Source organism: Abrus precatorius, unplaced genomic scaffold (genome assembly GCF_003935025.1).
Source record: "Abrus precatorius isolate BTA unplaced genomic scaffold, Abrus_2018 Scaffold10, whole genome shotgun sequence".
NCBI lineage: Eukaryota > Viridiplantae > Streptophyta > Magnoliopsida > Fabales > Fabaceae > Abrus > Abrus precatorius.
Window position 1 is genome coordinate 14788603 of NW_020874292.1, and position 72089 is coordinate 14860691.

A 72089-nucleotide genomic window follows, 5' to 3' on the forward strand; every position below is an offset into this window, starting at 1 on the left:
TCTTTAAGATTAGCATCTTAGTTTTTAACACATACCTTTTGCTGAATACAACTAAATCTCAATTTTAATATATGCTGTTGTGACATTAATTTTTTATATGGTCTATTTAAAGGATAACAAATTATATAATTCATTTTTCTAACTATTAAGGACAATTCTTATGAAGCCTGTTGCATCAATACTTGGGATTCCACAAGAGAACATTTTTGCCAATCAACTACTTTTTGGAAGCTCTGGAGAGTTTCTGGGGTTCGATAAAAATGAGCCAACTTCAAGAAGTGGAGGAAAAGCTGTTGCTGTCCAACAAATCAAGAAGGTGAAGCTTGTATTGCTTGTCAACATTTTTCCATTAATTGCATTGCTTGTATAGCTGATACAACAGATTTTCAGGCTCATGGATACAAAACGTTAACTATGGTGGGGGATGGTGCAACTGATTTTGAGGTAAGAAAAAACCTCTGCATATTTCCCCGTAATTTTGTTAAATATCTCATTTCTAAGCGCGGTTTTATGAGTAGACTTAGGGGTTTGTTGAAGCACCCTCTAATAATAATGTTATGATAACCTCTAATCTGAATCATAATATTTTACCCACATCTAGGCGCGTGGAGCAGGTGGTGCCGACTTGTTCATTTGCTATGCGGGTGTTCAACTACGAGAATCTGTTGCTGCAAAAGCTGATTGGCTAGTTTTCAATTTTAAAGACCTCATAAATTCGTTGGGGTAATTTTGTTTCTTCTGCATTTGTTTCCATTTGAGCCCGCTTGAGCGTGCCCTATTTTTTATGTTACTATACATATTATTAAGAGGATTAAAACACGATCCCCTGTAGTTGAAATTAAACTACAGGGTCCAATTCACCGTTTAATTTCTTTATACTATGTTTCATTTAATTATTTAATGTATAAAAATAATAGCGCTGGAAATTCTCAGCAGTTGTTTTCAACTGCGGGATCGGATTATAACATACAAGTGTGATAAAACGAGCAGGGTACAACATTTTCTGTCTTCTCTTCCTAATTGTCATTTTATTTTCTTCTTGATAAATTAAAATTTAGGGTGCATTTATATAAATAATTTAATTTGGTGGATATTCAATTAGATTTTTATCATATTAAAACATATGTTATAAATTAAATTTTAAATTTAATTAGAATAAATTGAAAATAATTTATTTAATAAGTTTTATCATAAAACTAACAAAAGTAAGTTGAACAATACTTATGGGAGTTATTGACTATTTTTATAAGAACCCATCAAATGTTATGATAAGGGAGTCATGTTCAAAACAAAATCTTAAAGAAAAGTTTATAAAAAATAAGAATAAAGAACAAAATCTAAGTGAGATAACTCAAGTAGTTTTATTATTATTTTTAATTTAGCTATAATTTTATCTCACTATTCAAATATTTCAATTTTAAATATTAATTTATATTGTATGAAATATTAAAACTGATAAAAACACACCAAAAAAAAAAACTTAAAGTATATATAGCAGCTTAAGAATTGTCCATCTCAGAATCCATCCGTGTCACCCAACAGATACCCGTAACGTACAAGTATTTATTGAAGTAGTACTTAAATATCCATTTTGGTAGTTAATGATTTTCTCGACCAGGTAATCAAAATCCTTAGTTGTCAACGTTAACAAAATGTTCTAGTCGCCATTAATGTTTGAAACTAATTTCATTATTTGTGGGCCTTCCTCGATTCAATCTTTTATCGTATGTGGTTTGATTCTCTTGTCATAAATAAAGGTTTTGGCATCCAATAATAATAAAATAAAAAAATAGGTTCAGGACTTCAGGTCTCTATCTTCTCACAGCTGATTTCATGTTGTATAATTTCCTACACTTATCTCGTGCTTATTGCAACAATATCTAAGACATTCAGAGGCCTAAACCAAGCTAAATGAATAGGGTTCTTAGCTTCTCATATTATATAAATTATAAATATATTTTCCCGAGTCTGTACATTTTGATCGATTATTTCAGTCATATATCTATCCATTTCTCAAAGGAAATTTTCTTTTGCATATACTAATTATCAAGGATACCTCTCCATCAATAATAAAATACTATCTTTCTGAAAAATATAAAGATCACTAAAGTAGATTTTGTTTCATTTAATGAAACTCTATTATACATGCAGCCAATATCAAATCTTTAAAAGTATAGTCTATAAAGTAGTTTTTTTTTTTTTTTTTACAAATTTAGTTTTAAATTTAATTTATAATGTTTTGGGTCAAGAAAGACCCTCTAAAAGTTTCTACATTATTATTTAAATATACACTGACCTCAAATACATTCAATTTTAGTTGAATAATAATCACTTTGAAAAGCGTAAGATTTGTCTGAAACTATTGAGTAATTGTGTGCTAATGTGTGAACAATAGGTTAGACATAAATCCGTGGGACAGAAAAATAATATCATCAAATGCATACTTATTGAGAGAGAGTCAGAATCCAATAATACAAGGAGAAACTTTTTCACTTCCTTCACGCGACAAAGGTTAAAGTCCAAATGAAATGAAATTACTGTTTACGTATCCATTATTATCATAATTATCTTTAATATTTTTTTTATTTCACCAAAGGGTTTAATTTTGATGCAAATCAGTTTAAAATCGTCTATATTTTATCCCACAATATATTATTATGAAAACTATTAAATAATATATGATAATTTATCTAAAGTAAAATTTCTAATAACACCAAATTTACAAATTTTAATTCTTTCAAAAAGACAAATAGTAACTAATGAAAAATCTGGTCAACTAGTGTCTTATTGAAAGCATTAAAATTTAGAATGGAGAATGCTAATTATTTAAAATATTGATTAAATAATTAAAAACAGAAAGATTTTATAGAAACGTGTCACCTGCACATTTTACTATAATATTCAATGCAATCTAACCTCAATATTTAATTAAAATTTATTATTTTTTATTTTTTAATAATAACTTAAAGATACCGATTAATGAAATATATAACTAATTTCTAAAAGAAAAGTAAAAATATGTTTATTATATTAAAAACATAAAAATTAAATTTTTACTTTTGTAAATACTGCATAATAACATTTCATAATATATATTACATGTTCTTTTAATGCACTTATTAAAAAAATATGAAGTTTAATAAAAATGGAGATGTTTTCTTTAAAAGGCTAAAACATATATATCATAGACTTCAATAGACGGCTACTAAAGATATTTATGTATAGAAATTGAGAACAGCAAAAAGTAAATCCATTCTTTCAAGCCAAGTTTTTGACCGTTAAACCTAAGGACAAATTTTAGGTCGATAATTTAGTAACATTTTTTTAATTAGAATTAGATTTAGTGCTAATATATGAACTTTTACTATACAAATTATTAAAAAAAAATAAACTCTAACTAATAAAAAAAAAAATAGTAACAGTACATATAATATTATAGTTAAGTTTTGTCATAAACTTTTAATCTTGGTATAATAATTTTGATTTTTCTACACCTTATTTTTATATCCATTCTTTATTTATTTATTTTTATCAAGTCACACAATATATTTAATACTTTTTCTTTACTTTTTTCTATTTTTTTCTAAACCAACTGTTGTTATTACACCCCATTAGGTGTCAAAACATAATTTTGTAATATATATATATATATATATATATATATATATATATATATATATATATAATATTTTAGAGACATGACTAGTGGTATGTCCTTATCTATCTTACTCAGGTTGGGGCATTCAGTACTGAATAATCAATAATCTAACCTTTTCGTAAAGTTTGTAAAGAAACAAACTAATAATAACAGAACTCTTAGGAAATAGATATACAGTCAAATCCAAAATAATAATAAAAAATATTTTATGCAAGCCTTTGATATATACTTTCATCACCTGAAACAAAGCATCTTTTCAATAACATTATTGATTTAAAAGTTTCTCATTTTTTATATCATTTCTAAAAAATAATTGATAAAAAATTGAATTAAAAAAAATTGACAAATTAAGGTTAATGGAACCAACAAAATGTGACATTTCCGAATACTTGGGCACCTTCGATATTATATCAATTTAACTAATATATGTATATATAATAAACAATAAATTTTATTTTAATAAATTTTCTACTTGAAAAAAAATTGAATTGTCAATTCAAAATATTCATTAGGTATGCAAATAAAAGGTTGAAAAAAAATGAGCAACGAAATTGAAAAGGGCAAAAGCTGGGTAGAAGAAAATATAGGAAGATGAACGTTGTCTTTACTTTAATTACTAGCAAGTATTTTACGCAAAAAAAGAATGATTCGAGTTATTATGAAATAAGTTTAATTATGTTTTTTATTTTTTTCATGAATAAGTGTATCTGTTGAAAAATAATAAATGATTATAAAATAAGTTTTTAAAGTATTGCTTCATATAAAAATTATTTTTAATTATAAAAAAAATTAATTTATTTTTTTAAATTTAAAAAAATATGAAATTAAAGTGAGCTTTCCTTCTTGAACATTTATGATGGTTTTGCAGTAGCTAATAAAAGTCCGTCTAAGATAATGGGATTCTCATCATCCTCTTCCATGTCAAGCACCATAAAATCAACAAGAAATATGAAATATCCAACCTTCACAAGCACATTTTCACTATACCTTTAAGGTATATGATCGACTTATCTATCAACTGAGTAACACGGAGGTTAGTTTAAGTTTATCCATTCCAAGTTTCTTGGAAACAAAATATGGCATAAGGTTAATGTTGCATCAATATAAGTTTTTCCAATGGTATAAGGGATAGTAAAACTTCATGGGTCCTTAAACTTAGCAAAAGTTTTCTAAGGACTATAGCTAAATATTCTTCATTTAAGTTTACAAGCTTGCGCTTGTTTAGCCTTGTTTTGTTACTTAAGATTTCTTTTAAGAATTTGGCATACTTTGACATTTTAGATATCGCATCAATAATGCTAATAACATTTTTCCTAAGTTATTACCCCAATGGTCATGCAAGTAAATGGAAGAGAAAGCATAAAGAGCCTATGAAATATTAATTTAATAACAATTGAAGGAGAAGAACTAAGTTTGATTCACTTAATCATTTGTTTAATTTTACCCAATAGATCTATTAACTATCTGTAATATGGTTGCCTACAATATAATTAATTAATGTTTGAAAATTGTCACTTTCGAACATACAAATATAATGCAAGGGATTCACCGTGATAGAAAAGCCCAATAATAATAAACTGATCCATAGTTATTTCAAAGGTAAATGCAAACTAAAGGATTCTCCAATGGAGAAGAGATAGAGAGAGCTCTTACTTCTAAGACGTGCTCCCAAAGCTCCAATAACCGTCAGCAACTGGATAATACCAAGATTAAAGATGTCAAAAAGCCATGTTAGAAAGGTGAAAAAAGATGCTTAAGTGACTGCTCTTTGAATTCCTTTAATAGAGTTTCAAAATTTTAATATTTCTTCGAAATTTGACTTTTTGCACATGAGCACGACTATGCAAAGCAATATGCACGACAAAGCACTCTTGTGTTGGTTGTTAGGGTATGAGCCTACTGGATGCGACGAAGCCCTATTTTCCATCCAATTTTGTCTCAAAATATACCAAAAACTCAATTGTGATTTTTTATACTAAATTACACAATTAATACAATAATTAATGTAAAATACTAATAAAATAATAATCACACATAAATATATGTTTTAAGAGCATGTCAAAATCTAGATTTATTAGTCTTTATAAAAGTAGTACTTATTGTTATAAGTTTTTAAAAAGTTTTTGTTAAGATTTAACCCTTGATTTTTATTAAATGCTAAAATTTAGTTTTTTTTGTTAAATCTTTTTCATTAAATGATGAATTAGTTCACAAAGGTTCAATTTATTATTACCATGTCACTGCCATGTTATTTATTATTTTAATATTTTATTATTTAAATTTAATATTTATAAATAAGTCCTTAAACGCGTTTTAAATATTTTAAAAAAAAGTTTCCTAGAACCTTAATCCCCTTTCTTTAGGGATATGCCTTCTTCTCATTTCTTGTCTCCCTTGCTCAACCCTTCTCCATCTTTCTTTATTCCCACATTGGCTTTCTCATCCTCTTTAACATCATCGTCATTGGCTGCATTCTCTTTGTGTTCACCATTAGAATCCTTATTTACTTTGTTATGTGTAACGCCCCAAATTTTGTAATGATATTTTATATATTAATATAAATTGTGGAGTTCTATTTGAATGTGTATTTGATGTATGTGATGATATGAATATATGATATGAATAAAAGTACTACTTTTATTGAGCCTCTCGCTGTAGTGAGAATAGTGTAGTCTCACTGTAGCGAGAGGGTCTCGCTGTAGCGAAATTTTGCAAAAATTAGAGTATAATTTTTCTAATATTTTCACTATAGCAAGAGGGGATATCGCTGCAGCGAGATGAGATATCTCGCTATAGCGAGAATATCACGACCAAAAGGGTATTTGAGGGTTTTAAGGTTTGAAAAATTCATTTTTCATTCCTCTCTTTGAAATCTCTTTAATTCTCTCAACTCCTGACTCGTTTTCACCGATTAAACTGCCTTCAAAGCCATTAGTAAGCAAGATTGAAAGCTGAAATCACGTTTGGAGATAAGTTTTGATGGCTAGGATTTTGGTTTTCGTCTCTATTCTTTATTTTCTCGGCTCTTTTTGGTTTCTCATGGAATTCTTTCATGTACCTAGGATGAAATCTGTGTGGGGAGCATTTCCATTGTTGAGTTTTGTGTTGGGTCTTCATTCTAAGGTAAGAGGGGACTCTACCCTATCTCTTTATGCTTAGAATTCGTTTGTATGATTATGTTTGTGAATAGGAATGATTGGAATATTAGAAGATGAGTGCTTTAACGAAAATGACTTGATTGTATTGAGATTTGCGGTGAAAGAATTGCGTAGGTTATAGTGTGATGGATATTGAGCATAATGTGTGTGATGTAGCAATTTGATTGTAATGGAGTTTTGATGAGATTTGATGTTTAAGTATAATGTGATTGAATGTGGGCAGACGTGTCATGGGTGAAATTGAATGTCATAATGTAATTGATAATGTGGGTGAAATGCTTAGACATGTTGTTGATTGATATTAGATATTATGAAATGGGGAGAGAATATGTGTGATGGCATTCTGAGTATGATTGTGTTTGAATTGGTTGGACAACTATAAATGGTTCAGCGATACACTCGAGATGTGGAAGATGGGGGCGGTAGAAATACCTTAGGAAAGAGAGGGTGGTGATGATACCAACAGTGAGTATGGGTGTATCACAGACTACACGCTCTCCTCCTGACTCGACCTCTAACAACACCTTTGCTCAAAGGCTCAGTACGACACACGTTGTATCTGTGGAGTGGGAGCTATCCGGCGACCATCCATGGTGTGAACTGAGTAAGTCCTTAAAGTTGAGGGCATTAGAAATCTGTTATCACATTGCGACAGTGAGCATAGCCAACGTGTAGTGAGCGCACATGCGTGTATGGATTGTTTGATGGTGCAGTGAGCGCACTTGTATATAAACAAGAATGAAATATTTAAATTATTACTTTGTATTTGTTGATGAATGATTTAAATTATGTTGGAAATGTATGGAAGTATACGAGGTGAATCTTTATGCTTATGCGTATTTGATAGTGTAGAGTACTCACCCTTACGTTTATTTTTTAGGTGACCAATACGATTAGCACCGGGTTCAGTGAAAGGATAGATGAAACTGCTATAGGACTTAGAAATTTATTTTAAAAATTCTAATATCTTTAAATTAGTCCTGTAGTATTGATTTGATTCAAACTTATAATCTATCCTTATTTTAAGAGACTTTATTGAAACAATGTATTATGAACTAATTGAATGAAAATTTTTATTTATTCCTACTTATTGAAAAATTTATTTATTTATTTTAAAAATTAAATTTAAGGTGTTACAATTTAGATATTGATATTTCTAAAGACTTTTTTACAAATATTAATTTTTATCTAATTTATCAAGTTTTTTCACTTCAACAAATCTTTTTTCTGGTTAAGTAGTGCCATGAGTTTAAGATTGTCACATGAAAGTAATATGCTGAATCTTTGTAAGCCATCTTATCATTTAACTTGATGGCAAAGATTAAATCTTACAACTAAATCTTAAAAAAAAACTTTAAAAAATTATTATAAATAATGTTACTTTTATAAAATTAAAAATTATAATTAAGCCTTATGAAATATTATAAATAATCAAGATGATTTTAGTAATATACTTTTTATATTATAAATAAGATTGTGTTGGATTTTGGGTAGAAAAATATTAATAATAATTTTAATGATTTTTAAATACTTGTCTTGTAAATTAATAATTATTTTAAAACTTTAAAATATTGATCAATAAAAAATAATATTTTTACTAATATTCTTTATCAAATGAAATGATAAATAATGACATAAATTATATCTCATTTCGTGTATTTTTTAAGAATATAGATTATTTGATAAGAGGTTTGAATATATTTTTCATTTTTATATTTTAGTAAAAAATTTATTTAGTATTTATAAATATTTTTTAATTATTTATCTTTTTAGAAAATTTTATTTTTAGTCTTACATAACTAATGTGATTTAATTAAAAATTGATATGTGCAGTTTTTTTTTATCAACTACATCAATAATAAAAATTTATAAAAACATAACAATCAAAAGTATAAAAAATCCTTTAAGAGAAAATAAAGTTAAATAATTTATAAAATCTAAAATTAAAAAATTTATTTAGGCATTTTATGAATATCCAAATAATGGAGTAGTATTTTAAATTCATTCAATTCTATTTTATTTTATTATACTCAATTATGCTCTATCCATAACTAAATATCAAACAAAACTCAATAATAATAATAATAATAATAATAATAATAATAATAATGTCAATAATATTGAATTATTGTTTTAAAATTTTGAAACTTAAATAATTATTAAGAGATATATAAAGAAATTATTAATCATATATTACTTTCTTAATCTCAAACAAAACACTTTTGTTTGTAATATTATTTAAAATAAAGGTTTTTTTTATATCATTTTAAAAATATAAAAAATTATATTTATAAAAATTTGACAAAGACAATAAAACTAACAAATAGAAATAAAAATAGGTTAAATTGTACACAGAGGATTGCCTAACCTTTTTAAAGTCTAGTCCACTCTAATCTATTTAATTAATAGGCTTAATTTAGGCTTTTTAAAAAGTTTAATTAATTAAATAGGACAGACTTGAACTTAGAAAAAAATTTATTAGGTTTGTTAGAATAACCTATTTAAAATTTATAAAATTTATAATAATATATTAAATAATTTTATATAAAAATTATAATATAATAATATATTAAATTAATTAAATTTTAAAATAATAAAATTTTAAATTAAAAATCTTAATGCTTTTCGTTAAAGTTAAAGAATATTGTTATTTGTGCATGTTAGATTTTTGTTTGTTGCATTTGCTAATTTTAGGTCTAAAACTTATTTAGGTATATTGTATTTATTGATTTAATGTGTAAAATTTTATGCTACTAGATTTGTTTAATAATTTATAAATTGATATTTATATTACTGTATTTTTTGTATGTGTAGTAATTTATTTATTTAAATTAAATATGTGATTTTAAAATAATAAATAATAATATGTAATTTTATTATACATATTCAAGGTGTTGAATTATTTTTTTCATAATTTATTTAGATATAAATTTTATAACTTTTAAAAGAAATACCTATTTAGATTATTTAATAATCTATTTATAAGAAAATTTAATGACCTATTAAATGTTTCGATATGAAATAAGCTATTAAAAAAGTTAATAGACTACATCAGACTTTTTTAAAAGTAAAGTTGAACTTAATAAAAAGCTTATAACAAATAATAGGTCATGTTTAAGTTTTAAAATTATTAGATAGGTAAGACTTGTTTATACAAAATCAAGTTTATTTTCATCCCTACTAATAAAATGTGACATATTAATAAATAATTAAATGTGTTAAATATGTTAGTTTAATTCTTACTCATGTATACAAAATCTTTATAATATGTTTTAAAAAGATTTAATTTTTAGTTAAAAATATTATTTGTGAGGCAAATAAAAAGTTGACTAAAAAATGAAAAATGAAAGCCGGGATAGAGAAAACATAGTGAGACACTTTCCTTCTTTATTACGGTTATTATTCCTTCTCTTAATTTTTCTTAGACAAGTGGCAATGGCAATGGCAATGGCAATGTGGAATTGTGGATGAGACTCCAGTGAACCCTATAAAATCTGGAGAGAGAAAGAGACAGAGATAATAATAATAATAATAATAATAACAATATATATATTAAAAAAAAACAGCGTCCAAATTTCTCTGCGGATAAATAAATGTTTATTTATTATGTTGCGAAATGTTATTAGGCATAAGCGACCAGTGCTTTCCTTTCGTGAGAACATGTTGTGTTTGTTCCGTAGAGATAACGGTGTAGCGTGTCTCGTTCTTTATGTTTCGACGTTTCCAACCTGCGAGATTCGACAATATTTCATGTCTTAGATTTCATTTCACGAGCTAGGAATTTAAAAGAAAGAAAGAAAGAAAGAAAATTCTTCTCTCTTTTATCCAATGCCAGAAAACTAGCAGCAACAAAGGCCGTGTTCATTTGTTATTGTTATAAATTGTGGGGCATTTGCTTCGATTGTATTTTTTGGCCAAAACGGATTTTGAAGTGAAGAGGCTACTTTTAAGGGGATATAGCTTCTGGTTTCTGTTGCTCAAATGTTTTGTTTTGTTTTTCGTTTTTTGAATTGCGTGTTTCTCTCTGGAAAATTTTCATTGGGTGGTGGTTGTCTCTGGCATTTGAAAGTTGGTAGAAAGTTATGAATTTTCCCTTTTGATTATTTCTTCTTGTTCCCTTTCTTTGGGCATTTTTATTTGTTTATTTGCCTAGTTTTGTGTTTTCAAGTATTGTTGGTTAATGGTTCACATTGCTTGAACTTGGAGAGTGGTTTCTTATGGTTAGAGTAGTGAATGGTGGGGGCTTGGTTTGATTAAGGAGGAGAATATGAGTTTTGTCAATCAGGGATTGTGGTATTGTTGTTTAGTATGAAGTGATTTTGAGCTGTTGATTATTTAGTTTGTTATTACAAGAACAGTCGAAGGGGATTTCTCTAATTCATGGAAAGTTCTTCCCTTGGCTGTTTGGTGCTAATTATTGAAAGAAAGATAGTGAATTGTACTGTGGAGTTGGGGTAGTGGCTGTGGCAGGGAGGGTGAAATGGATTTGTGGGTTGTTGCAGCAGCCGCTGGAGCTGGGTGTTTAGCTAAATATTGGAACAGGAACTCAAAAAGTGGCAACAGCACTTGCCTTTCCGCTTTAGAGAATTCATGTTTTGAGAATCCTGAGTCCCCGAGCAGCCCCTTTCCCTTCTCCAAACAAGCACGAAGAGATGTTTATTCAGATGTGAAGTCCTCAGATCTGAACACACCTGGTACTCTTTTGACAGGAGAAGTAGCTTCTAACAAAGGGCTTAATAGTGAACAAATAAGACACTTCCGTAATTATAACAAGCTTGATGTCCTATCTATATTGAACTTAGCAGTGTCTTTAGCACCGTATGATGATAAGTTTAAGGATGTTAAAGATGGACATATGCCAGGCTCTTCTGATATTGTTGGCAATTGTGGTTTCTTTCTTCCCGATTCTTCTGTTGAAGTGGTTCCTATTCGTAACTCTTCTGGTCATAAAACCTTTCTCAAGACGAAGCGTTTGTCTGGGCGTGTTAGTAGACGTTTAAGTTCCTTAGAAAGTTGCTGCATGGCTCAGCTATACAAGGAGCATGCTGAAACAGAATACGTCTTTAGTTCTTTTTCGTCCCCATCCACAACTACAAGATCATTTCTTGTAAGCAATGGAAGCCAAATAATCAACAGACCAAATAATAATTTGTTCAGTGCATCATTTGGAAGCAAGGAACATAAGTTGCATAAAGAAGCTAGTCAAGTAAAGGACGAAAATGTATTTGGCGTTCCTTCCTTACAGATGAAATTTAATGCAGTCATCGGAGGACGTCGAAGATTGAGCTCTTCTGATGATGCGTTGAGTGAAAAACTCTTCCATACTCAATGTGGTATATTTCTTGATTTAAACAACTTCTCTTTAGCTTGTGCTCTGTAGCAAATGTTTGTTTTATGTATTAGTTGCTCATGCTTATGTTTATAACTTTTTCTTTTGTGGTAGGAATAGCACAATTGTTACTCTTCAGGAAATTTTATGTCTTCCAATATGATATTATACAGTTTTGTATACTTCTCTCAGCCTTCTATTTTTAATTACAGTCTCCTCCTGTATTGTGAGAAGAAAAATTGTAAAGGAATTTTGAGATATTTGATATTTCTATGCAATTCACTAGTCTCGGAGATAGAAACATACAGATTACAAGTTAATTGAAAATCGGATGGCTTTTTGAACTAGTTTAAAGTTCTTACATATTGGAGGGATATTTTAGCTCTTAGTTTCTCTATTCATGATGATATTGAAGCACACTGTAGAGAATCTGATCTTTTAATGTGTTGATCAAGCCTAGCTTACTAACCCAAAAATATCAACTGCATCCGCAACTGCAAATATTGATTTTTGAAATGAATTAAGTTGCTATTTATTTTATTTTTGGACATCATGTCTCAGGAACTTGATTTGTGTCTTGTTTTACATCAATTCCTACATTTTTTAACACGTCCATATTCATCAGATACAACATTTCTCTTCATTCTTGGGATTTCTTTTGGGATGATAACTTCCATCATGGCAAATGAAAGAGAAATAGACAAGTTAAGAGAGTTGTTGAAGCAGACAGAAAACTTGGTTCAAGATTTACAAGAGGAACTTGAAATGAAAGATTCACTGACTGTGAAGGAGATACATAATGAAAATTATGGTTCACAGGATGCATGTGATCATTTCTCTTATGAGAAGGAGCTGAATGAATTTTCCCCTGAAAAACATATGGATAACTCACCAAGAATTGACTCCCAAGAATCATATGATCAGAAGGTAGAACAGAGTTCAGAATCCATGAGCAAAATTGAAGCTGAGCTTGAAGCTGAACTTGAGAGATTGGGGTTGGACATGAATGCATCAAGCCTAGAAAAAAAATTATCCGAGCTTGTTGAGGTAAGAATAAATGTTTTTCTTCACTTTTTCTAGCAATTGAATGTTCCTCTTTGGGACAAATCATTGTCTTGAAATTCATCAGTTTGGTGTATTTTATTGTTAGTTTTTCCATGTGTGCACCTCCTAGTTGAGTTTTTCTCATCCTCGACGGTAGTGGAAATAACAAAAAATAGAATGGAGATGGCCCCTCCTGATTTATGTGCCTTAAAGACATATTATATTGCTGAACTCCTTCCTGTTTTCAGCTTTATGGAGTATAACCTTGATCTGTAACATGAATGACAAATGCAAGGAGCTTCCACTTTTCTGATTTAAGCTGCAGCAGAGGTTTCTAATTCATATGACTAATTTATTCTACTAGAAATCAGCATTGTATCAGTAACTGAAAATTCCTAGCTACTGATTTGCATTGGTGTGTTGAGTAACAAAACAAGAAATCCTTGCATGGTGTAGACATTGGTTTTAGCTTCCTTTGCCCAAATTTATATGCCTTGTTTCTCTTGAAAGTTCCAATGCATTTTATTTTGCAAGTATTAAATCCTATATTTTGCTCCATTGCTTTTCTGGTTGAAGTTAAGGGTTCTTAAATGGGTTCATGGTTGTTAATGGTGCACAAATTCTTGCAGCTTGACCCAGAGTTTGTAGCAGATTTTGCTCAAGGTGATTTAAGAGCTGACAGGATCGGTGGCAATGATTTTGTCCCTCTAAAATCAAATGATGATGCCAGTGACCCAACACCTCTACCTGGTAACTATGCAGTTTTGCCTCATGAGCTGAGTTTGCGTTTGCATGAAGTTAAACAATCCCAACTTGAGCAACGCGTGAAGGAACTTGAGATTGCACTTGAAAGCAGCCAAAGGAAAGTACGACTTTTGGAATTGGATCAGGAGGGTCATTTCGAAAAGGTATCTTCCTTTACCAAAGGAAATGAAGACTGGGATCCTATGTCCCAGCCCTTAGTTCTCAATTTATCAGGTGAAGCTCTCGATGCATACAATGAGGCCTATGAAGAATTAATAAAGATAAATGACTCTGAAGAAAATTCACCCTCAGAGATCTATGATAGTGGTGACCACAAAGAAGGTTCACATTCACAAGATTGGCATGCATTTGAGGTTCAACACGGAGGAGCAAATGGTGCCGCAACTTATCCTGCAAGTGAGCTCTCTTTTAGCAAGGTGACCATGTTGGAAGGGAATTCTAGCATTTGTGAATTAGATGGTACTGAAGTTGAAAGTTGTGGTTTTGATGGTGAGGTAGAACAGCAATTGATAAGGCAAATCGTTGAAATGACCAAGAAAGGTTCTCCAGTTTTTAAATATGCAGAGAGGATATTGTATTCTATGGATGAAGACCAACATTGATATCAAATAGTTTAATTCATGTAGGAATAGAATAGAGTAATATTTGTTAGTATTGTAAACCTTCCTTTGTTTTGACCTTATTTTTAGACCGTATTCCTACATGGCCCTTCTTCCCCTGAATTCCTTGCCTCTAAGTGAAAAATCAAGTCTACTAGCTAATTTCTGTGACTCAAGTTTCAGTGGCCTATAATGAGACTAGAGCATGTGTTCAATATCACAGACATCAAAAAATAAAAATAAAAATAAAAATCACGGATTTACTAACCTAGTAACTTAACAAGGTTTTAGTTTTTAATAAATTTAGTGTTTTTTATTTGATTTTTTCTTTTTAATATTTTTCAATCTAATCATTCAAATTATTATTATTTTGATTTGTTTGTCATTAATTGCATAATATATTTTAGATTTTTAAATAAAATTTAAATTATAAGATTAGAGATTTTGAAATTGGGATTTAAGAGTACAAAGATACGTACTTCATTATCCTTATCAACTTAAAAAAATTATTTGGAAAACAATTAAAACAGGAGATTAAATGAGAAAGCTATAAACATTACTTAAGCTTAACTTTATTTTTTTTGTGACGATAAAAAATTAATATATTTTAATTTGCACTCCTTATCATATAATTTGAAATGAATTTATATTGAAGTTAGATTTAGTATATTTTTAAATAATATACATTTTTTTATTTATCTTTAACTTAATCTATATGTTCCGTTAAATCTAATATTTTAAATTTATTTATTTATATCTATTAATAAAATAATTAAAAAATAAGCATATGTATTTTATTATTATAAATTTATATGAATGATAATTTTATAAACTAATTTATTTTTCAATAAATATTTATAATTTTTTTAATTATTTTTAAATAAAATTATTTTATAAAAAATATAAACTATCTCGTGCAATGCACGTGCAGATTTAATAAATTATTTATTACAATTATTTTTAAAAAAAATTTAGCATGACTAATAATTTTGTTAGATCATAAAAAGATTTTTTATTTTAAAATTAATAAATTTTATACTATTTAATTTCATTTTTATGTTCTTTTAATCTATTATTTTAATTATTATTTTTTATATTTATGTAATGATCAACAATAAAATTTAAAAATTAAGAATATGCAATATAATAATCAATTTATATCTATGTTAATTTTTAAAATTAATTTATTTTTCTTTACAATAAAAATTTAAAAATTAATATAATTTTATTTATACTTATAATTATATAATTTTTAATGTAAAATCATATTTAATATTAGTTTTTTAAAAAGACAAGGATAAAATATACATTTTCTTTATTTATGTTTAACTTAACCTACATATTCTTTTTAGTTTAACATTTTTATTTTATTTATTTAGTTTTATCTATTAAATAATAACTAAAGTAATTAAAAATATGCATTTTATTATTATAAATTTATATGTACAACAATTTTATTAATTAATTTTTTAAAATAAATAAAAAATATAAAAAATTATATTATAAGTTTTCTTTATATTATAATTTTTAATATTCATTATTTTTTTAATTATTTTTAAACAAAATAGTTAAATATAAAAATATAAATAAACTTGTGTAAAACATGTACATGTTTACTAATTTTGAAGTGATTTATGCTAAAATTTATTTTATTTTTTGACATATGTTTAATGAATTAAATACTTTTTATTAATTAGTTTCAAAATTAATAATCAATCAATTTCATTCAATCTGGATTGTGATGAATTTGAATTCTCTCTCATTTACACAAGAACTAGATGTTTAGTTTTTTTTTTCTTAAACAAACTTTTTAATTTTCGCTTAAGCGCACAAAAGTTTAATTTAAATGACAATTCATATTAACTTAAGTGAATGTTAAAGCCAACATAGAATGGTAGTAGTGACCCTTGCTTAAGCTAATATCCCTTTAAATGACTATTAAAATTGTTAAGCAAATATTGGACAGAGAATACTATATTTCAAATATCTTTACTCACTTAAGCAAGATACTTTCTGCTTCGCTTAAGTGACCCTAATTTTCTTAAATAAATTGTAATTTTTTAAAGCAAAAATTGGACACAACACCTTATTTCAAAGATCCTCCATTTACTTAAGTAGCTTAAGTTGTCATGACCTTTTTTTATAAGGAACCGAGAACATTATTTCTACACTATTTACTTATTTAAGATAGATATATAATAGACAATATAAGTAAAAAATTCACTTCTCATTTAAAATAAAACAAAGTTCCTTACAACAAATATCTAACAAAACAACATAATATCACATTTAGTTCATAATACTCAAAATACACAAAATTATACTACATAACTCCTTCTATATGAGATCCCAAATATAAGGAAAAACACTTTAATGCAAAATTACTCAACTCCAACCTTCTAACACTTCTCTACTACAACACCTGCTACATTTGCTCACGTACCACCGCACGATCATCGTAGTATACACGCACACAACAACAAAGACATAAATGTAAAGGTGAGCTTACAAAAGAAAAATCATATATAGAGAGCCAAATATTACTCACAGCGATAGTCTCATGCATTCCCAGTCTATCTAATGCACAACATGAAAATGATTCCAACTAGTTTCACAACCTAAGTAATCCAGAAAAAATCGAGTCGGTTCGAGAGCGACCCATTCCGATATTTGGATCCAGACCGCACAGCACAATACAGCTTAACATGCTCTATCGTTACATGTCTATCCACCTAAACGTGTAACTCGACTCTGTAATGATGCAAGACATATATCTCAGCATGATGCAAGACATATATCTCAGCATGATGCAGCATAGACAAAGTCATATTCTCAACAACTCATCTAAAACAGTTCATAATATTTCAGTCAAATCTCAATTTTTAAATCAATTAACAATAGTTATAGCATAGAAAATAACTTTTATCCAAGAGATCTGACAAAATATCTCAAAACTTCTTGTAATAACATACCAAATTATTCTAAACATTGTTTAATAGTTAAGGTAAGCTCCCCTTACCTTAGAATAACGATTCACACCAGATCTACCAAATATTACTTATTTTATGGCAAGATCCACTGAATATTTAGCTCTATAATGAGGGTTTTTTGCCTGTATAGGGTTTAATCCAAAACATTTTATCCGTATGGGGTTATTTGATAAGAAATTCCCTGTGTAGGGTGATTGTGTGAGTGTCATCAAAACTACTGGCGACACATGATCAAGTATCGGCTGAAAGAATGCCGACACAGGTGTCAGACCCGACTACTAAGAGCGGTTGTAACGGAACCGCTCTCTAAAACGACTTTTGAGAGCGGTTCGAATTGAACTGCTCTCTAAAACTGACTTTTGAGAGCGGTTCGACCTGAACCGCTCTCTAAAACGGACTTTTGAGAGCGGTTCAATTCGAACCGCTCTCAAAAGTCATGTGTGTCGGTTTAATTATGCGACACTTGTGTATCGGCTGAAAGAATGCCGACACTATCTTCCTAATATATAGAGGCTTACGTCGAGTATTCTGCTGCTGCATTTCGCAATTGTGAGGAGAGGGGACGCAATTGTGAGCTTTTCTGCTGGAAAAAAAAAGGTTAAAATGTTATTAATTTATTGTTTTAAATTTTTTTATTATTGTAAATAAATTTGAATTAATAATTTTACTATTATTATAAATAAATAAAAATATTTGTAGTAATAAATTTAATTTATTTAATGTTAATATAATATTATTGAAAATATAAATGTAAAAATATATTATTTTAATGTTGTGGTAATTATTTTTGTTACTATTTGTTTAGGTAAACTTTTTTAATAATTTTGGTTGTATTTTTTAATTTGATACACAGGATGACTAAAATTGTGGTTATTTTATACTGGAATGGAAGAGTGTACGAAGGAAATGAGGGTATCATATTTGAAGGGAATAAGAAAATGATTAAAATAGAACGTGGAATTACTTTTGAGATGTTGAAAAAAAAAATACATACAAAATTGAAATTGTGCAATAGTAATGTAATTTCTAGACTAATTTCACGAATTTTAGTTGATTCAAGGAGTGAAAATTACACAATTTTAGATGTATGTGATGATGAAGACATTGACTGTATGATAAGTGCTTGTGAAGAACGACATGAAAGAGTAGTTGAGTTATATGTGGATATTGCGGTTGGTGAAACTTCTCATATAGGTGAAAGTTTGTTATGTTTAAATGTATCACTTCCAACTGTGTCTGTTAGTGACAATGAAGAAGAGTATGCAATTGGAGGAGGTAATGTATAATATTTATTTCAATTATATGATGTTTAAAATTTTATAATTTGTTAATAAATATTTGCTGCTGCATCTACAGATGACGAAGATGAGTACGATGATGACTATGAAGATGAAGGAGAAATTCCTTTAGATAGTTTTTCTGATACTGATTTGGAAGATGGCTTCGATTCAATGATGACAGTTCCAAACACTGAAAGAAATAACATTATGCAAGGACAATCTGCAGGTACAATTTTATATAATACAATAATTGTTAAATATTTTTAACTAACATTTGTTGAGTTTAATACAGATTCTATAACACCTTTTTGGAACATAAGTTCACACTACACTACTATTAATTGGGAACATCCTGATCAAGAATTGGATTTTTCGGAGTTGCATTCGTCACAATTATGGGTACAAGGAGATGCATTATATGTTGGACAACTATTTGACTCTAAAGAGGAGGTAAAGATGGCGATAAAACATTATGCAATGAAGAAACATCAAACATTTTTTGTGGTTGAGTCAAAAGCATCAACTCATTTTGTCAAGTGTGTGAATCATATTTCCGGGTGTCCTTGGAAAGTAAGAGCATTGCTACCCAAAAATTCAAATAAGTGGAAAATTACGGGATGGGGTGGTATGCATACCTGCATTAATACTATGATTTCTCAAGACCACAAAAAGTTAGATTCAAATTTTATTTGTTCATGCATTATTGGTACGTGAAACTCAATTGAGATTATATTTATTTGTGTATTTAAAATTATTTGGATATGATCATTAGCTGAGATGTATTGTTTAATTTTATTGACAGGTATGGTCAAAGAAGAACCTTCTGTTCCCGTTTCATTAATCCAAGAGAGAATAAGTGGCCAATTTGGGTATTCAGTTTCATACAAAAAAGCATGGAAAGCAAAACAAAAAGCAATTGTGACAATATTTGGTGATTGGGATGAATCTTATGCAACATTACTAAGATGGTTAGAATACATGCAATTACATGCTCCAGGGTCAGTTTACAAAATTGAGACCAATGATTATGTGAGAGGTAATGTAATGGATAATAGATTCAGAGTCTTTCATCGAGTATTTTGGTCGTTTAGGCAATGTCGTGAAGCCTTGAAGTTTTGCAAGCCTATAATACAAGTAGACGGTACCTTTTTGTATGGTAAGTATAAGCAAACATTGCTTATTGGTACAACTCAAGATGGCAATAACAGTGTGCTTCCTATAGCATTTGCCATTGTTGAAGGAGAAACATTATCAACATGGGAATGGTTCTTAGCCATGATCCGTCTAAATGTTACTGATAAAACTGGAATTTGTTTAATATCTGATCGCCATCAAAGTATTAAAAGTGCTGTGTCTAATCCACATATTGGGTGGCAACCTCCTAATGCTTACCATGTTTATTGCATTCGTCACATTGCAAGCAATTTTAATAGAAGATTCAAAAATTCCGCAATGAAGAGTATGCTTATGAAATTAGGTAAGTATGTTATCACTATTACATTTTACATTATCTATGAATATATATTTATTTTTCACCATTAACTGTATAACTTATTTAAATGTAGCGTATACACCTTGCAAGCAAAGATTTGAAGCTGGTCTTAATAAATTTCGTTCACATTCTCCTGAAGTTCAAACATGGATTGACAACATATCAAAGGAAAAGTGGAGCTTGGCTTATGATCATGAAGGGTGGCGTTATGGTCACATGACGACTAATTTGTCTGAGTCAGTGAATAAAGTTTTAAAAGGGGCAAGAAATCTCCCAATTACTGCCCTTGTGAAAGCAACCTATAGTAGATTGGTCGAATATTTTGTCAAACGGGGTGAAAGCGCAATCAATGACATGAACAATGGTAAAAGGTATTGTCGTAAATTAATTGAAGCTATAGAAAAAAATCAAGAAGAAGCATCTTCGCATCAGGTTCGTCGTTACGACATACAAAGTACAAGGTTCGAGATTGAAGAGGCTTTTAATCCAATGACACAAAGTGGGGGTCATAAGTGGAGTGTGATATTATCTACACGTGAATGTGAATGTGGCAAATTTCAGGCATACCGATACCCTTGTTCACATGTCATAGCCGCTTGTGTTACTGTAAGTATAGACTTTTGGCAGTATGTTGATCCTGTATATACTCTGCAGTATGTTGTGAACGCATACTCATCTCAGTGGTGGCCGCTTGGAAATGAAGCAAACATTTTACAAAATGATGAATGGAAGTTGTTGCCTGATCAAGATAGAGCACGAGGTAAAGGAAGACCAAAGGCTTGTAGAATTAGAAATGAAATGGATTGGGTTGAGTCACAACCGCGACAACGATGTAGGTTATGTCGACAACCAGGTCATAATCAATGTCATTGTACTCAACAAAGCAATGCTAACATTAATCATGACTAGTTTCGTATGATTGTAAAAAGTGTGCTAGATTTTATTAATGTATGTTGTCTTATTGTGGTATGTTGTCTTATTAATGTATGTTGTTTGATTAATCTTGTTTGATGTCGAATGTGTAGAATGTGGCAAATTATAAATGAGTCGTGCATTTAAACAAAAGCAAAAATTCATTAAACAAACAAATAAAGTTTTCAAATACAGTATCATAACATAGTCTCAATCAGAATTCAATGACTGCTCGTGAGGTCCCTCCTCATGAGGTGTGAGAATGCACTGTCGACGACGATCTTGCGCTCCACGGTGAGGGTTACGTCTCACATCAGCTCCTGCTGCATCTGAGGCTGCAATGAATTCAGCATTAAGATCAATTCCACGGTCATGCCCAGGTACCAATGATGTTGTTTGCTCACTACATCCACTTTGATGAGTGCCTACACCGGGTGCACTCGGTGTGAAAAACATAGGCTCATATGGAGGAGGTGTCATGAAAAGGCTAGCGTCAGGAACATAAAATTCACCGCTAAAAAATGGAGATGCAGGAGGGACGTTTGATTGCTGTGATGAGTGAACATAAGATGACTGTGTCCATTGTGATTGTTGAAACGGAAAAGGTGGTGGGACAAAATAAACACCATCTCCTCGTTCGGGCAAAGGGGGCAATGTAAAATCTGTGGCCTGCAATTTTAAACACATAAGTATGTTCAAATGAAACATGTTATAATTTAAGTAAAATGACCCAATGAAGCATAAGGTAACAATACCTGAAATGACGTTCGTCGACGTTGCAAACCTTTGCCTTCCCGACGTTGTTCACCAATACCAATGTCAATCTGAGGCTCATCTAGATTTCCACTCTGGATAGGAGGATCACATGAGGATGAAGGCTCTAAGATACGTTCCTGCTCATTTTGCAAGGCTAACATCGTCTCACACAAATCCTTCATCTCCTCAAATGAAAATGTGTCCCTCCCATCATTACACAAGTAATAGGCCCTCTCATGAGCATCTCCCTGCATAACCATTACATTCAGATTAGATTCTATTAAACAAACAAAATCGTTTACTAGAACGATCTATACGTACAAGTAATGCAAACACTGCAGCATCTCTGCTCATCCACCATCTAGTATGAGTATGGTACCACCGCATGTATTTAGAGTTCGAACTCAGTAGACCAATTTGTGGTTCATTACTCACAACCCAATCTAATCTCCTGTCCCAATGCTCTAGTACGCACCTAAACTTTGACTCCCAATTGTCAGCAGTCTTCCCTTTAAGAGTAATGTCATGTAGCTGGTCTGGCTGATAAGGAGCATGAGGAATATGTTGTACCATCCCAAATTGACGCATGGTACGATCGGGCTGGTGCCATTCACATATTTGGAAACAAATAAGCGGCACAATAGCTCTCCATATATGCATGCCCTCAGTGCATATGGCAGGCAAAGTATGCATCAAATCTATACTATATGGTTGCCACACAAATTGCAAGTGTACAAAATATTATTGTAATTATTCATAATTATTAATTAATGATAACATATATCATAAATAAATAACGCATACCTGATCACGTTTCAAATGATCAAATTTGAACCTAAAGTAAGCTAGATCCTTTCTCCCCTTCTTAAAATTTTGAAATCTTAACCACCTATAAAAACATAAATATTAGCATGACTGTTTGTAATAAAATACTGTTGTGTAAATATTGAATGAAAGTTTTAATATTATAGACATACCGTGCACCATAAGGAAGATCATTCTGTGTGTAAGGGGGATCACCCGGAGATAGAAATGGGAACCTATCCCACGCCCACAGCATCACAAGTGGAGTCAATCCTCCAATACCAGACCGATCAATATTCGTGGACATGCATAACTCTCTGTATAGGAAGGCTAACGCTGCACTTCCCCAACTATATTGTCCAGTTATCTCTAAATCCTCAAGTAAAGGAAGGTACCTAACTGGGACCCTGCTACTAGAATGATCAGCTAACATAAACCCACCAATAAGTCTCAAAATATATGCTCTTGCAAAGCGAGTTAGCTGAATGGGATTTTGGTTGTGCAACCCAACATGGGAAAAATGCTCATCCAACCAAGTAAGTTTCAAGCTGCTCCCCATAAATGCAGAATTAGGTGGTCTAATTCCCAATAAATCTTCAACAATTTGTGCCCTGTCACCTCCTGTAGGGGCAATAACTGGTCTTCCATCAATACGAAGACCCATCTGAATAACAATGTCTTGAAGAGTAATAGCACACTTTCCAGGAGGCATGTGAAATGTATGGGTCTCTGGCCTCCATCTTTCTACTAACGCTGTAATCAATTGGCGGTCAATAGGAATACTAGCCAACTGTGCTACTCCAGCAAATCCTGCTACTGTCAAATGAGGAATAATCCCTACTGGTACTCCCTCCATGCCAGCATGTATGAAATGACCTCTTCTCACTCTCAATATTGGGTGTTCACGACCATCCCAAATATGCTCTGAAACATGAATAGACTGATAGCACAGTAATGAACCATCCTCGGGGCCAGGATTTAACACCCTACTACGAGACGAAGATGATGCCATCTAAAATCTATATAAACAAGTAAACTATTTACTTCAAATTTATAATATAAGCAACCAAATTTAATAAAAATAATATCATTTTAGTATTAAACAATTTGTACCTTCAAATAATATTTTTCTAATTATATTTTTTTGTTATTTTAAGATAATAATATTTGTATAACAATAATAATATCATCATCATTTTTACTTTTAAATACAGTTTTCTACATAAATAAAACGAAAAATTAATTTTAATTTAATTATTTTCCTATTTTTCTCTTTCCCTTTTTTAATTTTTTTACATGCATAAAATTGTAATTTATTATTATTGATTAAAATCATTTAAATAACTACAAACTTTTTAAAATATTCAAATGTCTAAATTAATATTGATCTAATATTTTTATTTTCAGTCATTTATATTTTAAAATAATATTTTCAATTTTATTTAACTTACATTGCTTATATATTCATCTTTATTTCACTTAATTCCTTATATTTTACTCTAATTTTTTTAAATTAATCTAATTTATAATTATTTGATGCATAACTATATTTTAATCTTTCACAATTTTAATTTATTTACTATTTCTTATTTATGTGACATAATATTTGTTGAAATATTATTACAAATTTAACAACTGTAGATTCTTATAATATAAATTTATTAATTAATATTTTTCATTCTTATTATTTCAATTTTATTTTGTTATTCATAATTTTATATTTTATTAACCTTATAATAATAATCATACATAATTTTTCCTCATATATTTATTCAATTTAATTCTTTTATATTTCTTATTTAATTATTTTTTACATAAGTAACAAGAAAATTATATATTTTAATTTAACTATTTTTTTATTTTTCTATTTTTCTATATTCCTATTTTTCTATTTTTCTATATTCCTATTTTCCTATTTTTTACATGCATAACAAAATCACTATAAATATAAATTTTTACTAACCTCTTTTTGCTAAGAAACTACACCACCGAAAGTCCCTCTCACAATACCCTGGACCACCACAGATTGCAATTCCTGGGACCAAAAACGGAAACAAGAATAAATATTTTATATTTATATCTAATATACACTATAATGTTTTTTTCTTACCTTTCAAAGCTTTAAAACTTTTGCATTCATCTGCCCTGCTTCTCCACTCCACCTCTACCTCTGCGTTTGCAGTATGTTTGCAAAAAATTTTCACCGAAGAAGATGAATAACAGAACAAAGATGGAGGGCCTGGACCAATGAGTGTGTGTCGGTCCTGAACAACCCGACACTGGTGTGAACCGCTCTCTAAAATGGACTTTTGAGAGCGGTTCATTTCGAACCGCTCTCAAAAGTCCGTTTTAGAGAGCGATTCCGTTACAACCGCTCTCTAAAATTGATTTATGAGAGCGGTTCATTTTGAACCGCTCTCAGTAGTCGGGTCTGACACCTGTGTCGGCATTCTTCCAGCCGATACTTGATCATGTGTCGCCAGAAGTTTTGACGACACTCACAAATCACCCTAGACAGGGAATTTTTTGTCAAAGAACCCCATACGGATAAAATGTTTTGGTTTTAACCTTATACAGGCAAAAAACCCCTATAATGAAGTTTCTTCTAAGATATCATTAACTATTTATAAGAAAAAGAAGAAGAAGAGAAACAAACGGTAAATCTAACTTCAAATCTATAGAAACATACTTTAAATCCTTCAGAACAGAGGTAGAATCTCATATCTGACGAGAAATCTAAGTTTAGGAAGGTTTAGTATGAGAGAAAATAGTCTGAGAGGTCCACTAGAGATAAGAAATTATTGAAGAAAGAACAAGATATTTCTTTTGTTCTTTCCATGGAAAAATAAAGAAATAGTTAATATATTCAAGATAATTATGTATTTACAAAATATCGTCTCAATTCATCCTATTTCATCAAATCCGGGATGTGATATGGTTCTGAAGGATGAACTAGACAATTCCAATAAGATTTCATTGTTGAACAAAAATTCGTCTTTTGGTTTTATTTCATCTATTCCATGACCGAAATAAGGGAGATACACATTACACCATGATTTTGAATCAGAAGAGATATTTCAAGAAATGACAGATCTATTCACTTTATCAATAACTAAGCCAAATCTAGTGTATCATAGGGAATTTACTTTTTCTATTGATTCCTCCATATTGGATCAAAAACCATTTTTGAATGAGGTATTTAACTCCAGGGATGAATTGAAAAATCAATCTTTATTAGTTCTACCTCCTTTTTTTTATGAAGAGAATGAATCTTTTTATTGAAGGATCATAAAAAAATGAGTCCTCTCTAGAACCTTTGAAAAGTGTGAAGAAGTAAAAATTTCGTGCAAAACCTTTATTTATAGGCAAAATTTTGAAAAAAAAAATTTGGCACTGTTCACGTCGGAGTTACTATTCACACCTCTTACTGTTCACACCGCCTTACTGTTTATGTAAGAATTACTATTTACTTTTTTTTTTAATTTTTAAAATAATTTCAAACTCTGTCTAAATCTATTTCAATATTAAATAATCCTTCAATTAACATTTAACAAGTACAAAATATTATAGGTTAATCAATAATAAATTTACAGGCCTAACACAAGTGAGATTGATTTCGCTCAAACGAAAGGAAAATAGGTTAAGCAAATTAAGAATGTTTAATCAAATATTGCATAAATAAATAAAAAAGCAGAAATTTTGTAATCAAATTTAAATTATGATTTTAAGGTATTTAGATAATTGCTTAATGCCAAGAGACTTCGTATAAGGTAATTTTGTTTATGCCAACACATGGATGGGAAATGCTATAGAATAAAACTTGACTTTCCTTATACATAGGTGAATCCATTTAGATCTATTAAATTGGTAGGTGTCACTTGAACATGACCAACCAATTGAGTAGATTAAGCAGAGATGTTGACGATGTATGATGAATACAGATGGAATTGAGATTTTGAGCAAGTGAATCTATTTAAGTCCATTTGTTTGATTAAATGTAATGCTCAAGTTGATTGAGTCATTCAAATGGAATTAAATAGTATCCTAATGTGAAATTTTTTTATATGTATATTATGACGTGACTTTGTTATCACAAAATATTCATGATGACTTTTTTTTTATGTGAAAATTAAAAAGAATTATGCATAAACCAAGTTATTGGAAAACTGTATTATTACTTATATCTTTGTTATTACTATTTATATTTTCAGTTATATGTAACTTTTACGTGAACAATTATATTGGTTAAAGTATTTTATATATTTTGAGAAAATCGTACAAAACACGCATGAACACGCACAGACTATTCTGATTATATATTTTTTTTGGGTTACAAGTTTTAAATCTTGCTAGTTCTTGAGAGCCTTGTTTTTTAAGATAAGAAGAGATACCCTGGAGAACTACACCGAAATAATTCTTAAAGACAATATTCTATATGCCTAAAACTAAATTGTTGATCAGCTACTTGGGTCATATTAACAACATGCATTACCCTCATCTAGGACACTAAACGTGTGAAATCACGATGTCCTTGCTACAATATCAAGGATATACTTGCTACAATCATGAAATCCTTGTTACAATCACGATATTCTTGCTACAATTTGTTCAAAACATGCCCTTTTAGGCTAGATTTGAAAACTAGTTAAGACAAGTAGAATTGATTTTCTTGTGTTATATTTTTTTGTGATTGCTATAAAATTGTGTATTTATATAGAACTAATGAGTAGAATTTCATGTTTGTAATGGAATTTAGGATAAATTTATGGCAAGGAGGATAAATTGTGTATTTATATGACTTATTTATATTTTTTTTATAAACTTAATATAAGTGATCTAATTTTAATTAATCCTTTGATTTATTGATAGAAAATAATACGAGCATAATAAGTGAAAACTTAGTTTAGGTTGCTTAAGGGATAATGAGAACCTTATAAATAGGTTTAAAATAGAAAAATTGATAATGGTCTCCAAATATACCAAATTAAAAAAAGTTTATTCTCCTCCCATCAAAAGAGAAAACATAAGCCCCATAAAAGAAATACAACAATTTAGTTGAGAAATATCATTGCACCAAAGGCTCACATTCATCTATATTTATTTCATCAAATTCTATGAATTTAGGTATTCTTTGAACACTTTTTTCTCTCAATAATTTGACATAATGTATATAATTTTATAAAGATTAAAAGAAATTTATACAAGAATTTCTTAAAGTTCAAAGGAGGATACAACCTTGACAACGTCAAGCCTAGATAAGAAAGTTGGAAATAAATTTTTTAATTTAACTATCCAAAGGAGCATTCTTTGACAAATACTTCTCAAATGATGTGAAAAATAGAAAGGAGATAAAGTTTTTGGAGCTGAAACAAGGAAGCATGTCAATTAGTGAATATGTTACCAAATTTTATACTACCTCTCATGCTAGATGACTTATATTGAAGAGTGAAAGTGTGAAGTTCAAAAACTAGACACAAACATTGATCAAGATAGTAAATAAATATAAATTTTTTGAAGAGAATTAAATGAGAGAATTTTTTAAACAAAAATATAAAAAATAATATATTATAATTTTTTAAAATATATTTTTGTATATTTAAAATATTTTTTAATTATTTTTGAATAAAATAATTTAATAAAAAATTCATTTTAACAATGTATGCTTTAAACCTCTCTTGTGAATTATTTTTAAAATTAATAATCAATCAATTTCATTGGGTGTGTATTGTGATTTCTTTTTATTTCGGCGGGAGGCAAACCCCGCGAAGGCAAATTAGGGCGCGAAGAGGCTTTACTTTATAATTATAATTCACATTACACAGTGAATGAAGGGAATAGCTTTTGCATAGATGGCTTATTCACCGAGTCGAAGAAGGACTCATGCTCCCAAATCGTGGAAAAGCCTGAACGACGACGTCTCGTGCGAGGAATGTGGGTCGGGAGATTTTCCTGCGAAGTTGCTTCTCTGCGACAAATGCGACAAAGGGTTCCACCTCTTCTGCCTCAGACCCATTCTTCCCTCTGTCCCCAAAGGGTCTTGGTTCTGTTCCTATTGCTCCCACAAGCCCAAGTGTATTCCCCCTTTCACTCTTTTCCATTTCTCAACTTCATTCTCTTTCTTATTATTAACCCTCTCCCAATTTGCAGCTTTTCCTCTCGTCCAGACCAAAATCATTGACTTCTTCCGAATTCGACGCTCCTCGGATGCTCCTCAGATATCCAATCATGGTAAGTTGAATCCCTTATAATTGAAGGTGAATTGGCTATTGAGTGATAGAAATGGATGTGGGAATTCAAATGCATGTGGTTTCAGAATCGCGGAAGAAGCGAAAACGTGGTGGTAGCTTAGTGGTGTCGAAGAAGAAGAGGAAGCTGCTTCCTTTCACACCGAGTGAGGATTCCAAACGGAGATTGGAACAGATGGCATCGCTGGCAACGGCGCTCACTGCAACTAAAACGGAATTCAGCAACGATCTTACTTATATGCCTGGAATGGCTCCGAGGTCTGCTAATTCTCCTGCTCTCGAGCATGGTGGAATGCAGGTATTTAATTAATTAATCCATTCTTGTTTTTGTCAATTCCATAAACTATTTGTGAAGAATTGTTCACAGCAAAGTTTATTTTATAATCAGAACACTTTTTGTGTTTTTCTCTAATTAAAATTGGATTTATGGGTGGACCGCAAATGTCCATATTATTGTACTTAAGAAACTGCATACGACTTCTGTTCTTATAATCAACCCTTCGAACTATAGTTAGTCAAATTATGAGAATTATTTGAAATAAGGGAAAGTGAATGAACAGAGGTATGATTTTGACTTCATTACCAGTAGTTAAATTGAGTTTCTCCCCTTTGTCAACCCGGGATAACAATATAATGCACCATTTTTTCTTCTCACTGCACTTAATTATTATAGGCTCAAACATTCGGTTTCTGACTTGCATAAAATCACAACTTTTATTCTCTTTCTCATTAAAGGATCACCAAAATGTGAATGTTTAGGTAGAGAAAGCAGGGTCAAAACATGAAAGCATATTAGAGAGAAAAATAGCCTCTGTTTTTGCGCTTTTGTTTTGTTATCTTGGAACCCAGAAGCAAAACATCTTAGGTTCCCACACTTATGTTTAATGTAGGACTTTGGTTCAACGGTATATTATAGTACTAATGGTTGATGCTTAAGAACGAAGATAAACCAAATTGGCTACAGTGTACAACGTAAATCGAATGACTCGAATCCAGTGTGAAATTATCATCGTTAGTAAATACAATGCTTCATTTTATTTTCAAATGCATTCTCCTTTTGATCTATAGTTTATTCTTCTGCACTGGTCATCATTTGGTTGTGCAATGCATCCCACTTTATCTTGTTGCCGGCGCACACAGCTTTACAAGAATTAATTTATTTCACAATTCCCAAGCCTTTTATAGAATGGTGCAACGGAAAAATAAGAATGTGCCATGTGCATTTAGCATCAGAGGGAATTTCTTCTTTCTCTTCTCTTTATCCATCTAAATTGACACAGGTCTTGTCGAAAGAAGACACGGAGACCTTAAACTTATGCAGAAGTATGATGGAAAAAGGAGCATGGCCACCCCTCATGGTTGTTTATGATCCTCTAGAAGGGTATGTATATGCAGCTGCATAAATTGGCATTGTTTTTCTCTCCGTTTGCATTGAGAAGAGGTTGAGTTTTGATTTTCTCTTTCTGCAGGTTTACTGTAGAAGCAGATAGATTCATAAAAGATTTGACAATAATAACAGAATACGTTGGAGATGTAGACTTTTTAAAGAATAGGGAAAATGATGATGGAGATAGCATAATGACACTTCTTTCAGCTTCTGATCCTTCACGAACGCTTGTTATCTGTCCAGATAAACGTAGCAACATAGCACGTTTCATTAACGGCATCAATAATCACACGCCGTAAGTTTCTTCCTTTTCAAACAATTTCTTTTCCATTGAAGTAACTAGGTTGTTTGATGAAGCCTCTTGTTTTTGGTGTAGAGAAGGGAAAAAGAAGCAGAACTTAAAATGCGTGAGGTTTGACGTGGGAGGTGAATGTCGGGTTCTTTTAATCGCTAATAGAGATATTACGAAGGGGGAAAGGTTGTACTATGATTACAATGGATACGAACACGAATATCCAACCCAACATTTTGTCTAAATGTTTCCACTTTCCATTGAATATAAACAAATAACCTTCCCAGGGAATTGTGAATTTTTCCTCTGCATAGTTGATCCCACATGTTACATGTCATTCTGGTGTCGCACATGTATCATGTTGGATGGATACTTTGCTTATGTCCTCGATTTAATCGTTCTTTTTTAATTCTTTTTGGATTATATTAATTGTGAATTTTTAAAAAATCATTATCTACCTCACTTTCCTTTATTGCCTAGACCTAACTCAAGTTAAAATGATACATTACTTCTGAATTATTTGTTTTATAGATGTATACAAATGTGACAAATGCACTAATTATTTTAACGAATGTAGAAAGATATTGTTTTATAAAGCTTGAACCAATTTATCAATAATACTTCTTTGAATCTTTTATTAAGCTAAAAAGAAAATAAGATTGTATCATTTACTATCAAAAGCTATCTAAAATGTATTTAACAAGAGATTAATTTTTTTTACAATTTTAGTTGTACTCAATAAAATTTATTTATTGTAACTTTAGTTTTAAAAATGGGTAGAATGATTGATTGAGGAGACTTTATATTTTATTAGTAATATTCTAATATTGTTAGTGAAGAGAAAGGAGTTTATTTTATTTGTAATATTTTAATACTGTATCTTTGGTCATACACGACCATACTGAGTTTGTGTTTGTTGCATAGAAAGTAAAAAAAAGAGAATTTTAAGATAAAGAGCAATTGTTAGGGTTTCTAAGCATGCAGATAGGCTAAAATAAACAGGAGTTTAGGGTTTTAGAGATTTTAGGAGTTCTTTAGAGAGAAAGGGTGTGCATAACCCTTCTTCGAGCATTTCCTGTAATACCTTAAATTTTTAACCTTGATTTCTTAAAAAATGTGAATTATTAGTCCAGGTCAACATACATCTTTAAACATATAATTGATTTAATTTTGCTTGAAATACTGAGAAATTTTTTAAAATTTAGTAAATTATTTTTCTGTCATCTTTCTTCTAGTAATATTAATTTTAATATTCACTTCAAATGTGTGTACTTAAGCACACTGTGCAAATAGATAACCACTAGATACTTTTTTCTATAGGTGTAAAACAAATTTTGTTTATTTTTGTGTTATCATCTCCCTGAATAATTTCTGGCTGAAAATATACTTAAACATTTACTCAAGGTATGAATTGGTTTAATTACTTTCAATACCCTGCAATGAAGTGTGCGGAAGGAAACTCACCTCACTTATTGTTAGGACTTTTAAGAAAATAAAAGTATATATATATATATATATATATATATATATATATATATGTATGTATGTATGTATGTATTATGCTCACCCTAGTTTTGACGAGGAGACTGCATGGTTTAAAATCAAATGAGTGTACGTATTTATGAGTGGAAACATAATTCTGGAGCTACCTCTGAACAAATTTAAAGCCTATTTATTTCCTCTATGAGACCCTTTTATTCTACTTGAAACATAATTCTGGAGCTACCTCTGAACAAATTTAAAGCCTATTTATTTCCTCTATGAGACCCTTTTATTCTACTTGAAATTTATTTAGTAAAATTATAGGAATAACTTCCAATTGAATCACTTATCTAAATCCTTAACAATAATGTGAAAAGAATATGTTCAAGAACTGGAGTGTGGTCCTATAGTGCAGTATTTTAGAACATATGTTCAAAATTAAATTTTTGGAGCATCCCTTCAGTTTACCTAATAAAAGCCTGTATAAGGAAAACTTCTATTAAAACTAGTGCAAAAAAACAATAATGTGAAAGAGAATCGATGAAATAGGGTTTTGGGTCGAGAGAATCGAAAAGATTTTGAAAAAAGGAATGGGAAATGAATTTTTCAAACCCTAACCCCTTCAAATACCCCTCAGGTTGCGACACTCTCGTTGCAGCGACGCCCCTTGTCTCTACAGTGTAAATTTCAGCAGAAACTGCACTCTGATTTCTGCAGAATCTCGCTGCAGCGAGATCTCGCTGCAGCGAGAACGTCTCAGTATTACACCCTTAACCTGTTTCTTAGTCTATTCAATCCAATCCAATCATATATGAATACGTTTATACGCATCCATATGCATTTATACACATTAACATCATCATCACGCACTCAAGTGCAAATTCCAACATCTATTTACATTTATACATATAGATAGATATATAACAATAATCAATAATACAAAATTCGGGGTGTTACAGTACTAGCTTCATTTCCTCATCCATAGCCTTGATTGGTGTTGGCATTATTCCTCCAGCCTTGATTTCCTTGCATGAAATTGTTAGCATTATAATTGTGGGAATTAAATTTATCTCCTCTTGATTGATTTCCCATGTAGTTAACTTCCTCTTCTTGAGGAGTTTCTGCATAGAAACCATTTGGGTGATCTCCTCCACAAAAATCACACCTAAGTGGAGGGTTTGATTGAGCATGAGGAAAATTTATAGCATGGAGTTGTGGTGGTATTTTGGCTGTGTTTTGTCAAGGCCTCAATCTGTTGAGATAACAACTTGTTTTGAGCCAGAATTGCATCATTTGTGCTCAAGTCTATAACTCTTCTTCTTTGAGATTAGTGTCTTCCATGTTGAGCTTGTTGATCGGGAGATGTTAGGGATTCTATAATTTGAGTAGCTTCGTCTGGACCTACAGACATCATAGTACCCCCAGCCACTGCATCCAATAACATCTTCACCTCAGGTTTGATCCCATTGTAAAAGAAATTAAGTTGTGCAATGTCTTTAAACCCATGGTTAGGACATTTTCTGAGTAAAGACTTGAACCTCTCTCAGGCCTCACAAAATGGTTCATCTATGCCTTGCCTGAAAGTAGTAATCTCTTATTTTGCCTTAATATATTTGGATGAAGGATAGAATCTGTTAACAAATTTATTCTCCACATCACTCTAACTAGTCAAACTCTGGTTTGGATTAGACTATAACCATATTTCAGCTTTTCCAGTAAGAGAAAATGGAAACAATCTCAAATAGACAACTTCTTCATCGCCTTCCGGAATACCCATTGTACCACAAAGCTCATAAAAATTAGCTAGATGAGAATATGGATCTTTATGGTCAAGTCCAACAAACTGTTGTGAGCTAACTAAGCTGAGAAAAATTGGCTTCATCTCCATAGCTCTTGAGGTATTTGGGGCTGCAATGCTAGAAAAATACCTTGGGCCTTATTGTTAAGCATAATCTCCTAAGGTCCTTCTAGGAGGTCTTATTGGTCTAGCTCCACCATTGTGATTACCTTATCCTTCTTCAGCCATTTCTAACTCAAGAAAAGGTTGATTGGAAGAAGTTGAAGAAGATGGAACAAATAACTCGTTGTTTTTGAAGTCTCTTCAACTGTTTGAGCTTTCTTGTTCTACTATTGTTTCTCCTTACCGTTCTCTCAATCTCAGGATCAAATTGTAATTCTTAGGCTGGAGTTTTTCCTTGCATACAAGAAATCTTAACAGAAGGGTGAATCCAAGAAACGAAACAACTATATATAATATAAGTATTCACAAGATTAGCTATTCACAAGAATTAACAAGAATGAAAATTACTAAATATTTGTGCCAAATCCTCGACAACCACTCTTGTGACTTCTTGAATTAGATTAATTTACCTACTTGGGGGATTAATATGCCCAGGATTATTTACATTTTAACCTAAAAAGAGTGCAAATTCATGATAAAACATGAATTTCTAGCACTTAACACTAGGTCATCTCACAGGGACACAAGTTCATTTTCTTTCCAATTTTTAATCATGCAACAACAATTAAGTTGGGGGATTTTATAGTTTTTGAGAATTAAACAGAAACGTAAATTGGAAACAACAATTAAAATGCAATAATAATTGAAATGTAGTAACATAAATTGAAATACAGTAAATTGAAATCAACGATGAAAACGACAATTGAATTAAAAATGACAATTAAAATTGAATCCAAAATTGAAACTGAGAATCACAACCACAGTTAATATCTAGGAAAGCAAGAACACAAACTAGAAATGTTTATACTGAATTTGCATAAATCTTGAATGCAAAAGAAATCAATTAATCAATCGATTTATCTTACACTCAAGAATGGAAGTAGAACTCAATCAAATTATACATGCACATACACAAATCTTTATCAAGAAATGCAATTAAGATGAAAGGACAAACTCAAAGCAATCAATTGATCTTGCAATCCATACTTGAAATTATGCAATTCAAGAATTCAACCATGTAGTTGTGATAGAAGTACTAGAAAAGAATGAACATCAAATGTTGAAAAATCATATTTGACGTTGCAGAATCGTATTGGAATGTAAATGGCAAGGAGAAGGTAAAAAAATGTTGTTCTCTAGAAGCGGGAAAAATTTTACAAAAATCAAAATGTGAAAATCTGTCTCCCAAAGTCAGCCTTTTTACCCCTATAAATAATGGTCTTGAATGAAAGGAAAAATAAATAGGTCAAGGCTGAACCGCAAATAATTACACTAAAAATCTTAAATACAAAAGCTATGTTTTAAGCCTGAACTACTAAAATTAATTAAAAATAGCTCCAGACTCCAAACAACATGTTCCATATGTCCAAATTGAAGCCAAAGAAGTCAAGAATTCATTGCAAAAAGAATCAGCCAAAGAGGATATCTACAAAAAAAGTTATGGTCAAAATAGTAGACAAAGATCAAAATAAAAGAAATATGAAATACAAGGTAAAAATCGTAAGTATTTACAAAAACTCCTATTTATTGTGAAAATTGCAAAAACATGCTAAATGAAATAAATAAGGAAATAAAAGGTATTTTAGAAGATGCAATAAGACTATAAATGTGAGTACAAAATATAAGTCATCAGAACTCCTTTTCCAAACTTGATTACTATTTGTTATAGGACTATTTGTGTTTACGAAGATTATAGAATATGCATGTTATAGAGCTATAAGAGGATATGCTCTAAAACAATTTTAGGATTATGATGTGCATGTTTATAATTTATTTATTAATATATTTTTATATAATATTTAGAGTATGTGTGATGGAAATGCTTATTTTTTTGTATTAGGGGTTAATATATGTAATTAAGGAAATATTCATATATCAGGGGAGATTCTACTGAAATTTATATTAGAAATTTGTGTAATGTAAACTATAAGATATTTATACAGTATTGTGTTATGTGTGAATGAAATGCTTATTTTTTTGTATTAGGTGTTAACATGCATAATTAAGAAAATGTTCATACATTAGGGGAGATTCTGCTGAAATTTAAATTACAAATTTGTGTAATGTAAATTAAAAAATGTTTATATAATATTATGTGCTTGTATTAGGTTTGATTAAAGTATTGTAGGTAAATGTAAGAAAGGTGTTGCTCAGCGTCCTACATGTGGCAACACTCCTCCATCAACCACTCTCTCTTCCACCTCTACACCAATTGCAATGCAAACCTCTCAGGTTAGGTGGCAGGAGCAGTTCATCATGGTGCTCAACTTTGGGTATATGTCTCTTTTCCCTCTAATACAATGGGTTTCACAATCTGCACCACCAACTACATCTGCCTCACTATCCCCCTCTACATAGCACACAGGCGAGGGATCCATTGTTGTTGCATCTTCTTATGGGCAATAGTCATAGACCTAGACACCATTGAGACCACTTTTCAAGTTTGAGATGGGTTGGATCAACTTGGTAAGTTATCAACAAAATATGGCGCAAAACTTTATTTGTTTAAACATTATCATGATTGTGTTATTTTATTATGTGTTTAGTTGATATCCACCACAGAAAGGTATTCACCAGGTAACAGATACCATTAAAAAGATGTATGATATGCCTTATACTAGTTTTGCTAAGGTGCTTAAGGATACAAAGGTGAAGTGATTCAAAGATTGGAAGGTAATAAAAGTCAATTAATTTATTTTAAGTCTGATTAGATCTCTATTTCTTGTACCTATATTAATTAATTTTTATGTATATAGAGCAACTTCTCCATCCCCCTCCCAAGATGAGAAGATTATTTTCAAGACTTGGAAGAGTCGCACGTCAAAATGACTAAGATAGATGTTACATTGAGGCTCGTCAGAACCCATCATCTACAAATTGGATAGCAGTTCACTTCCTTTATGTCTTGCAGGAGGATTGGTGTATGAATGAGTTTAAAAATCTCTTTTTAAAGAACAAGACAAACAAGGCATCCAATAAAAAGGGATCCCTGCATACTAGTGGCTTTACAACTTTAGTTAGCACTAAGGCCAACTTACTTAGTGATTTCCAATTTTACTTTAAATTTTATGTTATTTAATTTATCAATTGAATTTGAGAGGTTTATTAATTGGAATTGTAGAAGAAGTCACTAAACAGACCACCTATGCATGGAGAGGTGTTCAAGGAGACACACACTCACAAGAGAGACAAAATCGAGCGGGTTAATCCACAATCTCAAGCTACATATGTAAGTATAGTTACTAACATTGTATTTTTATTAAATATTTAAAAAATATTTCTTGAGACTAATATATAATTATCTTCACTAAATTGAAGGATGAATATGTTCAAAGGCTAGAGGTTACATCTACTGAGAACCCAGAGTCCATTAATAAAGACGCAATGTGGTCAAAGGCGGTGGGCGGCCTTTATAAAGGCCTCATTTATGGCATAAAGAGCCGTTTTACAGACTCAAATGTCCCTATATTTGTCACTAGGGATGCCGCTTCTCTTGCACTTGAGGTGGTAGAGAACATGATTTGCATTCAAGTTCATGCTTTTAATGAAGAACTCCATAAACAAAATGAGATGTGGAAGACTAAGGAGAGTACAACAAGAAGAAGTGGACCAAGAAAATGGAGAAGATAGAGAAAAAGGTAGCATCAAGGATATAGAGAGAAGTGTAGTAGCAGATGCAACTGTAGCATAATAATAGATGCATGCATACTTTGAGCTCATAAGAGCGAGCAGTTCCACACTTTTTCCTCCTTTTTCACCAATTTCAGCACCACCAGTAATTGTGTTGATAAACAACATTCATCCTTTTTCTCCTCTACTAATGATGATGACATTACTCTTGATGATGATCACACTGACCACTCATGATAGATATTGTTATTTTATTTTTCACATTATTACTTTGAATGTTTACTTCTTGAATTGTAATGACATTTTAATTTAACATTTTTGAAATAATTTTTAATTTTTTTTAATTTTTTTTAAACGGCTTTGGAGGCAATTTAATCAGTGAAATGGGGCTTGGGAGTGAGAGAATCAAAGAAATATCGAAGGGAGATATGAGAAATGGGATTCCCTAAACCCCTTTAAATCCTTTTCTGGTCACGACACCCTCTCTCGCTACAGCAAAAATCTCAGAAAAAACTGCACCTTGGTTTCTGCAGAATCTTGTTACAGCGAGACTGCACCCAGAAATGCACCCCAAATTGTCGCTTTCTTGCTACAGCGAGAAGGCAACAGTTTCACGGCTTTCTCCAAGGGCCCTCTCGCTACAGTGAGAACACCCTGCATCAGACACTTAGATAAAATTTCAGTCCAATTCCAATCGTCTACAATAATTCTAGTTCTACTATAATCAGTACACATGCTCATACCATCCTACATCATCACATATATGTATATTCTCGTTACAACGCATATATATATATATATATATATATATATATATATATATATATCAAGTACATAACACATGAAAATTCTCATATGCCCTTATATTAATAATCAAATAATATTACAAAATTTGGGCCGTTATAGTTTTTGTAGTGGGAACAAGCCACTTGGGAATTTTACTATGATCTTTTAAGAAAATATCCAGACTTTCACCCTTAAGGACAAGGGTCTTCTTTAAGGAAGGGGTATTATGGCAACAGTAAGCTGTTTTAGGTTTTTATTATTAGCACATGTTTTTCTTTTGTTGGGTAATAAATTATGTAAGGAAATGATGACTGTAATTTGTAAAAAATTGGGATAAAGTGCAAATTTTCATGTTTTATAGGTATTATAAATACGAGTAAATAAAAAAAATTATGAATAAAATTATTTGCAAAACTTGTCAACCACACAATATTAAATAAATAATAGTAAATTTAAATATCATAATACACCATAACTAATTTTTACAAATAGGGGGGGTACTAAGCCTGCATATATATATATATATATATATATATATATATATATATATATATCAAGTACAATAATTTATAAACTGTTTATCAAAATATATGTAACCTAAGATAATAATTACATAACCAAAATAAGTAAAGTACCAGAGCAGTCTCAAAACATATCCTAGCACTGAGGACCCGGAGCTAGTCATCTACATGCCATCTCTTTATCTTTGCTAGATCCTCAGGATAGAGGTCTCTCGAATCGGCCACTAATCAATTGGATTTTTGGCAAATTCTGATACTGTTTTGGTTTCTGGACCATATCTTGAGTTGTATAACTCATTTCATTGTGATTCTTGATTTATAGGAAATCTAAGAGAAAGGCGCATAATTCTTATGTAGAAGTCAGAACCCAATTCTGATGATAAGAAGCTGCAAATGGGCCTGGAAAAAGTCAGAATGTTGCACTCGCAGTTTTTTACCTTGGTGCAGTATTTGGGCCATATCTCAGTCCACAGATGTCCGTTTAAGCTCATTCCAGTTTCATTTTGAAGCTAACATCAAGAGATACAATTTCTATTCATATCATAAATCGAATCAGATAGATCTTCATGGCCAAAAATACCACCGAAGATCTTCACGGATTCAGCATGGATGCTGGGCAGCAATTACAAGCATAACTTTCCTTCCAGAATTCGAATTTGAATAAATAAGGATTCCAGAGACAGCTATTGAGTAGAGGATTAATATAATTATTAATTAGTTTTTACGTTTTGACCCTTAAGAGCCTATATTTAAATTAGGGCAGCAAGCTATAAAAGGGTTGGTTGAGACGTTAGGAGATTAGGTTTATGTTTTAGGGTTTTTGTTTTCTTCTTCTTTTACTCTTCCATTTTTACCTTTCGTTTTTCTCCATTAATGGAGGGTTAGATTTTCATCTAGTCCAAGGATTGAAAAAGGGCTGAGACGCTCTTGAGGATCGGTTTTGCAATTTATTCAATAACAAATTTAGTTTCATCTCTTCCTTCTTTCTCCTTTTGCTAATTATGATTTCGAATTGAAGTTCTTCGTTTGGATTGATAATTGTGCAATTGTTTGATTACATATTATTCAGTTGATGTATGCAATTAATTCTTGAATGAGTGTGAATTAGATTTTCAGATTTGAGATATAAGATTAATGGCATTGGTGAATTAAATTAACACAAATCAATTAGGTTCTAGAGGTTTCTGAACTTTGAGCGAATTGTGTGTTAATCGAATACATGAGGGTTCTCGTGTGAATGAGGTTTCATTCGAATTTAATGTTAATCACTAATTTGTTGGTTGATGCATCTTCTTGGAATCCGGTGATAGAGTGGTCATAATTCTTCTAAATTCTTGGATTAGAGTCTTTAATTCTTGTTAACTTTTGATTCTAATTAGTGTTATTCTATAAATCAAACCCCCTCTAGTTTTATAATCGTATAATGTTATCATCGTTGGAAGACGACTCAAATTGCACCTCTTACTACATAATTTTTACGCAATTTAATTTTTATTAATTTGTCCGAGCGCGACACTCGCGATCAGCCACAACCTTAACTCTCGATATTCATTAAGAGGTAACTCGGGTCGGCATTATGAGATAGTCATGATCATGGTATGTGCACAAATAAGGTATGGCTGTTGAGGTCCTAACCATACCTCTAAAGATATATATATACATAAGGTATGGTAAATTCTATTATTTATAGAAAAATAAAAAAAGAAGCGATAATATAATTCCATGTCTAAAATAATAATATTACTAGGTATGTCATTAACATGTATAGCCAACTTAAAATAACATGTCCTCTGGTACTCGTTAAATGCATAATTAAGTCTACACTATACAGAGCTATGTATCTTTCCTGAGGCTTTCATTATCTTGCTTTCCTAAAATTTTAGTAAGGATAAGCATTTATTGTATCATTTTACAAATCATCGTATCACAAGAAATTATAGTTATAACATAAAGAAAACATAATCATTTCAACAACTAATTCACAGCACAACCACAATCACATATTCATAACACCACAATTCATTATAAATTTTTTTAGTTTTCTATTTCAAACACGCATTCCTAGTACACTGTGATTATAGACAACGATGACTCTAGTATTTCTTGAGGTCTTATTCAACTAGATAAATAGTCATTGGTTAACCCATACACACAGATACAACGTCTACAATAACGGGCTCTTTAGAAAAGGTATAGTCAGGAGTCTAGTCAGGAAACGAGTATGAGGCCATGTTTCTCTAGATTTCTCTTCGTCTCCGGACTCTATACCTTTAGTGTATATTTATAACTATTCATACTAGATCCATTCCATATTTGACACTTATACTTATCTTAAGAATCCTTTCATTTTCCACTCATAAGATTGTGCATAGTAAAGCACTTCCAGACCAAGTCCATATCGTTCATACCATTAGAATATATTTTTACTCATTAAGTTATTCAAATCGGCATCATACTTTATCACAACCACAAAATGCTCATATACATATCTCGATATATAATTTATACGCTTCAACTCACAAATGCAATATCGTACTTCATCATACATCTCATATAGACATATTTCATATAATCATACCATAATCATTCAACATGTTTTCATAACACTGTACATTGAGTAATCATCATATATTTCATGTGAATACAAGATAATCATTCAAGCCAAACAACCAAGCACGCATATTCTTAATTGTTACTCACGGATATTATCCTTCAAACACATTTTCACAAAATCCATATGTAATAGTGCTCTAATGAGCACAAAATAAACACTTTAATAAAATGACAAAATAGAGTTTTCTTTCCTTCGAGGTGAGTATTCAGAGAGAGATTGACGAAGATTAATGGTTCAACAATAGAAGTTCTCCTGGGTATCAAGAAATATCCTTGAGAAATGAAAAACACGAGAAATGAACAGAGAAAATAGAGTTGAACCCATAAGAACTTACTTGGAGTCATTTAGATTTAACATCCAAGCTTAAATTTGAGGAGTAATTGGAGTTTTATCTGAGACAAGGAAGTCAAAGTTCAAAGAAAATGAGAAAGGAACATGAGGTTTGGAATGAAAATGAAATTTTCATGCTGAAAATCTCTTAAATACCTCTTAGCCTCGTGCACTCTCGCTTAAGCGATGAAATTCTTGCCTGAGCAAGGTATAGCTCACATAAGCGAAAACACCAAACAGTGGCCTCGCCAAGCATTTTCTGATACGTTTGCTTGAGCAAACTTCAGCTCGCCTGAGCGAGATAACATCTGGAGAGTTGGACATTTTTCCTTTGTGTCCTCACCTGAGCAACTCAACTCGCCTGGGCAAGATCACTAGTCGCTTGAGTGAGATTATTTGTAACATCCTAAATTTTTAAATTTTAAAAGCTGGTTATTCTATTTATACAAACCCGGCATAATGTATAAAATTTTTGTATATGGCAAATATTGTAAGTATAAATAGATAAAATATCTATTTGTGAATAAGGTTGTTTACAAAGTCTACCAATCTGAGAAATATTAAGTAAAGAGCAGTAAACATAAGTCATAATTACTCGAAACAAAAATAAAAACTTACTTAAACAAGAATAAAATCATAAACAAATTGGATCAAAATAGCTAGCCTAACCTGGTATGGCTAACAAAGATGAAATAACTTCTTTAGATACTAAATTGTCAATTTTTTAAATCACTTGTTTGATAAAATGTTAGTGTATGCGATCAATTTTACAATTAAAATAGTTTGCCTACAGAAGTTCATGTAAAAGAAAAAATAATTAATATAAAAATTGAAAAAAACTTCTCTCATAAGTTAAAATAATTTATCTTTTCAAATTTTAGAGAATTTAAATGAGATACCTTTTAGAAAAATAAAAAAAATATAAGTTACTTTTAAATAATGAAATAAATTTGGTTCGTATTTTATATTAATTTCTTTTCCTCAACTTCCTTCAAAGTTTACCCAAATTAAGCCTAGGTTACCAACATCAAAATCAATTTACACTCTTGTTGTAACACCCTCAATTTTGTGGTCCTTGTATGGAAAGAAATAAGAATCTTAGTGCAGGATTTCTCGCTATAACAACGAAGACCATCCAAAAATCAGGTTCTCTGAAGCCTTCTCGCTGTAGCGAGAAGTGGATAAGGTTGACCCAGCTAATACTCTTGCTACAGCAGAAATGACAAACAGCAAGGGGAAAAAGATATCTAATTTTTTCGCTGCAATGAGAAACTTTTGCTATAGCGAGAATGTCGCTAGTGGAGGAATATTTAAGGGACTTCAACGTTGAAACTTTCATTATTTCTCCTCAAAATAGTTTTCTCTCTCATTCTCTCTGTTCTTGTACCTTCTCTTCTCAGAGAAACCTCTTCTAAACCCCAAATTTCTTCCAGATCCAAATTCAAACCTCAATTTCATTCAGATCCAAGTAAGTTTTTTGAATCTTGATTCTCCAACTTCATTACTATTACTTAGTTTTTTCTGATCTAAAATTTTGTACTTTGTGATACTCAAGGAAACCTTAACACTTAAGGCAAAATCTTCCATCAGAAACGTCGTATTTCTCCTTTGAATCTTTAGGGGAAAAAAACTCAACTTGAGAGATCCATATCTAGGTAAGGGGAGTTGATCCCAAACCTTAACTCCTATTTATATGTTTTTGAATTAAAATTTAGATTTTCTTGCTTAGAATGATATATCCCTAATGTTTTCTTAACAATTACAGTGTATAAATAAATTTTTGAGTATGGAAAACCTATGTTATGTTTTAAGAATGAGTTTCGAAGAAGATTTTCATAAAGGTGTTATTCAATATGTGTGTGTGTGTGTGTGTATGTGTGTGTGTTGGAAAAAAGGGATAGACCTTGGGATAGATGATTTTTATAAAGATTGAGAGAGTGATCTCTAGCAATGTATTTCTAAACTATACAATTAGGTTGAGTCTGAAGGTGTTTGATTTTTGTCACATTATATTGATTTGTATGATGTAAAATTGATTGATAAAGAATGTTTGACTATTTTTAAATGATGAAATCTATTATTAGTAAAAAGTAACGAAAAGAATTAGTGTGAATTTGATTGCATGTTAAAGGAAATTATGAAAGAGAATTTATGTAAATGATTTATTAATGATTTAACTGTACATGAATGACATAGTATGGTGAATTATTATTGTGAAGAGAAAGGAAAAGAGTGAAAATTGTGTTATCATGAGAAAAATGATGAAAAGAAATAGATATGAATATATGAGAAGTGCTGAAAAAATATGTGTCATGAAAAATTGATTAAAATATGTATGGATAGTTACACAGATACACTAGAAGCATAGAATATGGAGATGATTTGAGAAATCTGGGAGAAACGTTGGATGGTGAATGACATTCGCTTGTGTATACACAATCTATTGATTGCGAATGCATCACATGGTCTCACACTCGTTTCTTGACTAGACTCTTGACTATACTTTTGCTAAGAGGCCCTCTATTGTATACGTTGTATCCATGTGCAAAGTGTAACACCTTAAATTTAATTTCAATAAATAAGGAATTTCACAAATTTTTGAAATAATAAAACTTCCATTTTTAATCTAAATTTCATTAAACATTTCAAATAAACAAAGGGATTACAAATTGCATCAAACAATTACTACAGGACTTATTCAAATACAACAGTTTTCAAAATAATATCCTAAGTCCTATAGCAGTTCCATCCACCCCTTCACTGAGTTCAGTGTTGATCGTCTTGATTATCTGAAAAATGAATGTAAGGGTGAGAACTCTACACTACCAAAACACAATAAAAAATAGTGCCTCACCTCTAATTCATTTCTAATACATTTATACAGATATAACACAAATAACATCATTATTCAATACATTTCAATTGAACATCAATGCATTCACGGCACCAACCACACTTCACATTCAAAATTACAATTAGTAACAATCTCGTGCACACGCACGCCAGCCACGCTCACTGTGGCACTGTGATTACAAATTTACACCATGAATGATCGCCGGTTACCCCTGCCTCACGGATATCACATGAGAAGTCACGGGTCGCTCAGCAAAGGTAGTGATCAGAGGTCTAGTCAGGAAGAAAGTGTGTGGCCCGTGGTGCACCCGTTCCATAGTCAGTGTCACCACCATTCCCTCTTGCCCAAGGTATTTCCACTGTCCTCATTTACACCCCCAGTGTATCGCTGAACCACTTACAACACATTACAACGGCGCTACGCGCTCCATTCACATACATTTCATTCACACACGCAATATTCATGCTTACATACGGCACACAGCTCACATTGCATTCAAATACACGGCACTAGGCCCACATTCATTTCACATCACACGGCACATAGCCAAAAATTCACCTATATTACACGGCCCTCGGGCCTACATTTGTTCACAATATTCATCCTATCATGCAACACCTAGCATACCATTCATATTCATCTATTTCAGGTAAACACACACAATGCTCACATATTGATGCACATGGCCCACATTACATTTCTCAATCAACTCATTCTCTGCACGTTTTCTATCTCCTAACTCAACCACAACTCCATATTCAATCAATTACACATAAAAAGAGTAAGGTAGAGTCCTCCCCCCTTACCTTGGATCGACGTCTCACACGTTAAATCTACCAATAAGTGCTCCCTCCTCACGGATTTCGTCCTAAACACATGGAGAAACTCTATGAGAACCCAGGAAAACCATGAAAATAGAGAAAGGGGATGAAAAACTGAAACTCTAACCATTAAAACTCACCTCCAAGTGTTCTCCACCCGGATTTAACCTTCAATCAAGCTCCAGAACGACTTTGGAGGCAATGTAATCGATAGAATAAGGTTTGGGAGTGAAGTGATCAGAGGAATTTTGAAGGAGAAGGGAGAAATGAAATCTCCCCGAACCTTAACCCTCGCGACACTCTCGCTACAGCAAGATACACGCCCTCACACTGCAGCGAAAATCTTAGACGAAACTGCACCCTGGTTTCTGCAGAATCTCGCTACAACGAGACTGCACCCAGAAATGCACCCCAAACTGTCGCTACAACGAGACGTCTCTTGCTACAACGAGAATGTGACAGTTTTGGTCCTTCCTCCTAGGGCCCTCGCACTACAGCGAGAATCCTCTCGCTGCAGCGAGGACAGCCCAGAATTACACCTTGCACTTAGGCCTTAGCCCATTTTCAGCCCAAATAGTCCAATCCCATCAATTATACATCCACACATACACACATATATATACATTTAGATTTATATAATTAACAATAATTAATTACAAAATTTGAGGCGATACACAAAAGCTAACCGGTAACTATCTATACTTATGGAAGACCTCAAAGGATCTTAGAGGCAATAATTGTGAATTGTGGGATGTGTGATTATAATAGGTGAGTCATAACAATTTGATTAGTGTGATTATAATAGAAGTATTATAATACATCGACGGGTATAATTATAATGCATGTATCATAATTCATTAATTAATATGATTATAACCCACTTATTATGACATAATGATCTATGAAATAAATAAAATGGTATAGAGTCAAGGATGGAATGATTCAGTTTGGTTATGTGTGAAATATTGTGTATTGAGGTGATTGTTATGAAGCTTCATCTGCTGTAGGTTCATTAATATCGTACATGAGCTAGTACTATTTTGACATGTATTTTATATTAAATAATATTCTATGTATTACTTGATTCATTTATAAGATAAAGGATTTAGTGGGATAGAGGATACTCACCCTTATGAATTATTTTCTAGAAAATAAAATTGAAGAATAAACAAAGGTTGATCCATTCTAGGATCATATCCTCGGTGGAATTATAAGGAAAGCTATTCTGTTAGGACTAAGATTAATTTTGAAAATTGTAATAATTCTAATTTAGTTTTCATTCAAAGTTGACAAGGATATATAACCATTTTCATATTATTTATAAATTTATAATATTTTGATAAGTTTTTTTGTAAATAATACTTTGAAGTGTATTTGTAATTTTGATAATTAGCTATTTTTAATTTGTAGTTTTCATCCAATTTTAGATATAAATTTACTCTGTTGAAAGGTAGTGTTGATCATTTTTAAGTTATATGCATGTAATACGAATTAAGAAAAATATAAGGCTGTAAATTTTAGTTTTTAATCTATTTGTAAATTTTAAATTTTAAAAACTTTCTCTTGTAATGTCACGACCCCTTTTTATAAGGAACCGATAATATTATTTTTACACCACTTACTTATTTAAGATAGATAAATAATAGAGAATATAAGTATAAAATTCACTTTTCATTCAAAATAAACAAAGTTCCTTACAACAAATATCCAACAGAACAACATAATATTACATTTTTAGTTCATAATACTCAAAATACACAAAAATTATACTACATAACTCTCTCTATATGAGGTCTCAAAATATAAGAAAAAGGACTTTAATGTCAAATTACTTGACTCCAGCTTTCTAACACTTCTTTACTAGCCCCTCAGCCTATAAAGTAGATGTAACACCTGCTACATCTACTCACGTACCACCATATGATCATCACAATAAACACGCACATAATAGCATAGACAGAAATGAAAGGGTGAACTTACAAAAAAAAATCATATATAGAGAGAGCAAAATATTACTCATAGCAATAGTCACATGCATTCCTAGCCCATCTAATGCACAGTAGGAAAATGGTTTTAACTGATTTCACAATCTAAGTAATCCAGAAGGAACCGAGCCGGTCTGAAAGCGACCCATTCTAGTATTTGGATCAATACAGTACAACACAGCACAGTTCAACATGTTCTATCGTTACACGTCTACTCACCTAAATGCGTAACTTGGCTCTATAATGAAACAAGACATATATCTCAATATGATGCAACACAGATAAAATCATATTCTCAATAGATCAGCAAAAATAATTAATAATATTTTAGCCAAATCTCAGCATTTTAAATCAACTAACAGCAGTTATAGCATAGAAAATAGCTTTTATCCAAGAGATCTGACAAAATCATCTCAAAACTTCTTGTAATAGCATATCAAAATGTTCCAAACATCGTTTAATAGTTAAAGTAAGTTCCCCTTACCTTAGAACAACAATTCACACTAGATCTACCGAATATTACTTGTTTTAAGGCAAGATCCACCGAAGATTTAGCTCTACAACGAAGTTTCTCTTAAGATATCAACTATCTATAAGAAAGAGAAGAAAAAGAGAAACGACGGTAAATTTAACTTCAAACTTATAGAAACTTACTTCAGATCTTTTAGAACAGACATAGAATCTCAGATCTATTGGTGATATATGGCCTTGGATCTCTCTAGAACCTTTGAGAAGTGTAAAAGAATGAAAATCTTGTGCAAAGCCCCCTATTTATAGGCAAAATTTTGAAAATTTTTTGTTGAGTACTATTCATCTTTTTAAAAAAAAAATTTAAAACTCCATCTAAATTTATTCCAATACCAAATAATCCTTCAATTAACATTTAACAAGTATAAAACATTACATATTACTCAATAATAAATTACAAGTCTGACATGTAATATATTGAATACCCTTGAATTTTCATAAACTGAATAAAAGAAATGTAAGTTTTACTTTTTTTTTTTCAATTCTTTAAGCTGTAAATATAAAGAAATTCACTTCATTTCCCTTCTTCATTATAACTTATTATCTATATAGAACAAAAAATTAAGGATGTTACACTTGTAGGTCAGATTCATTTATGGGTAGTGGTACTTCCTCTCTTTATATTAATTTTATTTATTTTGAAATGTATCTTTATTCTAATTTTATACTAATTTAATTATGTGAATTAGATTGACATATTACTTATGTAAATTAAGTTAAGTCAATCTTGTCTCATGTATAATCAAGTCGTAATTAGATAAAGTTTAAATATAAATAAGTAATTGTGTCAAAATTTATTTCAAATAGAAAATAACATAAACTTATCTTCTGAAGATTCCTGGTGACATTTAAGAAAGAGAATAGGGTATTCTAAAGACTCAAGTTGATGACTTAAGTACAAAGAAAGAGTCTAACCCTAAACACTAATATACTAGATGAGATGAGAAAACGGAAGTCTTTGAAGCAATAGCTAAGTGGCAAAGAGCAAGTAGGACATATGCATCATGTGCAAGGTTTGAACCTAATGTTTAGAAATTTTTCACATTCTCTCGTGCAATGACGAAAAAATTGAACATCTTATTCTACTTATTGTTTGTAAGATTCATAACATTATCACCACTTTAAGAGTCGTCAACTTTCACTTGGTTGATACTAATCTAGTGATAGGTAACTCTATTCACATGTTGTTTGACACTTTATACTTTAATCTAGCCTATTTTTTCTTTTGTGTAACCTAACTCTCAATGAAAATACCATTTGTTGATATTATTATTGAAGTATATACACTTAAAAGATTAATTTGTTAACCTAATTTGATGTCACACAAAATTTCACCTTTTTATAAACTTTGAATTAACATGAAATGGATGCATACGTGTGTTGTTATTTTCAAAATATTAATTTTCTTGTTAAATGTATGTCAAACTAAACTAAATTTTTTATTGGATTAAAAATTTAATATAAATTTTTATTATAAACTTTTTTTTTGTATTTAAAATAAAAATTTAAACAAATTACTTTATTTTAGATTTAATTAATTTTATTAAAATTAATTTTATAAAATTAAAAAATCTTAAATTTTGATTTACAAATGTTCGCTCACACTTGTCATGTAACACAATAATCCATCTTTCGATGAGTAAATGCAATAGAAGCTAGTCTCACCCTGTAATGGTTATGGTTATGCTAGTCTCACTTCATGACCACGTAGTACTCGTATCACTTTAAAGTATAAGTATGTTTGATAAGATAAATAAGCTAAATTCTAACTTATTTAATTAATTAAAAATCTGTTTAACTAAATTAGTTGGTAGATGAGCTTATTTCATTCCCTTTTAATAGCGTTTAAATTTATAAATTTCTTAACTTATTATCTTTTTTTTATATTTTATCTTCACGTTTCTTACAGTGACTTCTAAGACTTTCTCTAATTTTCATTCTCATCAAATATCATCGTGTTTATCGTATAAATAATCAAAATTATATTATAAATCTATTTACATTATTTCATTTTATTTGATTAAATTATTTGAAATGTGAATAAAGTTTTAAGAAAAAATATCCTAAATTTTAGGATGATAAATTTTACCAAATATTTTTAATTTAATTAATGAAGTTATTGGCTTTTAAATTCAATCTAAAAATTTAACCTTTTCAACTTCTATTAAAATTCTTTTTTTATAATATAAAATCATTAAAATTATGATATAAATTCATTTATATTATCTCGTTTCATTAAGTAAAAATATACAAAATGATAACAAAATAAAAAATACCCTTATTTAGCATGATAAATTATATAAAGTAAATTAAAATATAAAAAGTGATCATTATTAAAAAAAATATATAAAGTTATCAGATTTCATATTTTTTGCCAAGCAACTAAATGTCTTTCTATGTCATTTTAAATTTATAAACATTTGAACAATCAATTCACAAAATAATTTTAATCGAATTAGTCAACTTATCAACAAAGCTCCTTTGAATCCCATGTATAAGTTTTTCTTGTTACAAGATGTAATTTAATTTGTCAAATTTACAAGCACAAATAAAACTTGAGATTATTTATAAGTTGGTTCCTGAAAACATTTCATCCATTTTAAATTAAGTATCATTTTAACAATTTTAATAATATTTTTTAAAATTTAAATAAAAAATTATTTTTTTCTATTCTAATTTTACTCCAAAAAATAATGAATGTAGTCAATCTTTCTGCACTCAAAAAAATCAAAGATAATTTAATAAAATTATTCTACTAATTAAGATATTTATTATTTTTCTTAATTGTACACAATCTTTAAACTATTATTATATTCTGATTAATTTTTATTCAGATAATTTTAATTATTTGACAGCGTGAAACTTCTTAGAATGACAATGTATCAAGATTAAAAAATAAATAAAAATTATTCAATACTTAGTGAAAGAGTTTAAAGATCCCTGGCTAGTTTTAAGTATATTGTGGTAACAATTCATTTATATACGTGCTGAATAATAATCTCAATTCGGTCAAACGTAAATTCACCTCAATTTGCAACCAAATTTAGATACCTGATTTGTCATAACAGGAAATAAACAAAGCATAAGAGGACTGACGTTTCTTTCTTCCCGGTATTGTATTTGCTGATTGATACGTGCTTGAAAGGTCGTTAAGGCAAAAGTTTGATGAGGGATAGGCAACGAAGTAAAAAACCTAACTCTAGAGATTCCATCAAGCTCGTTTAGCAAAGGCATTAGTTTCACAATAGTCGTTCCTGAAATTTTCTTCAAATGAACCTCCAAAATCTCTACCATGTTCACCCACATTGCTGTTTTGATTGCTCCCAATTTGGCCACTGCTGCCATATCCAAGTACTCCACTTCCATCATGTCCACCGCCAAGGCTGCTGCCTGTACCAGAACCACCCCTGCCATACCCCACGACACTTCCAGAGTATTGACTACTGGCAATACTGCCACCACTACCAGCACTTCCATAACTACCGCTACCACCAAATCCAGCAGCAGTGCCATAGCTACCATAACCACCACCAGGAGCACTACCATAGTTACCGGTGCTACTTTCTCCAATTGTTCCATCCTTGCAAGTGTTTCCACTTGAAAAGCTACCACCATTCCAGCAATTCATTCCACTTCCACTATAACCACCACCAGCACCATATTTACTTACAGAGCTGCTTCCCCCTAAATTGCCACCTGACCCTCCACCATATCCACTGCTGCCATAACCTCCAGCAGCATTGCCCCCGTAGGCACTGGCATCACCATAGTTATTGCCAGAGCTGCTGCCCCCTAAATTGCCACCTGACCCTCCACCATATCCACTGGCTCCATAACTTCCAGTAACATTGCCACCATAGGCACCGGCATCACTATATTTATTGCCAGAGCTGCTGCTGCTGCTGCTGCCAAAATTGCCACCTGAACCAATGTCACCTCCACCATATCCACTGCTACCATATCCCCCAGCAGCATTGCCGCCACAGGCACCAGAATCACCATAGTTACTGCCAGAGCTGCTGACCCCTAAATTCCCAGCTGATCCATAGCCATATCCACCACTGCCATAACCTCCAGTGGCATTGCCACCTCCACTGCTACCATAACCCCCAGCAGCATTGCCACCATAGGCACCAGAATCACCATAGTTACTGCCAGAGCTGCTGACCCCTAAATTCCCACCTGATCCATAGCCACCTTCGCCATATCCACCACTGCCATAACCTCCAGTGGCATTGCCACCACCAGTATTACCATACCCACCACTAGTAGCAGCACCATATGGAGAGTTACCATAATTAGCTGGATATCCAGTGCCAGCTCCAGCACCATAGGGAGCGCTGCCATACGATCCATCAAAACCACCACCACCACCAAATCCACGTGGTCTTTCATTAGCAAAGTTTACCCTAACCTGGCGACCATGCAGATCCTGAAAAAACCTTAACACTCACAATGAAATGAAAAGAAAAAGGAAGAAAGGTAACAGTAACAATGTTTATCATTATATTTGCAAAATTAAATTAACATGAAGTGTCAAAAAAGGATTGATAAGTATTGAAACTACAAGATATTAAGCATTGCTGCTAACGTGAAAAACTAGCTTGCATGTTACCTATTAAATGAAGTAACATGAATAGCAGGTAACTGCCGGGATGATGTTCTCTCTTTCTCTGTGTTTTCAATGATTAACCTCATATGATAAATGATAATTTGTCTAAAGTATAGACATGAATTATGAAAGAAACATTATGGTGTCATTTCATCCATGTAGCAAACCCCACCTAGTGGCGAAAAAAATTCGGTTGCTGCTGTTGTGTCATTAGGACCAATACTAATAGCAATAGCCAATTGGCAGTCACATAAATAAGTGGATTACACGATTGCTAACACAACCCAAAACCTAGATATCTTTAACAAGCAACCACTGCATTTCCAAGGACATTAGAGCAAACAGAAAATTTTCAAACTCTCAACAAATTCAAACACAAAGCATTGACATTTGACAGTCAACCAAGTACACAGAATTTATACCAACATACAGCACAGAAGCTTCCACAAATTTAGTGACATTTATGTAGCCTCAGCAAGTTTATATGTATACATGATCATTCTGCAAAATGTGATCAGTGCATAATATGCTTTACCTGTCCATCCAAGGCCTGAAGGGCACTTGAAGCCTCCTCAACTGTATCATAAGTAATAAAGCCAAATCCTCTGGACCTACCAGTTTCACGATCCATGACTATCCTCGCTACAAGAAAATGAGATTAAACAATTAATACTGACTTGAATGAACACAATGATTTCAACAGGATTCATAGGAAACAACGACTATCTCCCAGAAAATAAAAATATAAAACACAAAAGAGAGCAGAGAATCTGACTACTTACCATCAACAACTTGGCCATACTTTGAGAAAACTTCCCTCAAACTTTGCTCATCAGTAGAATATGAGACACCTGTAATCAGATAAGCGTACATATATTCATTCTCAATCATTATCATCAACTAAAGAAGAAAGAAAAGTCACAAATAAACCCCTTCATGATTGTAAAATAGAGCACATGCTGCATAAAATGCACCTCCTATATACAGCCTTGAACTTGGAGCATTTGACATGCACCGTATAGTTTGGAAAACAGATGGAAATAAACATAACTCTGAACTGATCTTCTTATTCGTTGCTTGCCTCAGTATATGCCCAACTCTACCAAGTAAAGCCATCCCTGCAACCTGAGGGAAACCATTAATACTTAAGCTATATATTATGTATGTCAAGTTCAAAACACAACATATCATAATATATCAACAACTAATGTATACCTCAAACGTCAATTATACACCAAATTCTTCCAAACTATTTACATTTCACAAAAATAAATAAATATATAAATAAGATGTCCTTATTTCTGTGCCAAACAAAAACATACAGCTTAAACCCTTCGGCAATTCAAACTTCTTCACCAAGGAAAAAGAACAGTAAATAATAATAATAAATTCACAAATTATCATTAACAAATCTCCTTTCAATTAAAAAACGGAGTTCAAACATTTTCAATCACATTTTTCTTCTGGTTTTAATTCAGGCATCAGAAGGAGTTCGATTGATCACACACAAAGGTAAAGCACTGGCCAAACAGAAAACAGAGAAAAAATTATATCAGTGCTAGAAAAACAAGGCAAAGGAAATTTTCAAAAAGAAAAAGCAGAGGAAGAATGAATTGCAGGGAGATGAACGATATTGATAAAGGGTTGATGGAAGTATGCGTACTTTCCCTGTGTTCTCTGTTCTCTTCTCTTCTGTGCAGCGCTAAAACCCTAGGGAAATGGGTTTATGTGGGAACGTTAATAGTTTCAGTTGCTATCAGCCCTTGATTCGGACAGGGAAAAAGGTAACCCTTCGATGCCACTTAACCCCTCCCTCTCCAAGGATTATTTCTCCTTTGAGGTCCATGATACGCTGTCGTATAACCACGCTGCAGACTGAATTTGTAGGCTCATTTACTAAAATAATTACTTTCAAAATTTAATTATCAAATTAACGTTGTTTGGAAATATTTTAGGTGTTTGCTCTCGTCTTCGTGGATTTGAGGACCATCTAATCGCCCTTAAGTATATTTTAAATTGGTAGATGTATTTTAAATAAAATAAATAGTTTAAATTTTTAACATATAACTTAATAATATTAATTTTTACATATTTATTATTTAATTTATGTAAAATTTTATAAAATTACTTTTTAAACTTTTAAAATTTGTTATTTTATATTTTTATATAATTATATTTATAGTTATTTTTTTTATCTTTTTAAACAAATATTGTATATGTCTCATATTTAACTTGTAATTTTAAGAATGTCTGTATTCAAATGTATTAACAAAGATTTAATTTATAATTAAAAATAATTTTTAATTAAAAAATTGAATGTTATTTTAGATCTTTAAAATTTTCTACAAATCTTATGCATGAATTCATGATTTTTAAATTAAAATTTTACATTCATTTTTATATTCTTAATTTATTATAAAAATTAACTTTTGTATTGATAGATTGATTAATGTTATTTTAAAAAAAAAATTAATGCTCTTCTTCTACATTCATATTTACTTCCCATAATTTTTTTAAATTTTGTTTAAGTCATATTTTTCTTATTTAAGTGAAAGTTATAGGAAAAAAATGGCTCATTTGATGAATATAGCTTAAGTGATTATTAATTTGCTTAAGTCACACAAAATATTTTAATATTTGCTTAAGTGAATAAAGTCTAATTTAAGCAAAGGTTGAGTTTGAATATCATATTTTTGCTTAAATTAAATTATCATGGCATAAGTGAAATTGATTTATTTTAAATTAAAAATAATAACTTAAGTAAATATTAATAAAATTTGTATATTTATCACTGTATAAAATTAGTTTAAGGTATAGCATAAGTGAAAATTACAAAAAAAAAAATTTTTTTGTATTTTTTAACATTCAACTACATTTTTTAGTCATTATTCATATTTTAATCTAGCCAAGTTGTTCTTTTCTAAGAAAATTAGAATAAATATATGATATTTATAAATTTAATTAGTTTTATTTATAAATATTACAATTCAAAGTAAGACAATGTAAAAAGTGTATGGTTATTTAAGTTGTTAGATTTAACAAACATGTCTACATACTAGTTGGTATAAGAAAATAAAGAGGAATTGAACAAAGCTTAATTCTACAATACTATTTCAAACAAGAATTACTTAATTTTATTTGATTTCTTACCTTAGATATTTTTTTTAAACTCTTATTGCTTAAATTTTAACCACAACTACTAAAACTATTGAACTAACTATTAGAAACACAAAAAAAAAAAATGTTTGGATTAGTTTTAGAAACAAATACGAGAGAGAGTGATATTGAGAGAATAAAGTTGAGTTTTTTACAAATAAAAAAAGAAATTAAATTCATAATTGTTATGTTTTTAAAAGATAAAAAAATATTTTTAAAAGACTCATTTTAAATATATAATACTTAAAAAAAATTATTCTACAAAATTTATTAAAGATTAAATTATAAAAGAGAAAAATTTTTTCACACTAGTATACGTCTAAAAATTCTTATATTCGATTTTAATTTTTTTATTTAACTTATATTTAATGGCCAGTGAAATAATAAATTATAACCTGCTAATGTAAGTTAAATAAAAAATTTAGATCAAATATAAATTTTTTTAACTTATATTAGTGTAAAAAAACTTACTCTAATTATAAATATTATAATTTTTAAAGTCTATTATAACATATTATCTTGTTAACTTATTTATGAATTATATAATACACTAATTCACGTTAAATTTAATATTTACTATGCTTTGTCTATTTAAAATAAATGGATATCTTTTATAATTTGTATAGTGCTTGAGAATACAAAGAACGGTTGAATAAAAGCATTTATTTATATATTTAGAGTCTAGCATAACTAACTCTCAACTGTGCGAAAGACAATTCATATCAAAAGATGAGAGTAAAATTAAGATAAAAAATCAGTTTAAACGTATTGATAAAATATTTTAAATTTATTTTCTAAATATTTTATTTTAACATAAATTTTTAAATAAATACTCTTATATAATATTTACATATACATTATTATTATTATTATTATTATATCTTGTAAAATATGTAAAGCAAAATTTAAAACTTCAATTAACTTAATTGTTTATGATTTATTTTTTATTTATTACTTGATATATTACATAATATTAAAATTTATTTAACATAGATGCATCAATGAGACAGAAATTTGGATGAAGAAAAAACTATGTGATATTAATAGATTGAAGAGAAAACTATTTAGGATACATTTTGTTGAACTATAAGTTAAGTAGATATTTAAAAAATTCACTAAGAATAACATAGCTGAAAAAATGGGAAATAACTGATCCATTAAGACTAATGACAGATTACAACTTACAAGTAAAATATTTGGACTTATTCAAACTGACTGAGTTTCCTAAAAATATGCAACATTCAAAGGCTCATAACCGTCTCACTCCTTCACTTCAAGTAAATACTCTGACGTCAGTGACGTGCATACCTTCTTATTTAACCATTCTTTTCTTCTGCACAGCTGCAGACTCAAGACACACAATGACAAACTGTCATATGTTGCTCTCGGTTTCCTCGTTCCTTGGCTTCCCTTGATCTGGGAACAATGAGTCTCTTTCAGCGTAAGTTTACACGTGTGTGTGTTTTTTCGTACGTGCTTATTAATTATTTGCCATTAAGAATCCGATAAACGTCCAAAAAAGATACTTTTACTTTTTTGTAAGTTAAAATATAATTTTTAACATTGAAATGAATTATTTTATTCAACTGTTGTGAATAATACTTGTTAGATTGATGTTTGACCTTGTAATTCAGATCTCTGCGTAACCATTGGAAAGATCCTAAATAAACACTAAAATCATGCATACATAATTCCTTCTTCGTCAACTTAAATAAATATATATCACTCCCTCACATATTTGTGTATGTACACAGGATTGAAATAAAAAATAATTTTTTACAATGTTATTTATTTTTTTCATTTTTATTTTTCTTTATTTAATTAGGTGTGAGCTTATTTCTTATAAAAAAATGTGATCCAACGTAGACATAAGAAAAGAAGAGAGGGAATTAAGAGACATAGTTGACCATATAACAAAAAAAAAAAGATGAAAATTATTAAATTTATCAAAATGATTAAAAGTTAAAATTACTTTTTGGTAGAAATGTATTTTCTCTCTAATAAAATATTATTGTGATTTGAATTTTGCAGGGAGACACATTTCAGAAATATGTAAAGCGGTTTAGAGTACTCATTATTTGTCAAGTACTGCTTGTGGTTATTAGCTAAGCTTGGTATCATAGCTGCAGACAAATCTGAAGGTTCTAATTTGTTTTTCTACTTCTTTCGCCTTGTCCCTTTCACATTCAATTAAAATCATGTAAGTAAATATTATGCCAAGTGAAGTTTTTGGTTTTAAAAAATAATTACTTTTTTTTAAAAGGAAAAACTTTATCATAAATTTGACAATATATATAGACATAAATACAAGTGAATTAACTATACACTTTTATACTCACTAATTTTTATCCAAAATTTGATTGTTGCAGTGATTGGCACAACATTTACGTTGAACATGCTCTTCCACGTTTCGTTATGGGCAGGAGTTCTATTGACTGGGTGCAGCACCCTCTTATTTCTGAGTCTGCAGAGATTTGGGGTAATTTAGCTTTGTGTAATAATTAAAACATATCATATCATTTAAGATATTACAATTTCATAGTAATGTTTAACTTTTTAATATTTTTTTCATTATTTGTCAATTGGAAACAGGTAAGAATTAACAAACACAATTTAAATTTGTCTTATACTCAACTTGGACTTCCAGTCTTACTTTTTATATTTTCATGGAACTGTTACTATTATTAATGTCCACTTTATCACGACTTTCTACTATTATATTTAAATATATTTATGATTTAATATGATATTATGCTTTATCTGTTGAAAATAGATTATTGTCTTTTATTGTTTCTACCATTTGTGCAATTTTAAAGAATAAAAAGAAAAATAGATTTCATAATTAAAAAAAGTTAAGTATAATTTTTTAAAAAAATTAGTAAATCATTTATTTTAAAATTAAGTAGAATTAATTTTAATAATATTAATTTGAACTAATATTATGTTTCAAATTTAACTTTAGCTATAACGAGTTAGTTAACTATGATTCACCTAATTTGGATCGAATAATTATGATTAAAACATATATGACGGTTGGAGAAATTGATTATGTAAGTTAACTTAGTATATATATTCTCCACTACAATGTAGTTAAACTCTAAACGTAAAATTTGAAGATAATAACTTATTTAAATATATTGGGGTGTTTGAACAAGAAAGGAAGTTAGAACTATTGATATTGAACTTAGTTTTTGTAATGACTAATGTTCTTTTAGAGAAATGAGGTACGCAAAGCTTCGTGATTCTGATGTATTAAATAGAATATTCATCTCAAAACGCAACAGTCAAGGAGCCACCCACGATGCTATAATTAATTTAATGTTCTAATACATCGTTCAAAATGAATATTGTTAACTAGTAAATTGATAAACATGTTAAAATTTTATTAGCAAATGCACTCAAGTAAATTAAGTTACATAATTATCTCTTTTCACTACTTAAAATTTTGTTTTTAACAAAATGTAGGCACAATTTGTTCCTTTACTCTGCGTTGGTGTTGTCTAGAAAAGTATTTGTTTATGTGACATCAACATTATTTAAGTTTTAAATTTTAACAAAGTTTTACATACTTTTCAGTGACATCAACGTTAGACACTTAAGAAAAAAGAAAGCCATAAGTGACAAACTTTTAAATTGGAAAAAAAAAATAGTTCAAATTCATCTGCCTACTACCTAGTTGCACATCTAATTTAGCTTTGCTAAGTATACTATGCATAAACTCACAACGTATTTGTTTTATTACGCAGGATGCATGTAGATACTTTCTCATAGAAAGTGGGTTTACACTATTTGTGGCATTTCTTATCTATGTTGCAATGGTCTCTATGTTTGGCAATGTTTGCTCTGCCAGCAACTTTTCTGCCAAAAAATGCTGATAACTGCAACAATCTTACCCTTAACTCTACTTTCTCTCTTCTCAAGGTTCATAATTTGATTCTCATAGTCAAATTATAGTATTAAGTTTAAGGATAATATTTAAGTTCAATTCCTTATATATCTTTTGTATTGTTTTTTTTTTTTAATCAAAATTAGACTACCACTTTGATAATCTACTATAATATTAAATGTTTATTTTTTTTCATTATCAAACTAATACTCTAATTTTAATTAAAAAATAATACTAAAAGTACGTAAAAAAATATATATCTAAATTTGTCCTGAGTTGAATTAACTTAGCACCAAGTTATTTCATAAGATGTTCTTCATTGCTTGTAGAATGTATTGCAAAAGTCAAGCTCAACTATTTATGCCATTGCATTGCTAGCCTCACAACAAAGTTAAGCTATAACTGAACCTGTGCAAGACAATACATCATGTAAGTCATTGAGGAATATCATTTAAAACACTCTTGTTTAATTTGTTTAAATAACAAACATGTTTTCACGAAGGATTTACTGAATTGGGATTATTATTTATTGATGCTATTAGGATTTGTTGGACTTAAGGATGAAAACATGGATTACAAAATTTATGACAAGAAATATTGCCATAACACCTACTCTTATTGTCATCATCGTTGGTGTTGTTGCTGGAGTTGGTTGCCTAATCATCATTGCATTGATTTGTATAATCAAGAATTTGTCATTCTTTCTTTGTTTAATGTACTAAATGAAATTGTTTTGCAAGATGATACTTTCTTTTGAGCTTTAGTTCACTTTAATTTCACTTTTGAATTTTAGTAGCAGCCATAACACAATGTGACCTCACAAAAATTCTATGAATATGAGTTTTTTTTTTATATTTTCTATATATAAAATGTCAATTTAATTTGGCTTACAAGATAATAGATTTTTATATTATAATAGTGGTTGCTAGCCATTATCCTAAAGCAAGGTTAGAGATAGAGACATTGATAACCAAAAATTGAAAAAAAAAAAAAACATAATTTTTGTGTAGATCATTGTTATTAGGGTTTGGATCATCAGTGTCAATGTGTATTACCTCACTTCTACTTTTGTGGGTTTACTAATTCACCACAGTCTATCAAAGTGACAAATGTGTTCATTAAAATTATAGTATTTCCTCTAATGACACTTTATGTTGTTGCAATAATCTACCTATCTTTTAGAAAAATCATTCTAAAGACACTTGTAGAAGCAAAGAATGAACCACATAAAAAAAGGATTTATGAATAATGGGCAGCTAGAGTTAGGTCACAAAGAAAACTTATTTGATATCTCACTACCATAATAAAGGACCTAGTTTATAAATACATCTGAAGGGGTTTAGAACCTTTAGAATACTTTTCTTTTGTCACACATGTTCTTAATGTGTGTTATATAGTACTAATTAGTACTGTGTAACACACAATATGAACTTGTGTCACAAAAGAAGAGAATTCTAAAGGTCTTAAATCCTATCTAATGCATTTGACTATAAACTAAGTCTCCTATTCTAGTAGTGGGATATCAGCTAAGTCTTCTTTGTGACCTAACTCTAACTGCCCATTATTCATACACCCTTTTTTTCATGTGATTCATTCTTTGTTTCTACAAGTGTCTTTATAATGTCTTTTCTGAAGGTTAAGTAGATTATTGCAACAATATAAAGTGTCATTAAAGGAAATACTATGATCCAAATGAACACATTTGCCACTTTGGTAGACTGTTGTGAATTAGTCAACCCACAAAGACAGTGTTGAAGTAATACACATTAATACTGATGATCCCAAATCCTAATAACAATGATCTACACAACAATTATGTCATACTTTTTCTTCAATTTTTAGTTATCAATGTCTCTATCTCTAACCTTGCTCTAAGATAATGGCTAGAAACCACTCTTATGATATAAAAATCTATCATCTTGTAAGCCAAATTAAATTGGCATTTCATATATAGAAAAGATAAAAAGACAACTCCATTTATAGAATTTTTGTGAGGTCACATCGTGGTTCAGTTCCTCCTAAAACAAACAAAAGCTCAAAAAAAAGTGTCATATATATAAGAAAGAATGACAAATTTTTTAGTATATTGCAATGATGATTATTAGGTACCCATTATGTGAATTCCTATGTGATAATGGGTTTGTTAACTCGCAACGTGACTCCTCTTTATTCATTCTCATATTTGGAAGCTTGATTTTATACACACTTGTATATGTCAATGATATTATTATTCATGTAATTCCTCTAGCAAAATTGTTGAGTATATTGGATTAATTTGTCATATCTTCTTTATCAAAGATTTAAAGACTTTTACATATTTTTTTGGTGTCGAAGTAATTCACACTGGTACAAGTTTATTTCTTAGTCACATAAATACATTGTTGACCTCTTTAAGAGAATCAAAATAAATGAAGTCAATTTTGTCCTCACTCCAATGTCAACCAATGCTTCCTTGTGCAAAGATGATAGTTCTCCAATGTCACCTTCTATAGGAGTACAATTGGCAGTCATCCATGACAAGGCCTGACATTGCCTTGTTTGTGAACAAGTTGGCTCGCCTCACTACCACATTCCTAGTAGCATTAAAAAGACTTTTAATATATTTTAAAGGTATCGTCTTTCATGGTTTAATGCTTCAAAAATTAAAATTTTCCTCCCTCATTATATACAATGATGCTGATTAGGCAAGATCATTTCACCTCTACCTCTGCCATCTTGTATACTACGGTTCCAACTTGATCTAGGACCACGAATGAGAGGCGACAATAAGAGTACGTGTTATATCAGCTTTATGATGAAACTCACGTCATGTTAATTAATTGATAAATTTTATAAAACCGACTATACAATGAGGTATGGTATCTTTCTGCAGAATCTACTTATCGTTTTGTTTCGTTTGATGAAAAGGACTCTCAAGCATATTTGTGATAGATAGCCTTCAGCATATGGAATAATTGTTCCACGTAACATATTGAGATTGTATATAACTCTACTATTAACAATCTGATACACAAAATATTGGTGTTCGTTAATTACAAATTAGAAAGAGACAAATTGATTTTTAGCACTTCATAAATTAATAAACAAAATTTCCAATTCTTGGGAAACTGAATCACTTGCTTATTTCTGTTTCATACATTTACCAGATGAACTATCTATACTCCTTAAGACCACTAATTTGTCTTCCATCAATGGTCATATAAATTGCTGCCAATTTTCATCTTCTTTCGTGAGCAAAATCTTTGGTAAGAGTGTATATATATATGGGGAGGGGGATCAAAACTATTACAATTAAGCATTATACAGGAAGTACTAACTTTTTAAATTATGCGTCAACACATTATTGAATAATAGCATCAAATTTTTATAATTATATTACTTCATATTTAAATTCATTTATGCGTAAAAAATATCTAATATTATTAAAACTTAGAACCTACTTTCTCCTACGGTTAAATTATAAAATTAAGAATTGTTCACATTTTGACGTATTATACGTATAAATTATTTTACATTATCATTTAAACTTATATTATTTATCTTATGCAATGAATTTTTACTATGATTAACAACTATATGAGATATTTAATTCATTCAATAATACAACAGTACACTATTGAAAGAGTAAAATTGTTTTATAAACACTAAGGTTTATCAAATATTAAATTCAAAATTAATTTCATATAAAACATAATACTCAAATAACTTTGCGATCGCTGTTGTAAGGCTCTACCCCAAAACAGAGTATGATGCAAGAGAGAAAACGAGCATGCAACAAATTTGGTGAATTTTTAATTTAAAATATTGTATTTAGTAAATTTTAAACTTTTGCATTGTTTGGAAAATTGGCTCATATAAAATTTAGTTTGTGCTAACGCAAACTTGGTAGATATGTAAATGTACGATAGAGTAAATAAATATAGACGTAATTCATTAATTAAGTTCTTAATTTCATCGGTAGTATATGATTCTTAAAATTATACTTTAGACAAAGGTGTCGAAATTAGAGTCATCCGCAGTTAAAAAAATAATAGTAAACGATCCTACTCTCAAATAATTTTTATATAGTAATTAATATATATATATATATATATATATGGATAAGATTCATTGACACACATGTGTAAGTCCGAAAGATTTATACTAAATTTTAACCATACAAATCAATAATTTAACGATTAAAAAGATATATTTTTCTACGTGTTTGTAATTTATTACTTTAGTTAAATAAAAAGTAACTTTTTAACTGTTAGATTATTTATTTGTACTATTAAAATTTAGTATAAATCTAAAAAGATTTACATCTAATGTCAATAAATACTAACTAATATATATTATAACTAGTCAAAGAACTGTACTCCATGCAATTTTGTTTAAAATTATAGAAAATCTTTGCCTGTTCCTTGAATATATTTAATACATTTTTTCTTATTACACGTAATAGATATATAAATTAGTTCTTTCATCAAATTAAGTTTTTTGAGGAATGATTTTTGGGTATACCTATTGCCTTACTTATATGTATATTATCATTCATTTTTATGTGATTTTTGTATAAAAACATTTTTTATTATAACTATGTTAATAATAAAAATATTTTCCATAATTTTTTAAAATTAAAGTAACAATATGATTATGCATGTGATAATAATAAATACTCTCATAATTTTTAATATAATATTGATTCTTCTTCCGCATGTTATTAGTGCCAATGTAATATAAGAGACCTTGCATTATAATGTGATAGGAAATTGAATTATAGACTACTTTTTTTAAAGAGAATTTTCCTAAGACCTGTTCCTCGGAACTGGGTTTGGCCTGGGCAACCAATAACTCTAATTGTTGGACATAATCTTCGACAGTACCCCGCCCATTCTCACCATATCTCTTCATCAAAGCTCCCGAAAAATCCTCCCAAGATTGGTTCTTGGCATTGTCACGCCAATATTGGAACCAATGGCAGGCGCGACCTTCCATACTGATAAAAGCAACGCGCAGCCGCTTCGACGATTTAACATTTTGCCCTTCATAGAATTATAATATTTAGCAAACAGGACATGTTATTCCATGTTTTTGAATCATTAAAATGTTAAAAAATAAATTAATAACACAAAAATATATATATATATATATATATAATTTGAGTATATACTTTAATTTAAAAATTTGTATTGTAAAAATTTTAAAATAATCCTAAATTATACATAAATCTTTTATAATTTACTTAAAAATTAAAGGCCACGTAAGTCAAATATCAGTATTATAAAATATTATATAATAAAAATAATTTTAAGATATTAAAAATTTAGTTATTTAATTAATAAAGTCAGAAATAAAATTTTAATTTTAAATTACTAAATTAATTGTTTAAATAATTAAAAAGAAGAAGAATTTAAAAAAATAAAAAATATATTTAAGTTAATCAGTAGTAATAATTATTTAATAAAATAAAATAAAAATATAATTTAATTTTAAAATAAATTTATATTTCATTAAAATCTAAAATAACGTTGATAAACAAAAGCTATAAAGTATATAGATAAATATGTTATACATTAATATTATAGATTGCATTTGTATGATTTTAACTTAGTAAATTATTTGTTGATATTTAAAAAAAATATCTAAAGAAATATATTTGATTAATTAAAGTTGAAAATATGATTTAGTTAAAGATAAACTTGCATTATTTTATAATTAAAGAAAAAAATATTTAAAAGAATATATTTTTATTAATAAAATAATTATTATATAATTAATTAATTTTAAAAATAAAATTTAATTTTTAAATATATTAATAGTATATTTAAGATAATATTAGTACACATAAATTTTGATAATTTATAATGCATAAAAGTAAAATTACTACACATTAACATTGTAAACGGTGAAATTAATATAATAAATTTAACTTAATTTAATGAATTGATTAACAAGTTGATAACTAAAGAAAACATATTAATATAATATATTTATAATTAATTAATAAAATAATTACGTAGTTAATTAAAGTTAGAATATGATAATTTTTTTAAAAGATAAGTTTATTTTTCATGAAATCTAAATAACATAGATTCATTGAAGAGAGAGAGATGGAAAGCAAGTGTTGGATTTGAACCAAAATGGCCAAAGAAATTATTATTCATGGCATTTTTGTTAAGCTTGAGGCTTCAATGCACCAATGATGGCGTGGATTTGCAATAGAGATGACGTTTACCATGGTTAGGGATTTTTTAACAATAGTGGTTGTTGGAGTAAGGTGGTTAGTTAACCATCTTTGCTTCATTTTTATTGTTCTTATTTTTGCTCTTCCAGTCTTTATTTTACCTCTCTTATTTGTTTTTCTTTTTTTCTTTTCAAATCTTGTTCTTTAATTTTTCTTTCAATCTTAGTTCCCTCCCTTGATGATGCTCTATTTTTCTTTCTCTTACATGCCAAAATAATTTTCGTTCCCAAACCAGAGGACAAACTCATTCTAATAAATTTTCATTTTTGTGTGCAAAGTTTGTTGCCTAATTTTGGTTTTATTCATTCATGATGTTTGGGTTTTCTTTTTAGAAGTCGTTTAACCACATTTGATAAGATGTGTTCTTATTATTCTTTAAACTTAGTTGTTTTTTTCTTTTTTTTCCTTTTGGTGAAATAGGATTAGACAATGGTATAAAAAATTAAAAAGAAAATCATGCAAAATTGAGTATTCACAAGCCCTATGAGTGTGTTTTTTTGGCGCAAACCTCTAGTTGAGAATATTTGGTCCGGTGCTCTCTTGTCCCTACTTAGTCTTGAGACTATCTAATTGATGGAGCTGGTTGCGGCAATATACATTACCTTAGGCAGGCCAGTAAAACTTCCAATGGTTAGGATTGTATACACGCTTTTCTTTGAAGGCTGAATTTTTTTTGTGAAGATGAAAGAGAGTGGAATCATCTGTCTGTGAAGATGAAAAGGAAGACCCTTTTGAAGACTCTTAATTCTTCTTGTATACTGCTATCGTAGAACTCCACCGACAGTGTGGTAGAGTAGCTAGATTACTATGTTTTCATTTGTAGTTATAATAAATTATTTGTTGTGAACTTATTTTTGTCATTTACTTTCTTGTCCAAACAAATATTGGATCTTTATGGCTTATGTTGGGATTATTGTAACCAAATTTGTGTATTTATCTTAATTAATCATGTTTCTTAAAAATCATGAATGAGAAATGATATAGAATAGAACTTGACTTACTTAATATATAGGTGAATCTATTTAGATCTATTAAATTGGTAAGTGCCACCTTAACATAACCAACTAATTGAGTAGATTATACCGATTTGTTAATGTACGATGAATATGGATGGAATAAAGATTTTGAGTAAGTGAATCTATGTAAGTTCATTTGTGTGATTGAACGTAACGTTCAAGTTAATTGAATAATTTAAATCAAATTAAATAGTGTTTTGGTGTGGAATTTTTTTTATGTATTATATGATGTGAGTCTGCTGTCACAAAATATTTATGATAACTTTTATTTCTTTTTCATGTAAAAATTAAAAGAATTGTGCATACCAAGTTATTGGAAAAATGTTGTAAAAATGAAAAAAAAATAGACCCATTCTACATCCTAAATGTTGTGAGTTAGAATGTGAATAACAATATTAATAAACATCCATTATTTTATCAAGTAGGACACCATACCTATTGTAGATATTAAAACCTGATATATCTTTGCAACAATGTTAAGTGAAATTTAGATAAGTAAGATTGATTTTCCTATTTGTCTTGTGTTTGTTGTGTAATTGCTATCAAATTGAGTGTTTATTCAGAACTAATGAGTAGAACCCTATCATTGTGACGAAACTTAAAATAAATTTAGTATTAATTTTTAAATTTTATTAAACTCAATCTTTAATATTGACGAGCAGTTAATAATAATAAAATTTTATTAACAAAATATTTATTATAATTTTTTACTTTTATTTTTTTATAATTTTTTTTATTTTTAATACTTAAACTCAAATTTAAAAGTTAAAATTAACAAAATCTTTAATTCTAAGAATAATTTGTGCTAAAATTTATTTTAACAATGTATGCTCTTATTAATTATTTTTAAAATTAATAATCAATCAATTTCATTGGGTGTGTATTGTGATTTCTTTTTATTTCGGCGGGAGGCAAACCCCGCGAAGGCAAATTAGGGCGCGAAGAGGCTTTACTTTATAATTATAATTCACATTACACAGTGAATGAAGGGAATAGCTTTTGCATAGATGGCTTATTCACCGAGTCGAAGAAGGACTCATGCTCCCAAATCGTGGAAAAGCCTGAACGACGACGTCTCGTGCGAGGAATGTGGGTCGGGAGATTTTCCTGCGAAGTTGCTTCTCTGCGACAAATGCGACAAAGGGTTCCACCTCTTCTGCCTCAGACCCATTCTTCCCTCTGTCCCCAAAGGGTCTTGGTTCTGTTCCTATTGCTCCCACAAGCCCAAGTGTATTCCCCCTTTCACTCTTTTCCATTTCTCAACTTCATTCTCTTTCTTATTATTAACCCTCTCCCAATTTGCAGCTTTTCCTCTCGTCCAGACCAAAATCATTGACTTCTTCCGAATTCGACGCTCCTCGGATGCTCCTCAGATATCCAATCATGGTAAGTTGAATCCCTTATAATTGAAGGTGAATTGGCTATTGAGTGATAGAAATGGATGTGGGAATTCAAATGCATGTGGTTTCAGAATCGCGGAAGAAGCGAAAACGTGGTGGTAGCTTAGTGGTGTCGAAGAAGAAGAGGAAGCTGCTTCCTTTCACACCGAGTGAGGATTCCAAACGGAGATTGGAACAGATGGCATCGCTGGCAACGGCGCTCACTGCAACTAAAACGGAATTCAGCAACGATCTTACTTATATGCCTGGAATGGCTCCGAGGTCTGCTAATTCTCCTGCTCTCGAGCATGGTGGAATGCAGGTATTTAATTAATTAATCCATTCTTGTTTTTGTCAATTCCATAAACTATTTGTGAAGAATTGTTCACAGCAAAGTTTATTTTATAATCAGAACACTTTTTGTGTTTTTCTCTAATTAAAATTGGATTTATGGGTGGACCGCAAATGTCCATATTATTGTACTTAAGAAACTGCATACGACTTCTGTTCTTATAATCAACCCTTCGAACTATAGTTAGTCAAATTATGAGAATTATTTGAAATAAGGGAAAGTGAATGAACAGAGGTATGATTTTGACTTCATTACCAGTAGTTAAATTGAGTTTCTCCCCTTTGTCAACCCGGGATAACAATATAATGCACCATTTTTTCTTCTCACTGCACTTAATTATTATAGGCTCAAACATTCGGTTTCTGACTTGCATAAAATCACAACTTTTATTCTCTTTCTCATTAAAGGATCACCAAAATGTGAATGTTTAGGTAGAGAAAGCAGGGTCAAAACATGAAAGCATATTAGAGAGAAAAATAGCCTCTGTTTTTGCGCTTTTGTTTTGTTATCTTGGAACCCAGAAGCAAAACATCTTAGGTTCCCACACTTATGTTTAATGTAGGACTTTGGTTCAACGGTATATTATAGTACTAATGGTTGATGCTTAAGAACGAAGATAAACCAAATTGGCTACAGTGTACAACGTAAATCGAATGACTCGAATCCAGTGTGAAATTATCATCGTTAGTAAATACAATGCTTCATTTTATTTTCAAATGCATTCTCCTTTTGATCTATAGTTTATTCTTCTGCACTGGTCATCATTTGGTTGTGCAATGCATCCCACTTTATCTTGTTGCCGGCGCACACAGCTTTACAAGAATTAATTTATTTCACAATTCCCAAGCCTTTTATAGAATGGTGCAACGGAAAAATAAGAATGTGCCATGTGCATTTAGCATCAGAGGGAATTTCTTCTTTCTCTTCTCTTTATCCATCTAAATTGACACAGGTCTTGTCGAAAGAAGACACGGAGACCTTAAACTTATGCAGAAGTATGATGGAAAAAGGAGCATGGCCACCCCTCATGGTTGTTTATGATCCTCTAGAAGGGTATGTATATGCAGCTGCATAAATTGGCATTGTTTTTCTCTCCGTTTGCATTGAGAAGAGGTTGAGTTTTGATTTTCTCTTTCTGCAGGTTTACTGTAGAAGCAGATAGATTCATAAAAGATTTGACAATAATAACAGAATACGTTGGAGATGTAGACTTTTTAAAGAATAGGGAAAATGATGATGGAGATAGCATAATGACACTTCTTTCAGCTTCTGATCCTTCACGAACGCTTGTTATCTGTCCAGATAAACGTAGCAACATAGCACGTTTCATTAACGGCATCAATAATCACACGCCGTAAGTTTCTTCCTTTTCAAACAATTTCTTTTCCATTGAAGTAACTAGGTTGTTTGATGAAGCCTCTTGTTTTTGGTGTAGAGAAGGGAAAAAGAAGCAGAACTTAAAATGCGTGAGGTTTGACGTGGGAGGTGAATGTCGGGTTCTTTTAATCGCTAATAGAGATATTACGAAGGGGGAAAGGTTGTACTATGATTACAATGGATACGAACACGAATATCCAACCCAACATTTTGTCTAAATGTTTCCACTTTCCATTGAATATAAACAAATAACCTTCCCAGGGAATTGTGAATTTTTCCTCTGCATAGTTGATCCCACATGTTACATGTCATTCTGGTGTCGCACATGTATCATGTTGGATGGATACTTTGCTTATGTCCTCGATTTAATCGTTCTTTTTTAATTCTTTTTGGATTATATTAATTGTGAATTTTTAAAAAATCATTATCTACCTCACTTTCCTTTATTGCCTAGACCTAACTCAAGTTAAAATGATACATTACTTCTGAATTATTTGTTTTATAGATGTATACAAATGTGACAAATGCACTAATTATTTTAACGAATGTAGAAAGATATTGTTTTATAAAGCTTGAACCAATTTATCAATAATACTTCTTTGAATCTTTTATTAAGCTAAAAAGAAAATAAGATTGTATCATTTACTATCAAAAGCTATCTAAAATGTATTTAACAAGAGATTAATTTTTTTTGCAATTTTAGTTGTACTCAATAAAATTTATTTATTGTAACTTTAGTTTTAAAAATAGGTAGAATGATTGATTAAGGAGACTTTATATTTTATTAGTAATATTCTAATATTGTTAGTGAAGAGAAAGGAGTTTATTTTATTTGTAATATTTTAATACCGTAACTTCGGTCATACACGACCATACTGAGTTTGTGTTTGTCGCATAGAAAGTAAAAAAAAGAGAATTTTAAGATAAAGAGCAATTGTTAGGGTTTCTAAGCATGCAGATAGACTAAAATAAACAGGAATTTAGGGTTTTAGAGATTTTAGGAGTTCTTCAGAGAGAAATGGTGTGCATAACCCTTCTTCGAGCATTTCCTGTAATACCTTAAATTTTCAACCTTGATTTCTTAAAAAATGTGAATTATTAGTCCAGGTCAACATACATCTTTAGCCATATAATTGATTTAATTTTGCTTGAAATATTGAGAAATTTTTCAAAATTTAGTAAATTATTTTTTTTGTCATCTTTCTTCTAGCAATATTAATTTTAATATTCACTTCAAATGTGTGTACTTAAGCACACTGTGCAAATAGATAACCACTAGAGACTTTTTTCTATAGGTGTAAAACAAATTTTGTTTATTTTTGTGTTATCACCTCCCTGAATAATTGCTGGCTGAAAATATACTTAAACATTTTACTCAAGGTATGAATTGGTTTAATTACTTTCAATACCCTACAATGAAGTGTGTGGAAGGAAACTCACCTCACTTATTGTTAGAACTTTTAAGAAAATAAAAGTATATATATATATATATATATATATATATATATATATATCCCACTTCAACCAGGGATCTTCTTCTGTGTCTCCACCAGTAGAAGAATGCACTATCATTAACATAATCCTACAACAAGAAGAAGCAACTCATAATATTAGGTGAAAATTGACTGGACAATTGCTTTTATTAAAACCTCCCTTCCAGCACATGATAGTGATTTTTCTTTCTATCCTTTGACTTTGTCTCTAACAAATGAGAAAACTTAGGTAAATCCAATTAGTTCCCAAAACTTTTTATTGCCTTCATCTTTTGAAGCTCTTTAGTTGTTTAATTTTGATTGTAGGAATATTTTGATTGCGGATCAAATTACGATCTTATAGTAATTAGAAAAATTCATTTTTTTTCTT

General features: G+C 30.2%; 6 protein-coding genes and 1 non-coding gene across 13 annotated transcripts in view; 5 read left to right on the top strand and 2 right to left on the bottom strand.

Moving 5' to 3' along the window:
• LOC113852797 (phosphoserine phosphatase, chloroplastic) overlaps window positions 1–986 on the top strand; it is a 3474-nt gene extending 2488 nt beyond the window's left edge. For both annotated transcript variants that reach the window (XM_027483168.1, XM_027483169.1), the window contains 3 exons: window positions 167–316; window positions 391–444; window positions 602–986. In XM_027483168.1, coding sequence (XP_027338969.1) covers window positions 167–316; window positions 391–444; window positions 602–727 — 330 coding nt within the window. In that variant the 3' untranslated portion in view covers window positions 728–986. The remainder of the gene's footprint in view (window positions 1–166; window positions 317–390; window positions 445–601) is intronic.
• Window positions 987–10392: 9406 nt separating this feature from the next.
• LOC113852391 lies at window positions 10393–14726 on the top strand. Its single transcript, XM_027482613.1, has 3 exons — window positions 10393–12149; window positions 12771–13192; window positions 13819–14726. Exons 1-3 carry the CDS (start codon window positions 11297–11299, stop codon window positions 14554–14556), a joined length of 2013 nt encoding a protein of 670 aa, XP_027338414.1. The 5' UTR covers window positions 10393–11296; the 3' UTR covers window positions 14557–14726.
• Window positions 14727–21437: 6711 nt separating this feature from the next.
• LOC113851949 (serine/threonine-protein phosphatase 7 long form homolog) lies at window positions 21438–23799 on the bottom strand. The gene is made up of 4 exons (XM_027482222.1): window positions 22961–23799; window positions 22305–22686; window positions 21983–22231; window positions 21438–21896 (listed from the first exon to the last, which is right to left on the bottom strand). Exons 1-4 carry the CDS (start codon window positions 23797–23799, stop codon window positions 21438–21440), a joined length of 1929 nt encoding a protein of 642 aa, XP_027338023.1.
• A 4758-nt stretch (window positions 23800–28557) lies between these two features.
• On the top strand, window positions 28558–31150 carry LOC113870133 (histone-lysine N-methyltransferase ATXR6-like). Of its 2 annotated transcripts, XM_027506740.1 has the most exons (6): window positions 28558–28859; window positions 28935–29015; window positions 29101–29330; window positions 30313–30413; window positions 30502–30714; window positions 30796–31150. In XM_027506740.1, the coding sequence occupies exons 1-6, from the start codon at window positions 28637–28639 to the stop codon at window positions 30953–30955; spliced, it is 1008 nt and encodes a 335-aa protein (XP_027362541.1). In that variant the 5' UTR covers window positions 28558–28636; the 3' UTR covers window positions 30956–31150. The 2 variants fall into 2 exon arrangements, with proteins under 2 accessions (XP_027362541.1, XP_027362536.1); XM_027506735.1 differs by having other exon boundaries at window positions 28621–29015; window positions 30796–30957.
• A 2542-nt stretch (window positions 31151–33692) lies between these two features.
• LOC113853387 lies at window positions 33693–33798 on the top strand. The gene has a single exon (XR_003502559.1). It is a non-coding gene; the product is annotated as a small nucleolar RNA R71 (small nucleolar RNA).
• A 17320-nt stretch (window positions 33799–51118) lies between these two features.
• Window positions 51119–54528, bottom strand: LOC113870109 (glycine-rich RNA-binding protein 3, mitochondrial-like). Of its 4 annotated transcripts, none has more exons than XM_027506711.1 (5): window positions 54498–54528; window positions 53809–53959; window positions 53617–53685; window positions 53370–53476; window positions 51119–52654 (listed from the first exon to the last, which is right to left on the bottom strand). In XM_027506711.1, the coding sequence occupies exons 2-5, from the start codon at window positions 53948–53950 to the stop codon at window positions 51434–51436; spliced, it is 1539 nt and encodes a 512-aa protein (XP_027362512.1). In that variant the 5' UTR covers window positions 53951–53959; window positions 54498–54528; the 3' UTR covers window positions 51119–51433. The 4 variants fall into 4 exon arrangements, with proteins under 4 accessions (XP_027362512.1, XP_027362529.1, XP_027362516.1 ...); XM_027506728.1 differs by having other exon boundaries at window positions 53886–53959; window positions 54498–54519; XM_027506715.1 differs by lacking the exon at window positions 54498–54528 and adding an exon at window positions 54289–54377.
• A 13518-nt stretch (window positions 54529–68046) lies between these two features.
• Window positions 68047–70639, top strand: LOC113870146 (histone-lysine N-methyltransferase ATXR6-like). 2 transcript variants are annotated; one of them, XM_027506754.1, is made up of 6 exons: window positions 68047–68348; window positions 68424–68504; window positions 68590–68819; window positions 69802–69902; window positions 69991–70203; window positions 70285–70639. In XM_027506754.1, the coding sequence occupies exons 1-6, from the start codon at window positions 68126–68128 to the stop codon at window positions 70442–70444; spliced, it is 1008 nt and encodes a 335-aa protein (XP_027362555.1). In that variant the 5' UTR covers window positions 68047–68125; the 3' UTR covers window positions 70445–70639. The 2 variants fall into 2 exon arrangements, with proteins under 2 accessions (XP_027362555.1, XP_027362549.1); XM_027506748.1 differs by having other exon boundaries at window positions 68110–68504; window positions 70285–70446.
• The last annotated feature ends 1450 nt before the right edge of the window (window positions 70640–72089 follow it).

Excerpts from the sequence above, each read along its gene's own strand:
- LOC113852391 (XM_027482613.1), top strand. The coding sequence starts at position 11,297 with ATGGATTTGTGGGTTGTTGCAGCAGCCGCTGGAGCTGGGTGTTTAGCT. Across the intron at positions 12,150-12,770 it reads ACTCTTCCATACTCAATGTG|ATACAACATTTCTCTTCATT; the intron begins GTATATTTCTTG and ends CATATTCATCAG. Across the intron at positions 13,193-13,818 it reads AATTATCCGAGCTTGTTGAG|CTTGACCCAGAGTTTGTAGC; the intron begins GTAAGAATAAAT and ends AAATTCTTGCAG.
- LOC113851949 (XM_027482222.1), bottom strand. The coding sequence starts at position 23,799 with ATGGCATCATCTTCGTCTCGTAGTAGGGTGTTAAATCCTGGCCCCGAG. Across the intron at positions 22,687-22,960 it reads GATCTTCCTTATGGTGCACG|TATAGATTTGATGCATACTT; the intron begins GTATGTCTATAA and ends GCAACCATATAG. Across the intron at positions 22,232-22,304 it reads CTGCAGTGTTTGCATTACTT|GGAGATGCTCATGAGAGGGC; the intron begins GTACGTATAGAT and ends ATGGTTATGCAG.
- LOC113870133 (XM_027506735.1), top strand. The coding sequence starts at position 28,637 with ATGGCTTATTCACCGAGTCGAAGAAGGACTCATGCTCCCAAATCGTGG. Across the intron at positions 29,331-30,312 it reads TCGAGCATGGTGGAATGCAG|GTCTTGTCGAAAGAAGACAC; the intron begins GTATTTAATTAA and ends AAATTGACACAG. Across the intron at positions 30,414-30,501 it reads GTTTATGATCCTCTAGAAGG|GTTTACTGTAGAAGCAGATA; the intron begins GTATGTATATGC and ends CTCTTTCTGCAG.
- LOC113870109 (XM_027506711.1), bottom strand. The coding sequence starts at position 53,950 with ATGGCTTTACTTGGTAGAGTTGGGCATATACTGAGGCAAGCAACGAAT. Across the intron at positions 53,686-53,808 it reads TTCAAGGCTGTATATAGGAG|GTGTCTCATATTCTACTGAT; the intron begins GTGCATTTTATG and ends ATCTGATTACAG. Across the intron at positions 52,655-53,369 it reads TTCAGGCCTTGGATGGACAG|GATCTGCATGGTCGCCAGGT; the intron begins GTAAAGCATATT and ends AGGTTTTTTCAG.
- LOC113870146 (XM_027506748.1), top strand. The coding sequence starts at position 68,126 with ATGGCTTATTCACCGAGTCGAAGAAGGACTCATGCTCCCAAATCGTGG. Across the intron at positions 68,505-68,589 it reads TCCTCAGATATCCAATCATG|AATCGCGGAAGAAGCGAAAA; the intron begins GTAAGTTGAATC and ends ATGTGGTTTCAG. Across the intron at positions 70,204-70,284 it reads GGCATCAATAATCACACGCC|AGAAGGGAAAAAGAAGCAGA; the intron begins GTAAGTTTCTTC and ends TTTTTGGTGTAG.